Source organism: Scyliorhinus torazame, chromosome 4 (assembly GCF_047496885.1).
Source record: "Scyliorhinus torazame isolate Kashiwa2021f chromosome 4, sScyTor2.1, whole genome shotgun sequence".
Taxonomy (NCBI): domain Eukaryota; kingdom Metazoa; phylum Chordata; class Chondrichthyes; order Carcharhiniformes; family Scyliorhinidae; genus Scyliorhinus; species Scyliorhinus torazame.
Genome location: NC_092710.1, coordinates 28472713 through 28544801, shown reverse-complemented (window position 1 = coordinate 28544801; position 72089 = coordinate 28472713). Strand labels below are relative to the sequence as shown.

General features: G+C 46.4%; 1 protein-coding gene across 1 annotated transcript; it reads right to left on the bottom strand.

Annotated features, from left to right (window-relative positions):
• Positions 1-16539: 16539 nt before the first annotated feature.
• LOC140411305 (GPI-linked NAD(P)(+)--arginine ADP-ribosyltransferase 1-like) lies at positions 16540-58260 on the bottom strand. Its single transcript, XM_072500427.1, has 6 exons — positions 58173-58260; positions 53353-53465; positions 39070-39204; positions 38185-38247; positions 27676-27727; positions 16540-17351 (listed from the first exon to the last, which is right to left on the bottom strand). Exons 1-6 carry the CDS (start codon positions 58258-58260, stop codon positions 16540-16542), a joined length of 1263 nt encoding a protein of 420 aa, XP_072356528.1.
• Between the last annotated feature and the right edge of the window lie 13829 nt (positions 58261-72089).

Here is a 72089-nt window from a genome sequence, read left to right as displayed (position 1 = left end):
CTAAGTGGTAATGGCCACAATGAAAACGTGGGGCCAGCCAAGACAACATTTCTGGTTGACCGGGATGTCCCCCATCTTCGGTAACCACCAGCCATGCCAGACACAAGTTTTTAAAAATGGAGACCGGACGGGGGAACGCTATTTAAGGATGTCTACGTCGGGAAAAGAGCGACACTGAACGAACTAACGCTGAAATAAGAATTTCTGACACGGACAGGAAATGAGACACTTACAAATTAAACATTTACTCCAGAAACAGAGAGTAGGACGTGGAGGATAAGTTTTAACTGTACCAGAGGGGCCCGGTCAACCACAGCAACATGTTGTGGGCCTGCAGTAAACGTGCTGGGTTCTGGACAGCGTTATCCGAGTCAATGTCCATGGCTGTGGGGTTGAGGGTGAAGCCATGCCCAAATGTGGCAATATTCGGGGTATCACAGCAGCCAGAGCTAAAAGCCGGATCCACAGATTGGGTTAAATCAAAGAGTACCGCATTTCCATATCACAATAACTGGATAAAGAGGCACAGTAGTAGCTACTAACAACCACATCCAGTTGCAGAACCAATCTGTTGTTGCTAGTCTTGCAGCTAGGCTGTGGAGGCCAAATCGCTGAGTGTTTTTAAGACAGAGATAGACAGGGTTTTGATTAATAAGGGGATCAGGAGTTATAGGGAGAAAACACGATAAGCGGGATGAGAAAAAAAACAACTATGAATAAATGGCGGTACAGACTCGATGGGCCGAGTGACCTAATTCTGCTCCTATTTCTTATTGTCTTATGGTCTTATGTCATTTCTGAATCTTTGTGTGAATCATTCGCTGTTCTTGCCTCTTACTGGGCATGCATGTTAATGCCGTGCCAGCTCATTAATTGGTATTCATTATCATTTCATATGCGTGTGCATCGGCCACACGGATGATAGATGTTCCCCGGTCTCAAATATTTGCTCCTCTTCCTATCACTCACATGCCATTATTTTGCCGCTCGTCAGAACTTATGAGAAATGTATCATGATTCATAAATTGAGCTTGATTTCTGTATCAAAGAACAAAGAACAAAGAAATGTACAGCACAGGAACAGGCCCTTCGGCCCTCCAAGCCCGTGCCGACCATACTGCCCGACTAAACTACAATCTTCTACACTTCCTGGGTCCGTATCCTTCTATTCCCATCCTATTCATATATTTGTCAAGATGCCCCTTAAATGTCCCTATCGTCCCTGCCTCCACTACCTCCTCCGGTAGTGAGTTCCAGGCACCCACTACCCTCTGCGTAAAAAACTTGCCTCGTACATCTACTCTAAACATTGCCCCTCTCACCTTAAACCTATGCCCCCTAGTAATTGACCCCTCTACCCTGGGGAAAAGCCTCTGACTATCCACTCTGTATATGCCCCTCATAATTTTGTATACCTCTATCAGGTCGCCCCTCAACCTCCTTCGTTCCAGTGAGAACAAACCAAGTTTATTCAATCGCTCCTCATAGCTTATGCCCTCCATACCAGGCAACATTCTGGTAAATCTCTTCTGCACCCTCTCTAAAGCCTCCACATCCTTCTGGTAGTGTGGCGACCAGAATTGAACACTATACTCCAAGTGTGGCCTAACTAAGGTTCTATACAGCTGCAACATGACTTGCCAATTCTTATACTCAATGCCCCGGCCAATGAAGGCAAGCATGCCATATGCCTTCTTGACTACCTTCTCCACCTGTGTAGCCCCTTTCAGTGATCTGTGGACCTGTACTCCTAGATCTCTTTGACTTTCAATGCTCTTGAGGGTTCTACCATTCACTGTATATTCCCTACCTGCATTAGCCCTTCCAAAATGCATTACCTCACATTTGTCCAGGTTAAACTCCATCTGCCATCTCTCCGCCCAAGTCTCCAGACAATCTAAATCCTGCTGTATCCTCAGACAGCCCTCATCGCTATCCGCAATTCCACCAACCTTTGTGTCGTCTGCAAACTTACTAATCAGACCAGTTACATTTTCCTCCAAATCATTTATATATACTACAAAGAGCAAAGGTCCCAGCACTGATCCCTGTGGAACACCACTGGTCACAGCCCTCCAATTAGAAAAGCATCCCTCCATTGCTACCCTCTGCCTTCTATGGCCTAGCCAGTTCTGTATCCACCAAGCCAGTTCACCCCTGATCCCGTGTGACTTCACCTTTTGTACTAGTCTACCATGAGGGACCTTGTCAAAGGCCTTACTGAAGTCCATATAGACAACATCTACTGCCCTACCTGCATCAATCATCTTAGTGACCTCCTCAAAAAACTCTATCAAGTTAGTGAGACACGACCTCCCCTTCACAAAACCGTGCTGCCTCTCACTAATACGTCCATTTGCTTCCAAATGGGAGTAGATCCTGTCTCGAAGAATTCTCTCCAGTAATTTCCCTACCACTGAAGTAAGGCTCACCGGCCTGTAGTTCCCGGGATTATCCTTGCTACCCTTCTTAAACAGAGGAACAACATTGGCTATTCTCCAGTCCTCCGGGACATCCCCTGAAGACAGCGAGGATCCAAAGATTTCTGTCAAGGCCTCAGCAATTTCCTCTCCAGCCTCCTTCAGTATTCTGGGGTAGATCCCATCAGGCCCTGGGGACTTATCTACCTTAATATTTTTTAAGACACCCAACACCTCGTCTTTTTGGATCACAATGTGACCCAGGCTATCTACACCCCCTTCTCCAGACTCAACATCTACCAATTCCTTCTCTTTGGTGAATACTGATGCAAAGTATTCATTTAGTACCTCGCCCATTTCCTCTGGCTCCACACATAGATTCCCTTGCCTATCCTTCAGTGGGCCAACCCTTTCCCTGGCTACCCTCTTGCTTTTTATGTAAGTGTAAAAAGCCTTGGGATTTTCCTTAACCCTATTTGCCAATGACTTTTCACGACCCCTTCTAGCCCTCCTGACTCCTTGCTTAAGTTCCTTCCTACTTTCCTTATATGCCACACAGGCTTCGTCTGTTCCCAGCCTTTTAGCCCTGACAAATGCCTCCTTTTTCTTTTTGACGAGGCCTACAATATCACTCGTCATCCAAGGTTCCCGAAAATTGCCGTATTTATCTTTCTTCCTCACAGGAACATGCCTGTCCTGTATTCCTTTCAACTGACACTTGAAAGCCTCCCACATGTCAGATGTTGATTTGCCCTCAAACATCCGCCCCCAATCTATGTTCTTCAGTTCCCGCCTAATATTGTTATAATTAGCCTTCCCCCAATTTAGCACATTCATCCTCGGACCACTCTTATCCTTGTCCACCAGTACTTTAAAACTTACTGAATTGTGGTCACTGTTACCGAAATGCTCCCCTACTGAAACATCCACCACCTGGCCGGGCTCATTCCCCAATACCAGGTCCAGTACCGCCCCTTCCCTAGTTGGACTGTTTACATATTGTTTTAAGAAGCCCTCCTGGATGCTCCTTACAAACTCTGCCCCGTCTAAGCCCCTGGCACTAAGTGAGTCCCAGTCAATATTGGGGAAGTTGAAGTCTCCCATCACCACAACCCTGTTGTTTTTACTCTTTTCCAAAATCTGTCTACCTATCTGCTCCTCTATCTCCCGCTGGCTGTTGGGAGGCCTGTAGTATACCCCCAACATTGTGACTGCACCCTTCTTATTCCTGATCTCTACCCATATAGCCTCACTGCCCTCTGAGGTGTCCTCTCGCTGTATAGCTGTGATACTCTCCTGAACAAGTAGCGCAACTCCGCCTCCCCTTTTACATCCCCCTCTATCCCGCCTGAAACATCTCAATCCTGGAACGTTTAGCTGCCAATCCTGCCCTTCCCTCAACCAGGTCTCTGTAATGGCAACAACATCATAGTTCCAAGTAGTAATCCAAGCTCTAAGTTCATCTGCCTTACCCGTAATGCTCCTTGCATTAAAACATATGCACTTCAGGCCACCAGACCCGCTGTGTTCAGCAACTTCTCCCCGTCTGCTCTGCCTCAGAGCCACACTGTCCCTATTCCCTAGTTCTCCCTCAATGCTCTCACCTTCTGACCTATTGCTCCCGTGCCCACCCCCCTGCCATACTAGTTTAAACCCTCCCGTGTGACACTAGCAAACCTCGCGGCCAGGGTATTTATGCCTCTCCGGTTTAGATGCAACCCGTCCATCTTATACAGGTCACACCTGCCCCGGAAGAGCTCCCAGTGGTCCAGATAACAGAAACCCTCCCTCCTACACCAGCTGTTTAGCCACGTGTTTGTCTGCTCTATCTTCCTATTTCTAACCTCACTGGCACGTGGCACAGGGAGTAATCCCGAGATTACAACCCTCGAGGTCCTGTCTTTTAACTTTCTGCCTAGCTCCCTGAACTCCTGCTGCAGGACCTCATGCCCCTTCCTGCCTATGTCGTTAGTACCAATATGTACAACGACCTCTGCCTGTTTGCCCTCCCCCTTCAGGATTCCCTCTACCCGTTCGGAGACATCCTGGACCCTGGCACCAGGGAGGCAACATACCATCCTGGAGTCTCTTTCACGTCCACAGAAGCGCCTATCTGTGCCCCTGACTATAGAGTCCCCTATAACTATTACTCTTCTGCGCTTTGACCCTCCCTTCTGAACATCAGAGCCAGCCGTGGTGCCACTGCTCTGGCTGCTGCTGTTTTCCCCTGATAGGCTATCCCCCCCGACAGTATCCAAAGGGGTATATCTGTTCGAGAGGGGGACAACCACAGGGGATTCCTGCACTGACTGCCTGCCCTTTCTGGTGGTCACCCATTTCTCTGCCTGCACCTTGGGTGTGACCACACTTACATAACTGCGATCTATGACGCTTTCCGCCACCTGCATGCTCCTAAGTGCATTCAATTGCTGCTCCAACCGAACCATGCGGTCTGTGAGGAGCTGCAGTTGGGTGCCCTTTCTGCAGATGAAGCCATCCGGGACGCTGGGAGCCTCCCGGACCTGCCACATCTCACAGTCAGAGCACAGCACCCCTCTAACTGACATTGCGTCAATTAATTAAAATTAAAATTTGTCTTTTTTTTTTAAATTACAAAGTTACTGTCAACTATCTGTTTCCTAGCACTAGATTTCTAATAGAAATGCGATAGCTAACTATAATATTCTCCGATCTCTGGCTTAGATATCCTCTAAATTATAATTAAGTTATTATGTTTAATTAGTTCCCAAATACTCAAAAAAATTTAGTTTAGAATCCCAACCAGCCACTCAGGTCACAGCTTTTCTGTGATGTCACTTCAGTTTCCCCCCGACACACACAATTTGAAAAAAAAGGTATAAAAGTAAAAATCACTTGCTTACCTTCTGAGATGTTCTCAGGTTCTCTCGCTGACAGAGACTGCTCCTCCACCTCCAATCCTTGACCTGCACAATGCTAATAATATAATATGGCACTTACCTTACACCAATGGGTCTTATTATTAGGTTAGAGGAGGAGGGTGGGTGGGAGACACTACACGTGTAGTGTCTCGGGTTTCCTCTCCACCAGAATATATTGGTTGGGGGGGGGGGGGGGGGGGGCAACTTGCCAGAGGTCGAACTTCCGGTTCCCGCCGAAATCCAAAGGGCTGCTCCTGTAAAGGTAAGTGGTTTTAAACTCACTACTCACCTCCAAGAAGGCCCCTGCGCACCGCTGCCGCCGAAATCCAAAGGGCTGCTCCTGTAAAGGTAAGGCTTTTAAATACACTACTCACCTCCCAGAAGGCCCCTGCGCACCGCTGCCGCCGAAATCCAAGGGCTGCTCCTGTAAAGGTAAGTGGTTTTAAACTCACTACTCACCTCCCAGAAGGCCCCTGCGCACCGCTGCCGCCGAAATCCAAAGGGCTGCTCCTGTAAAGGTAAGTGGTTTTAAACTCACTACTCACCTCCAAGAAGGCCCCTGCGCACCGCTGCCGCCGAAATCCAAAGGGGGATATCAGCTGACAATAATCTTTTAGCATGACTTCCAGTGTTCAACAAATGGTAATTGTTTCAAATAATAATTGAAAACGCTTCATTTGAATTGTTTAATCAAAACAAATGTAAATTAATTTTTGCCGCTCTCACGTTATGGTGCCAAACATGTTACTTTGCACTAAGATTGGTGAAACGATTTCGAGTATGTATTGAAGATTTTTACAACAAATTTAGAGTACCCAATTATGGGACAAGTTAGCGTGACCAATCCACCTACTCTGCACATCTTTGGGTTGGTGGGTGGCTGGTTGGGTGGGCGGGGGAGGGGGTTTGAGATCCTTTAAAACAGAGATGAGGAGCAATGTCTTCAGCCAGTGGGTGGTGAATCTGTGGAACTCTTTTCCGCAGAAGGCTGTGGAGCCAAGTCACTGAGTGCCTCGCCATCTGTTTATTCAAGTATATGTAATATAATCCTTTTTATCGTGGTTTTTTTAATTAATAAAGATTCTTCACTAATTTATCACATAACGTCAGAACTATTCCTCCCTGGTTGCCAGATTGTTCTCACAGTATACCAAATTTCAAATATACACCACGAAGAGCTGCTGTTGCAAGTCTCCTTTATGGGATCACCTCTCATGTAACATACGTGACGTTCTTAACATAGAAGAAACAGTCATTTCTTAAATACGTTCGAAGGGTGGTGCGATGGTGCAGTGGTCAACATAAAGAAATGGCAGAACAACTGAATAGTTACTTTGCATAAGTCTTCGCGGTGGAAGACACCAGTGGAATGCCAGTGCTCGAGGAGAATCAAGGGCACAGGTGAGTGTAGTGGCCATCACTGAGGAGAAGTTTCTGGGGAAACTGATAGGTCTGAATGTGGATTAATCACCTGTATGAAAGGAGTGTCCACGAGGATTGGGAGGTAGCGAATGTAACACCGCTGATCAAGAAGGACGAAGGGCAGAAGATGGGAGATTATAGGCCGGTGAGCTTGATTTCTGTCATTGCAATATTTAAGAGTGCATCATTAAAGCTTACATCGTGGAGTACTTGCAAGTGCATGATAAAATAAGTCTGATTCAGCACGGCTTCTACAAGGGGAGGTCATGAGTGACAAATCTGTTACAGGTCTTTGAGGGTTACCTTTGAGGGCGTGAGACAAAGGAGAACCAATGGGCATGATGTATTTAGATTTTCGGATGGCCTTTGACAAGGTGCTGAATAGGAGACTGCTGAATCTGTTAAGAGCCCATGCTGTTAAGAGTAAGATCCTAGCATGGATAGAGCATCGACTTACTGGCAAAAGACAGAGAGTGGGGATAAACAAGTCTTTTTCAGAATAGCAGCCAGTGAGTTGTCGCGTGTATCAGGATTCGGACTACAACTTTTCACAATGTACATTAACTATTTAGAAGATGGAACTTGTGGCACTGTTGGTACGTTTGCAGATGATACAACTATATGTAGAGGGACAGGCAGTATTGAGGAATAGGGGGCTGCAGAAGGATTGGACAGGCTAGGAGAGTGGATAAATAAGTGGCAGACGGAATACAATGTGGACAAGTGTGCGATTATGCACTTTGGAAGGAGGAATGAAGTTATCGATTGTTCTTTAAATGGGGACATGGTTCGGAATCAGAAACAAAAATGGAATTGGGAGTCCATGTTCAACATTCCATTAAGGTTAGCGTGCAGGTTCAATCATCAGCTGAGAAGGCAAATGCACTGTTAGCTTTCATGTCGAGATGGCTAGAGTACAAGAGCAGGGATGGACTTCTGAGGCTGTAGAAGGCTCTGACGAGAAGCCCTTTCGGATTATTGTGAGCTGTTTTGTGCCCCGTATCTAAGGAAGGATGTGCTAGCCTTGGAAAGAGCCCAGAGAAATGCTCCTTGGAATGACGAGCTTTTGCATGAGGAACGATTGAGGACACTGGGTCTGTACTCGTTGGAGTTTAGGAGGACGAGGGGGGGATGATTTTGAGACTTACAGGATACTGTGAGACCTGGATAGAGTGGGTGTGTAAAGAATATTTCCACTCGTAGGAACCACTAGAACCAGAGGGCACAATCTCAGACTGATGAGACGATCCTTTAAAACAGAGATGAGGAGTAATTATGCCAGCCAAAGGGTGGTGAATCTATAGATAGCTTTGCCGCAGGAGGCTGTGGAGGCCAAATTAGAGTGTTTTTAAGACAAACATAGATACGTTCTTGATTAATAAGGGGATCAGGGATTATGGGGAAAAAGCAGGTGAATTGGGATGAGATAAACTTCCTCCATGATTGAATGACTGAGCAGAGTCGATGGGTCGGGTGGCCTAATTATGCTCCTGTGTCTTATGGTCATATGTAATAACCAGAAAGGCGAGTTTGTATGTAACAGCCTGTGAAGGCAATCCCCACTCTAGCAGAAAGGTATCTAAGTCATAGAGCCATGGCTGTATAGAAACCTTCGTAAAGGGATTTTAAATGTTTTCGTTGTACAAGGAGAAGATGTTTACCATACTTAACTGTCAGCCCTGTATTGTGTGGTAACCGTAAGCTGTAACTAATTGATGAATTTCCTTAATGTGTATGGTGTTTGCGAAAACGGGGAGTCTGAACGTGTTAAGAGATCGTAGATAAAATGTTGAACAATGGATACTTTTTACATAAATTATGCATGTGTTTAGTAATTCATGTACTTCATTGTCCTGGAGTGCTATTGTCCTCTTCGAATATATATATGTATTTTCTTTCATTTAATAACTAGTGTTCAATTATTGATACAAGAACACAAGGCTGGATATTCTTATGCGGATTTTTACTTCATTCGTCGCTCTAAAGTTCCTTAAAACTCCTCAAAAGTAAAACTAAACACCCTCACGTACCGATATTCCAAGTCAGGATAACCTCGTAAATAAAGTCAGCGTGAGGAATGGCAAATTACAGCGCCGATAAATGGTGTGATCCATGATTATCAGTGCACAATCGATTGCCTTTAACACGCTTGCATTGACAATTATCAATTGAGTTGTACATATCCTAAAATGTGCATTATTAATAAACAATAATCAAGCCGAAGAGGGATGGAGGGGTGAAATTGCAAGTGTACAGCCCTAGCAACGACTCAGAAAGATGGTGGGGGAATCAGCCATGTCCATCTCCCTCGCGGGGTTGGCAGTAAGAACATTAATTTGGTAGGGAGGAATGAACGTTTTCAGAAGTATGGCCAGTCATCAAAGGTTTAATTCATAACAACGTTGAAGGAAGCTTTGGGCCCAGCCGGGGAGCGACTGAACAGAAGAACTAACGTGGTGGGCGAGCAGGTGGAGAAGTTGAAAGGCGTGCAGGAGGCCTGATGTCTACACGAGGACAGACTTGCATATTTGGAGTCTGAAATGGCGATCGTTGTGGACAGGAATACGGGCCTCAACTCTGAAACTGAACTCTATGCACAATGGGTACAGGACCATTAATCTGAGGCTGGTTCAAAGGCGATCGAATACTTCGCTGCAAAGTTCTCCCAGTTGATGAGTGCCAGTGAGTTATTTGTTGCACCGGAGCTGGACAGGGCACACAGGGACTTGAGCAGAAAACGCGAACTCATTAGCCATCACCTGGAGCGGTAATGATTCGGTATCATAGTTTCCAGAGAATGGGGCGGGTCCTGTAATGGGGTGCGAAAGCACTGAAGATCAGTTAGCATGGTAAAATGGGCATTGCACGGAACTGGCGAAGTGTCAGGCAGTCTTCAATCAGCTGAAGACTGTTGTTCAATCGAGGAGGGCAATTTGGGGCTCTGTACCCAACTAGGCGAAAGGTCACTTTTGATTCGAACTACTTCGATTTCGAATCTCCAGAGCAGGCTGTTTAATTTATCAGAGAGCATGGACTGGGCCCGGGTTGAGGGATGCGGGCGGGTGGTTGAGTTTTTGAGGTTTTATTATTTAACTGTTTTATTGTTCATGTTGATACGAGTTGAGCTGGGGAGGAGTTGCTTAATGGGAACGTTTGCCCGGTTCTACTTGTATTATTATCCTTCTTTATGGGCGTAGTAGTTGCTGGGACGTCGGGCGATGCGGGGTGTATTTGCTTAGTTCAATTCTTACGTTTATTATACGCTGGAGGGGGGGGGGGAGGTGGTCGTGAATACAGCCCTGCCCATCACGCGAACCTGCCTGTCATCCGTTGACTCCATCTACACCTGATGCTGCATGGGGAAAGTGGACAGCATATTCAAAGACCACTTCCACCCGGCTTACTCACTCATCCAACTTCTTCCGTCGGGCAGGAGGTACAAAATTCTGAGAACACGCACGAACAGATTCAAAAACAGCTTCTTCCCCGTTGTTATCAGAATCCTAAACGACCCTCTTATGGACTGACCTGATTAATACTACAGTCTTGTGTGCTTCACCCGATGCCGGTTTCTATGTATTTACATTGTGCACCTTGTGTTGCCCTCCTATGTAGTTTATTTTTATTTTCATGTACTTAATGATCTATTTGAGCTGTTCGCAGAAAAATACTTTTCACGGTACCTCGGTACACGCGACAACACACAAATCCAATATATTTTCCAGGGATTTTTCATGAACCAGGGGCGAAGAAACCTGAATATTCTGTGGTGGCCATTTCTGAACACACCCAACAGTGAGTCGACCTGGATTTGGGGGTGGGCAGCGGAACTCGAAATGTGTGGCGGCTGGAATGGGTCTTCTGGCGGACATATGGTTCTGAGCAAGAATCGCAGGGGCGAGCAAAGACGTATTTTTAACAATGACAGTGATGAGGTTTCTTATTCGATTGTCGGGAAGCGCTGAACGTTATCATTCGATGGAATTTTTTATCTTTGAAGGCCAAAGTCGAGCTGGAGGCAATGAGGGAGCGGGGAAAACTGGTAGACATTATTATGGAGGTAGACTGCAAGTCTGAAGACGGTCTACCGAAAGACGTATTAGCGGAGAGGATAAAAACTGCAAACACAGTTTAATCTGCTCTTTGCAGATCGGGGGTATGGCACCTCAGACGAGATAAAGGGGCTAAGCAAGAATATGGGGCTAATGGCTCCTGGAATATCAGCTGAAGAAAGAGTACGTTGAGCGTGTGATTGCCCTCATTGAGGTGCTGGCTGGGGCTCGGCGGGAGTGGGCTGCTGGACTCGGATCAGGAGAACCCACATTATGTATTTAAGAACTTTACAAAAACTTATGCAGGTCTGAGCCTCCGCAGGATGGAAAAGATATGGTGGAATTCCTGGATCCGTTGCGTTTTCCCAAGGTGGAGAAGGAGTTACGGGAGGACCTCTGAGCTCCGCTGGAGTGGATGAGTTCAAGCCAACCCTGAAGCTGATGCAGTCGGCAAAGGCACCGCAGCCCTACGAGGTCCCTGTGAATTCTATTAAAAATGCATAGATCTATGAGCCCCTCTAATGTGAGGGATGTTAAGGGACTCCTTGGAGACATGTTCTTTGCCACAGAGGCTGAGGCATTCTTTGACTTCACTGCTCCTGTCACAAGACAAAGGCCATCAGACTGCCGGTTGTATCGAACAATCTCTCTGTTAAACGAAGACGCGAAGTTGTTAGCTCAAACGTTGGCGTAAAGGCTGAAACGTTGTTGGAGAATATGAGATGGCTGATGACTGTTATACTTACTCTGGGGGAGTTTCGTTTCTGGAAATCATAATCTCACGTATACGGAGAAAGCATTCGACGTGTCGAGTGGGACTTTCTGTTCCTGTTATTAAAATAAATGTATTTGGCAGGACCTTGTATCGTGGGTGTGGCTGTTGTATGCAGCCCCATTTGCCAGTTCCTGCACTAACAAAGTGACCTCCGACTCCTTTCGTCTTTAGCAGGTCACCTGGCAGAAATGTCTGATGTTTTCTTTACTGTTTTCACTGGCAATATAGCCACTAGCCATGTCCCCGAGATCCTCTAATACTGGGGCGGAATAGTTAGAGGAGGGGTCCAATACAGGTTCTTGTTGTACACCGAGGACTTAACTTTATCTGAGAGGGATCCGTAGGCGACAATGTGCAACATTATGGGGATCTTCCAGCATTTTGGAGCCGTCTCTGGCTGTAAAATAAATATAGGAAAGAGTGAACACTCTGTGGTTGATATACCGAGGCAGAGAGCCGGGGAGTGCCGATACGGCTAGCTGGACGCGGTTCTTGGTATTTACGAGACCAGTTAACAAGGGACTGGGGAGGGCAGCACGGTGGCCTAGTGGTTAGCACAGCTGCCTCACGGCCCAGAGGTCCCAGGTTCGATCCCGGCTCTGGGTCACTGTCCGTGTGGAGTTTGCACATTCTCCCCGTGTCTGCGTGGGTTTCACCCCCACAACACAAATAAAATGTACAAATTACGCAGAGGGTAGTGGGTGCCTGGAACTCGCTACCGGAGGAGGTGGTGGAAGCAGGGACGAAAGTGACATTTAAGGGGCATCTTGACAAATACATGAATAGGATGGGAATAGAGGGATACGGACCCAGGAAGTGTAGAAGATTGTAGTTTAGTCGGTCGGCACGGGCTTGGAGGGCCGAAGGGCCTGTTCCTGTGCTGTACATTTCTTTGTTCTTTGTTAGTAGGTGGATTGGCCACGCTAAATTGCCCCTTAATTGGAAAAATAATTAGGTAGCCTAAGTTTATTTAAAAAAACAAGGGGCTGGGGTAAAGTGCAAATCTTGAATTATACCAACCTGGTGGCAAATCTCGAAGCGGACCTGCAAAGATGCGACGGACAACCATTATCCCGAGCGGGGCGAGAGCAATCGGCAAAGGTGAATATCTTGCCGACATTTTTATATTTCGTCCAGTGCCTTCCAATATTCTTGCCCAACGCTTCTTGACGGAGACATTGGTCGACTGGTGATTGGTTTTACTTGGCTGGTTAAATGCCCGAGGCTCAGAAAGACGTTGCTCGAGAGGGAGAGACAATTAATTGGCTTAGCCTTTCCAAACTTCCAATAATATTACTGCGGGAGGGGGGTTAATGCTCAAACGCTGTTAGGGTGGTTCGGAGAATCGGATGAGATTTGGGTGCGGGTGGAAGCAGATCTGTGAAGGGAGCAAACCGAGTGGCGTTGGTAACAGTTCCGTTACAGGTGGTACCAAAGAAACACTCATCTGTCTCGGTAGTAGTGGACACGTTACAAAATTGGAGGAAACTCTGTCAACATTTTAATTTGAGGGCTGACTATGGCTGAACCACTTTTCTGTGAGCTACTAATTCGAACCTGCTCGGACCGATGTGAAATTTAGGGAATGAAAGGATCAAGGATTAGAGAAAGTGGGAAGTTATTTTCAGAAGGGGGAGCTGAAATAAAAATATGGTCTTGGTGACGCTGATGGAAACAGGTATGTCCAGTTGTGCAGCTGGGCCAAATAGTATTTTTCAAGTATTCCAGCGGAGCAGCTATCTACTTTCTCGAGAGGATGTCATCATGCTCAAGTTCAGAGGGGACCAACACGTCGTGTATGTACCAGCGGATGCTGGGAGATGAGACGTGCGCTGTGGGTGTATGAAGGCAAAGTGGGCGGAGAAGCTGGGACCGATCTTGGAGGATAAATTTCTTGTGAGGTGCTGAGGAGAGTGACCTCGACCTCGTAGTGTGTGACGCTGAAAGCGGTGTTTCGGGAACACTGCACGAAGGCTAGAATTAGTCGGTTTTTTTTGAAGGAATGTATGATAGATGTGATCGGTATTTGGGGAGCCCAGCACGTTATACGCACATGTTCTAATCATGTTACAATCTGGTGCAGGTCTGGATGTCCTTTCTTGAGATTAATGTCTACAATTCTGAACATGGGTTTGAGTCTTCCAATAGATTGCGATTTCTGGGATTTTGCTTGTGCATGAACTCTGGACGGGTGCAGGGACAGACGACCTCGGCTTTACCTCAGTTATAGCAGGGAGCAGGATCCTCATGAGCTGGAGGTTGACTACACTGCCAAGTAGTTCGGCGTGGCTGGCTAACTGGATTGAGTTTTTGCACCCCGAGAAGGTTAAGCTTGCGTGAGAGTGTCCGTGGAAGAGTTTTAACGTAGCTGGAAGCCATTTGTAATGTACTTTAAAGAGCTGGTCACTGTTAGCGGTTGGGAGGGGAGATAGTGTGAGTGTGGTGGTGGGCGGGATTAGCAACTAAGATTTACTGTTGCAAGGGATCCCGGGGGTTGGGGAGGTGGTGCTTTCTGTTTAATTGTTAATCTGCATTTTTTATGTTTCGTATTAAAAAATTTCGAAATTAGAATCAAAATATGTTTTTAAAAACATATCATATATCTTTGGTAATCAGGTAAATACAGCCAGTTAGTCATGATATACCAGAAAATGTCAACCTTGTATTATTAATCATAGACCAAGAAAATGTCCAAATAATAAACAGATGTTTACAATCAGTTGCAAACATACACGTTCAATTAACAATCCTGCCTTTTATGGTACACCCTACCAACGATAAAATTGATGTTTCTAATTCTCAGGCATATATTACTTATCAATCGTGTGTGCCCAATTAACAAGTATGAAATGTGAATTATCATTCGTGTACACTGCATTATCACCCTTGTATTACCCAATATAAGACACGCAATCACACTTACCTGACGTGAATAATCAGTTATAAAGCCATCAAATGGCAATTATCAAATGTACAAGGTCAAATATCAAGCCGATGTTATCCATTGAAACGTGTAAAATCAATTAATAAGCACGCACGACTTTAAAAAAAATACATATTTTGTAGGATGTATCTGCTGCTGGCTGGGCCATCATTTTTATTGTATATCGGACAGCATTTTCTATTGCCCAACCCTGGTTTCCCTTGAACGGTTGGTGTCCAACAGCCTTACTGCAGCCCCTGTTTTTTTTTTAATTCAAAAAATATATACTTTATTCATAAAATTTATCATAAGCATTACAGAGCATTTCGAATTGTATTGACTGTACATTTCCGTCAGAGTTACACATTGCCTTGACTTTCTTCCATTCAATTTTGATGATATTATACACATATCACTCTTTACATTACAATTCCTTCTTAAATATTTACATTGTCATGTTTGTTTTTTACATTGGAGTGTTGGTGGCCCAGACCGAGGTGGTTTACACTGTTACCCGCCCCTCGGTGTACATTTGCTGGAAAGACCCTACACAGTGCTCTTTCCCCATTGTGCCTTGGTGCCAGCTGCCGCAGGCTTGAGTGCGTCCCTCAGCACGTAGTCCTGGACCTTGGAATGTGCCAGTCTGCAACACTCAGTCGAGGACAATTCTTTGCACTGGAAGATCAGCAAGTTTCGGGCAGACCAAAGAGCGCCTTTCACCGAGTTGATGACCTTCCAGCAGCAGTTGATATTTGTCTTGGTGAGTGTCCCTGGAAACAGTCCGTAGAGCGCAGAGTCCTGTGTCACAGATCTGTTAGGATAAACCTTGACAAATACCACTTTATCTCTCTCCAGACCTTCTTTGCAAAGGCACATTCCACAAGGAGGTGTGTGACCATCTCATTTCCCCCACAGCCACTCCGAGGGCAGCGTGCATTGGCACAGAGCCTCCGGGTGTGCATGAAGAATCTGACAGGGAGGGCCCTTCTCACCACCAGCCAAGCGAGGTCTTGGTGCTTGTTTGAAAGTTCTGGTGATGAGGCGTTCTGCCAGATGACTCTGGCAGTCTGCTCAGAGAACCATCCAACGTCCTCCACGGTCTCCTTTTCCCTGAGGGCCTCGAGGACATTACGCTGATCACTGCTTCATTGCCTTGTGGTTAAAGGTGTTTTTCTTCAAAAACCTTTCCACGAAGGACAGGTGGTACGGTACGGTCCAACTACTTGGAGCATTCCGCGGCAATGAGGCCAGGCCCATCCTTCGTAACACCGGGGACGGGTAGAACCTCAGTATGTAGTGACACTTGGTGTTTGCATACTGGGGGTGCACGCACAGCTTGATGCAGCTGGACACAAAGGTGGCCAACAGGATGAGGGAGGCGTTGGGTACGTTCCGCCCTCCCTTCTCCAGAGCTTTGTACATGGTGTCCCTTCGGACACGGTCCAAATTGGATCTCCAGATGAATTTGAAGATGGCTCGGGTGACTGCTGCGGCGTAGGGTCGGGTTATGGGCCAGACCTTCGCCACGTGCAGTAGCACCGAGAGTACCTCACACCTGATGACCAGGGCTTTGCCCGCAATGGAGAGGGAGCGTTGCTCCCACCAGCCCATGTGCTGCAGTTACACGTATGTGACGTAACGGAGGTAGTTCCAGAATGTTGACCCAGTGACAGTGCATTAACGGCAATACACTTTCAAGTGAGTACCTTGAGCTTCTTAGAGGGAAACCTATAGCTGGTAGTTCTCCTATTCATTGGCAGCCTTTTTTTAAATTCTAGATACTAGCTGTCGTGTATTTGGAAGTTGCGTCTACCACTGTTACTTTGGCTGTATCTGCACCTATGGGCTAAACTGGTTCAGTAAGGCAGTTGAACACAAACTTCTCAAGTTGCTGTCTAAGGAACCTTGGTGAGTTCCTGCTGCAAGTGGCGATTGGCTGCTTCAGTTTTCAAAAGGGTCGTAAATAAAGTAGCAAGTGCTCCTATGAATTCCAAGTGGCAAGCATGTTTTATAAAATAGAAGATTCATTGTGCTCTGCTGTGAGGCTTCAGAAATTCTCACCGACAAAGCAGCGGCAATGTTCGGGGCACGGTGCATTCCCGCTTTTCACCCTAAATTGACCGTGAGAGGTATCCACGGTTACTGCAATGCCCTGGCACCCTTTTGATGTCAGTTTCATGTTGACCCAACTGATTTCATCCTTCTTTTCCCAATGGGACAACTTTGTGACCTCAAAGACCTCAATGGGAGGTATGAGTACCTCGTTTTCAAAGTACGTACCCGAGAATTTACTGACTGGAACCCCCAATTTGGTCTCTATTTCAAACAATGTGTTGCCCGTTGAATTTTCCTGCAAAAATGCTTTCGCGACTAGCCGATCGAATGAAGTCGATGAAAATTGACCCAGTCGGACAGCTTCTCCCTCCCTTGCATGGAATAGCAAGGGAACACCCCTGAATGTGTTGTGAACGTTACCCTTTAACGTTTCCAGGGCGATAGAGAGAAGGTAATGGAAACGTTTGAAGTGAAAGTTTTCATGATAGCTGGCCTCGCTCGTGCCGTACTGCCTGACTGCTTCATTGAACTCGCGGTACAATGCAGATTCCTGTGTGTAAGCGTGAATGGCCAGCAGGTGCTCTCTTCTCAATGCGGCTGGAGCGGTCACGCCGCGCTTCAAACCTTTGTTAGCATTCTCCCACGCTTGGAGGAACTGTTTTCTTTCAGCCCATTCTTCCCTGATGAAATCGATCGCCGCCTGGTCAGCCGCAGGTGTCTGGGTGAATATGTAAGCGGCAGAGTTGCCGGCCATGTCCAATTTGATATATCTGTCGACAGGTTTCGAAGCTGGAGTGCTCGATTCTGTGAAACAAACCGGATTTCTGTGTTAAGTTATGACGATGTCAGTAAATGTATCGTGTCGCTAAGCTACCTTACAGAGTCCACTAACTTATACCAGCGGAAAGGACGTGGGCATCAATGTAAAGCAGTAACGTACAATGCAAAGTCGGAATGATATGTTCAGATCCGAAGCGTGGCTGTTCTAGTGTCCGAATACCGTCCCAACACAATACTAGCTGCAGGGCAAATAATACAGCGTCCAAGTACAATGCCCAGCAGCTCCGATTATGCCGAAATTAAATATCTTGCTCTCAGGCCTGGAACCATGAGTCCAAGAAATTACACATTTATGTCATCGCGTAACTTGGATATGATTTACCCTAACGGGGGGAACGCAGATATTTACCTTCTTATATTTTAAGTAAGTGATCTCTTGAAAAACTTGTATTCATCAATCAATATACATCTAACTAATATTAACTGGACGTCACTGCGTAGCTGTTAGCAGGTACTTAGGGAGCTCAACATGTGACTTACATTCTAAAAATGGCAACACTTGAGAAGAAACATTTTATAAGTCACGAGCGTTTAAAAATAAATTATACGAATGCAGGTTCTGTCTGGTTCGACAAGATATCTGTTTCAGGTTCACGTGGAAGAGGGAATTACAAATGTATCTCCCCAGAGCTGTGGTTGGCCTGCGAAAACTGGTAACAGTACAATACACCGGCACAATAAGATAGAGATAATTCATGCCAGGTTAGTAATCAGAAGTTTACAGCGAAACGTCCAACAAGGGAGAAAGTCCCGCTTGGATTAACTCGCGTTGCCACTAAAACTTCCATTTGCACTTCCGCCTCAGAACCATTCATTCTGTTCCCCTTATTGTAAATGTAAAGTGTGGGGCAGGAAATGTTTGACGCTTTAAAGGTTATTGGAGCTTTGAACATGGTAGAAGTAGAGAACGTGTTCCACGATGACATAGGAAGAGTATGCCACGAAATCACATGGTTTTCACTTAAAGGTACATGTGACCAGTGAACAAATGGACTGTCACGTAATTTATTTGCTCATTCTCTCTTTAAACGAGACATTGTCCTTTTCTGCGATGCATACTTTCACCACATCACGCTTGAGCAGGCCAGCTTTGATTTTGTCCTTGCCTTCACGTGTTCTGAACTCTATTAATTAGGGAAATACGTCCATGTGTTCACCACATAAACTTTTTTTATCAATGGAATATAAAATAAAATAAAATTGATAACAAAATATCTGCACCCAGAAATGAATAACACAAGATAAGTGAACGTAATGCTAACACGAAAAAGTACCTCCAACATCAGTCAACGGCGGGCATGGCAGAAAAACAGAATACTAAATATTTAATCTATATTTCCATTAACTCCGGTAAGTGACATCATGGCGGTGACATTAGAAAAAAAAGACAAAACAGGTGAAAAGCAATTCAGCAACATATTTGATAAATTTGCCAAATGGAGGAACGTAAATGTACCAACTGCAATGGATTCCACGCATCTCTCATACAATAAACTATTATAGAATAAGTGCATCAACACAATCAATCATAGAACCATCGATTAGCTGAGAACATAACGACATTATTCGACGTATACCTATTTTGGCCCTCTGGTGGTACAGTTTACATAGTACCACTACCCCAATCTTTCTGCATAACATAGTGCATTCTTTCTTACATTTAGATAGTAATCCAATTCCCTTTTGATGCCTGAAATAAACTTACATCCAACATACTCCTCATCTCCTCATATCCGCATATCTTAATTTACCTGTTATTTTTAATGGGAACCTATGCTCCTCTTTCCTCTATCAGGAGGCCTCCTGGTATTTGCTGACTATTCTATATCTGCTCAAATCTTTCTTCTCCATGTTCAACTGCCTTAACTTCCATAATCCACATCCAGCTGAGGATGAAACAATGTTCTAAAGAGAACAAAACCTTCTTGTTTACTCATCAAGGCCAGAATACAATAAGACAATAAGATCAGAAGGCATAGGAACAGAATTAGGCAATTATGTTCGAGTCTGTTCCGCCATTCAGTCATTACTGATATGTTTCTCATTCTCGGTCTCCTTTCATTAATCTTCTCATTGATCAAGAACCAATTCATCTGTCTTGAAAAAAAACAGTGACTTGGACTCCACAGCCTTTCGTGGCAATGAGTCCCACGCACTGACCACGCTCAGGCTGAGGAAATTCATCCTTTATCTCAGTTTTAAAGGATCGTCCCTTCAATCTGAATCTGTGTCCTCGAATTCGAGTTTCTCCCGCTGGTGGAAGCATCCGCACGAAGTTCAGCCTACCTAGGCCTCACCGCATTGTATTATCCTTATATTCCGCGCTCAGAACCTGTCCAGCCGCATACAATTGTTCTGCCCACGTTCCTGTGCAGTTCCACTGACTTCAGAATGATAGCTCTCTCTGTCTTCATCTTACAGAAGTTCACACTTTCCTTCACGAAAGATGAAATGCCACTTGCTGGCTGTTATCACAACCTCTCAATGTCCTTCTGCAGTTCTGCACCTCCTTCGGAGGCCATATTATTTGCAACGACGTTATCGCCTGCTGTTTTTAAATCCTGCACTGTTTGACAATAGCTGGTATCCTTAACATTTATCCAGAAGTGTAGGGCTACACCACTGCAAACCTTCCATCAGTAAAGAGAAAAACAACCTTTCCACCGCTACATTACACTCCCCTACTATCGGCCAACGTCGTATCCAGAGCCCCGTTTCATTCCAGATGTTCTAGCGTCGCTCACCAGGTGACACTTAAACTAATTTTTTTTTTCAATTACGCTCGCCCACATCAAAAGCATTACTCCCCAAAAAACAAGGTAAAACAATCGATTTGTTTGCAACAAAGCAAAGTTGGATCTGCTTCGTCCATGTGTTTTCCCTTTAGGGAGAATTAATTCTGTCCAGAAGTATCGTTTTAAAAGCTTGCTACTATCAACATAAAACTGAGCGGCCTGTGGTTCGTGCAAGTATTTTTGAAATTTGTTTTTTTATTTGTTTTTGAAGAAACCTGTTACACTTGCAATTACCCGGTCACCCGGCTTCACCGGTGAGACGACGGAAGATTGCAAAATTGGGACACTGCTTTCGCAAATTCCGCTCTCTTCCCTCTGTAATCTTATGTGCATTTAAAGCGTGCCCTCGACCCTTATCACCTTTGCGCAGAAATTGCCTGTCCAGTGCTGAATAATTTTAATGACTTTAAGTGCTTAAACCAAGTTCCTTCACCGTAATCTTGGTCGAATGTGCTTCCTGCGAAAGGCAGATGTAAAGTAGTCGCGGGGTTCCTCAGCCAGTCCCGCTGACCACCTCAATAAACAATTATTTGGTCCAAACTTGGCTCTACTCCTCCATTTAGCAGCTTTTGCTTCACATGTAGAGCCAAGTGTAAACCTTTTCTCAGCTTCCCCGTTCTCATACTCTCAATTTGCTACTCTTATTTGCTTTTTCACTTTTGTCTGAGCATTCTGTGCCCAGCCTTGTTTTCAATCTTTTTACCAATTGTACCCATTTTTAATCACGTCTCCTGGTTTGTCTTCATCTCTATGTCTTTGTTAATGAAGGAGACACTCATTTGGTTGCCATCCCGTCAAACTTTGTGACTGTGCCTCAATCATCTCTTTTTTTTTAAGTCACCCAGGCTTGACTTATTATTTTTCCGACAGTCTTTGATTATCTCGGCTAAGTCCCTTCTTACGAAACTGAAATTGGCTTCCCCCGCTGAATAATTCTTACATTTACTTGTTGGTGTTCCATTTCCAACTTGAAATATATAGAATGAAATCAACAATCTCCATTTCGACACCACGTGGACTACAATAGTTCAAGAAGACAGCTCTCCACCAAATTCTCTGGCGCAATTACGCGAGGGCAATGCAAGCGAGTCTAGCCATCCACGCTCTCATCCCGAGTATGTTTTCCAAAAAAAAATACACCCGAAATTGTTTCCACTTGACAATTGGTCTACTTGTCCAAGAGCGGCGGCACGGTGGCACACTGGTCAGCACTGCTGCCGCACACCGCCAGGGGCCTGGGTTCGATTACGGCTTTGGGTGACTTGCCGCGTTGGGCTCTTGCTTGAGTGCAACGCGTCCGGAGAATCTGGAGAAAGCTCTCCAGCGAGCCTCCCTCCAGTCTCTGCGCCTCCCTGGATGCTGGGACGTATTGCAGGACGTCGGATACAGAAACCCGCACAAATGGGTGTGACCGAAAGACGCTCGCGGACGGAGGTCGTAATCTTAGTTACGGCCTTCCCTCGCGGAATCCAACGGCCTCTTTCGATTCACCGGCCGTCCCAGGGAAGCTGCAGTGCTGTTTCACAAAAATGTGGAATAGGCGGACGACACCCGGGTGTCACCCGGGCCATCGGCGTCTCCTGGAAGGTAACGCAAGTGCAGGGGCGCGCCTTGGCCCTCCCCTTAGAAGCTGGGCTCCTAGGCACTACACAGCTGGCACCTGCGCACCCATTCTGGCACTGCCCAGGGGTCAGGATGGCGACGCCAATGCGCCAGGTGGCCAGTGCCAAGGCGCCCACTATAAGGTGCCCGGGTGGCATTTCCAAGCCGGCAGGAGCACTGCCCGGGTGCCAGTGTGCATTGGTGGCACTGCCAGTGGGCAAGGGGGGGTCCATGCTCATGAAATGAGGATGGGAGGGTTGAACGCTGGGGGAGGGCAGGGGAGCTAAATAAGGGAAGTTGGTGGGGCCGTGGGTGATTGGTGGTGGCTGGAAGGGAGAGGTTGCCGAAAGAGGACTTGGGGGGGCCTGCAGAGAGAGCACCCCCAAGTACCCCATTTCGGTGCGTCCTCACTTGGGGTGTGTGGGGTGTTGCCTATGGGTGTGACATTACTGTCATGGTCCAGGATTTAGAGAACCACAAAGTGTATCATGGATTCACCTGACCCACAACTTTTACTGGATTGTGGTATGGGGAGCACACGGCCCACTCTACAACGTGGTACAGCAGAAATGGAGAAGTATTTTTAAACCAAAGCAATGTTTATTCTATGAACTCAAGTTAACCTTTTTTAAAACATACAGTGAACATCTCAGCAACCATGAATTCAAATACAACCCCCGAATTTTACAACACTAAGTAATCCTAACTTTCCTTTTAACATCCATAAGACTTTTTTTTTAAACTGTTAACAGCAGCACATCAGGTTAAAATTCACTACTGAGAACAGTTATACCTCTGAATTCACCAAATGATCAAAAGAGAGTATTTTCATGTCAGAGAAAACAACATTACACATTCTGGGGCTGACTGCAGCTCCAACACTGAAACGAAACCAAAAAAACACAGACACCCAAGCTTTTCTCAAAGTGAAACTAAAAGCTGACAGACAGTCCAGCTCCACCCACACTCTGACCTCACTTAGTAAAAACACCCATTTCCCAAAGGTACTCTCACATGACATTACCATTAGTTGGGGAGTGTGGAAGGCCTACAATCTCACTCAGACATCGGGCACCTTTTCCAAATTTCGGGCCGATCTCTAACTTAAGTTTCCCAGTGCTAAATTCTAAGTGTGTACTAAACGGTGAGAAGTTCCCCAGGGTCCCTAAAAGTCCAAATTACCTAACAGTGCATTTTAGGGACCTGTGGGAGAAAACCGGAGCACCCGGAGGGAACCCACGCAGACACGGGGAGAACATGCAGAGTGCCCACAGACGGTGACCCAAGATGCAAATCGATCTGGGACCGTAGGGCTGTGAATCAGCAGTGCGACCTACTCTGCTACCATGGTTAGAGGCAGAGGGTGGACATGTGTAGGGTGCAGACCCGAAAGGCCTCCTTCGGCACTGTATATTCTATTATACATATATGAAACACTTCCGAAGTTCCATGCCCTATTCAGGTTCCTATTTGGCAGTTTTGTTTGACTGACTGCACATTCATTTTTCGAAATATATTACTTTATTTCCGGGAATCCACGGAATGAATGGCTTTCACCTGAACCTCATGTCGGGTATGCGGGGCGTTGAGTAGCCGTCACCTAATGATATTGCAACCGATGCAAGACGATTAATGACACTCACTCTATCCTGGTGTAATTTGCGGATCAAACAGCCCCTTCCAGTTCTTGCGGCGGGCGGTATCGGAAAACGTGCCCCCTGCTGCAGGTGGAGAAGGTTTATTCCCTTTAGAAAATAACCTGTACTATTAATGTTGTCCATGTTGTCCCAGTGCAGAGTGAAAAAAACTTACTTTCCAAGAAGAGAGAGAGGAGCACGATGTAAACCAATGGTTGCATCTCTCCTGCGTTTCCTGTCTCCTGGTATCTTCAGGGTCCCTTTATGGTCCAAAATCCGCAGTTCATTTTCTACTGAGGGAATTATCTGCAGAAAGGGCCAGAATCAATGGAGCTCAGTTGCCCTGAAACAATATAAACATAAAAATTAAAAGGCAGTTGGATGGAACCGTGGAATGTTAGAGATCGTTTGCATCACTGCCTCTGTACCAGTTGTGTGGAAGAGCCAGTCAACGTCTGCTCCACCCATCCTTCTTTTCTGCATATCCATTCACAATATTCCCCAATTCTATCCCATTTTACTATTGACTATTAAAACTTTGAAAACTTGGTATTTAATGGACATGCGTCATTATAGTGGCACGGTGGCACCGCGGTTAACTGTGCAGCCTCACAGCGCCAGGGAGTCGGGTTCAACTCGGCCTTGGGTGACTGATTGTGGGGAGTGTGCACGTTCTCACCGTGTCTGTGTGGGTTTCCTCCCGGAGCTCTGGTTTCCTCCCACAGTCCAAAGAAGTGCAGGTGAGGTGAATTGGCCATGGTAAAATGCCCGTTAGTGTCCAAGAATGTGTGGCAAAGGGTGGGTGATTCGGCCAAGGTAGGGTGCTCGTTCAGAGGGTCGGTGCCGATTCAATGAGACAAATGGCCTTGTTCTGCATTGTAGGGCTTCTACTATATTTTTAAAATTCTATTTTATTCAACCTTTCGTGCCTTGCTGCTGGCAGAGTGATATTTTCACTGGACAAATACTCCAGAGATCGAGAGTAATAATCTGTGTCACAGAGTATTATGCCACCTAATTGATATGGAATTTGAATTCAACATATATCTGGGATTCCATGTCTAATGGTGACCATGAATAGGGTCGGTTGTGGTAAAATCCCATTTCGTTCCCACCTACTGCCGTTACATGGACTGGAATAAATGTAACTGCTGCCCGACAATGTGGTTTGTAAATTCTCTCTGACATGTGAAATTAAGGATGCAAACAACTTTCTGGTCTTGACAACAACTCCTAACTCCGATGAATGAATTAACAAAACTCAACATTAGTTGAGTAAATAGCTTAATAATGTTTTAGAATTTACCGTGCAGAAGGAGGTCATTCGGCCCATCGAGTCTGCACCGGCTCTTAGAAAGAGCAGCCCACCCAAGGTCCACGCCTCCACCCTAACCCAGTAACTCCACCCAACACTAAGGGCAACTTTGGACACGATGGGCAATTTATCATGGCCAATCCACCTAACCGCACATCTTTGGATTGTGGGAGGGAACCGGAGCACCCGGAGAAAACCCACACACACACGGGAAGGATGTGCAGACTCCGCACAGACAGTGACCCAAGCCGGAATCGAACCTGGGACCCTAGAATTGTGAAGCAATTGTGCTATCCACAATGCTACCGTGTTGCCTCAGGCACTTAGGATAAATACGTTCAGCATACTTGATTTAGTCACTGAAGTTCCTGGTCATGAATTTTTGCCTTAATTTTCTAGGTCTAAAGCCTTCAATGTTTTCTAATCTATTTATGAAATCCCACATCATGCTTGCCTCTGCGAGCGAGATCAACACTTGGTGTCTTAATTCCCACCGATATTGAAATATTGTATTACTGGTGAAGCTGGAATAAAAGCTTGTGGTTTGATCGCTTTGTCGGAGTCCAGAATGTCAGATTTGGACAAAACCACCGTACTCAAAGTCTGCTTTGCATATAAAACTACTCTTAGCTTGGTTGATATTGTTGACTTATACATCAATTTAGAAAGCTAAAAGGGCGGCACGTGGCGCAGTGGTTAGCACTGGGACTGCGGCGCTGAGGACCCGGGTTGGAATCCCGACCCTGAGTCACTGTCCGTGTGGAGTCTGGACATTCTCCCCATGTCTGTGTGGGATTCAACCCCACAACCCTAAGATGTGCAGGTTAGGTGGATTGGCCACGCTAAATTGGCCCTTAATTGAAAAAGAAAAATAATTGGCTCCTTTAAATTTTAAAAAAATTAGAAAGCTAAAGATCAGATTTTCCTTTTCAACCAAGTTGTCAATCCTACCTGCCATTTACAAGCCATAAAACCGCAGATTACTCTATTCCACCTTTACTGTAATAGTGAATAATTTAGGGGCGGCATGGTGGCGCCGTGGTAAGTACTGCTGCCTCACGGTGCCGAGGACCGGGTTCGATTCCAGCCTCCACTCACTGTCAGTGTGGCGCTTGCACATTCTCCCGTGTCGTCGTGGTTCTCACCGCCTCAACCCAACAATGTGCACAATGGGTCGGTTGGCCACGCGAAATTGCCCTTTCATTGAATAATAATAATTTTATTGATGTTATGTCTTCTCTTTCTTTCTCGAAAAATTGATCAACTTCACCTCTTTTTGCTTTAAATCTCAGTTGAGTATTGGTTCAACTCATAGCTCTTAATAGTTTTAACATCTTGATATTTATCGACATCTTTTTTCAACTTGCTCAATGACTGAGATTTTCGAGAAAGAACTATCTGTTCTTCTGATATTGCAATTCGTGTGTTTGTTTCAAATTTAAAATAGACTGTGTTACAATGTAAAATAAAATGTTGTATTCCCATCAGTGTATCAAAATCCCCAAAGACCCCTCCACTTTCTATGTCCACTTCCTATCTCCATTGATCAACTGCGATTTAGCAAAGAGGTTCATGTTAATTAGCGGGGCAGCAAGAAGTTCAGGATAAGAGAGGCCACTGAGATATTCAAAGAATTCGAAAAAACAAGGCAAATAGGAACTGATTTATTACATCATCAAAGAGTATTGACGAAAATAAATCAGTATTTTGCAGGGCTACAGTGGGCGTTTGCCATGAGTGGGCAGACTGGTGCCCCGCCGGCGGGTTGCGGCCGGGTGAGTGGGGCGGATACTGCAGGGGCTGGGGTGAGGGAGGGGGAAACCCAGGTGGCCGGTGTCACTCTGCAGAAACATGGGCCAGGATAGGTGGTCAGGAGGGTGCGCGGCAAGCTGGCTGCCTTGCAGACTGCGGTAATGGTATTCCTGCCTGGGCAGCGCCCCAGTCCGTAGTTGAAAAACATCCATGGGGAGAAGGCAGGAGAATCGGGATGAGAAAGATATCAGCCATGATTGACTGGCGGAGCAGACACGATCGGCCGAGTGGCCTGACTCTGTTCCTATGTCTTATGGTTTTGTGGTCTAAGGTTCCTTACTCAACATCTTCCAAACCGCAGAACACTACCATCTCGAAGGACAAGAGCAGCAGATATCTGCCAACCCCACCACCTGGAGGTTTCCCTCCAAGTCACTCACAAGCCTGACTTGGAAACAGATTGCCACTCCTTCACTGTAGCTGGGGCAACATCCTGGAACTCACACCCTAACACCACAGGCACGTGGTGTATCTATACCTCAATCATTGCAAAGGTTCAAGAAGGCAACTCATCACCACCTTCTGAAGATCAACTAGGATGGGCAATAAATGATGACCTAACCAGCGACGCCCGTAAATTAATTTTTAAAACGTAAACTGCACCTTTGGGAACTCAGCCCATCAGAGGCAGAGAATTGCGGAGGCCCTGGAGATTAACGGGTCGGGCCTGATATTGAATTGCAAACAGTGTTTACCGTGCATGCGTCCAGGGTCGCATTGACACTGCCTCGAGGTGACGGAGAATTGCGACTTGGCGAAAATCAGCGCCCCCACGCGTTTTTGGCGTTGGTACCGAATTCTCTACCCAATACCGTTTCACGATTTCAGCGTCAGCCAATGGTGAATCCCGCCCTACGTTTTCTTTCCCGAGAGACAATAGGAAACTATTAATGGAGGCAAGCTTCGCCTGAAATTTGATTGGGCCACATGATTGCATTAGGTGCTGCTCAAGTCGCCATGTCATTACAAAGGTATAGATGCCCTGGTGAAGGTACAGAGAAGATTTACAAACATGATTTACAAAAAATGCGGAGTGGATTTTATGAAAATACGAACATGTTGATCCCATTTCTCTCGCAAATAGCATTCTGAGGGGTAACCCATCTAGGTTTTTAACCAACACATACTTTCAGAAACATCATATAGAGAGAATGCTTCCACGTGTAGGGAAGAACATACCTGGAGAACAACCACATCAGATCACCATCAAAAATTACAATGGGGAATTTAGAAGTAATGTGTTCACTCAAAGTATGATAATAATATCGAACTCACTGAAGGGAATGTTTGAAGTCAAAAGTAAGTGTGCATTTCAGCGGAAACTAGTCGAGCATAATAAGGTTAATGGAATAAATTCTTATAATGGTAGATCTAAATCTCGCGCACATCTCCACCACTCCCCATGAGCTCGTGCAGCTAACTTATGTCTTGTCTTAACTGCATTCTTTCATAGATAACAGGGAGGCAGAGGCGGGTGCTGCATTACTGGGGTGCAGCACGCCTGGAAATTTGCACTGTTACAGGAACCGCATGAAAGAAGGATGGGCCTCCTTTGACATTAAAAGCTCAGAGCCTCTATCGTGAAAGTGGGCAGCCGATGTATGGAAGTTAAACCGCGTGATTGTATATTTTTCAGCCAACAGAGCTAAAAAAAAATGGATGACCACTTCCGGTGGCAGTGATGTGCTGAGTGGACGCCCATGGGGAGGCTCTCCTTCCAATGAGACCCAAAATATTTAATTTTCTGAGATTTCTGGCACATAAAGCCACCCGAAACTGTGATGGAGAGGAAGATGCCGACAAACGATGGTTCAAAGAGCCGACCAGAAGGCAGAAGCGGCGGGAAGGGGCAGGAGCAACAAGGGGACGGACCAGCGGACCGACGATGTGAAGTGGATGCCCCAACGGCCCGAACAGTGGAACAGAAGAGAATGGCGATGTCTCCGCACACACCAGGGAACGGATGGAAGAGTCTCCTAATAAAGATACTGGCAGCCATGAGGGAGGCGATTAAAATGGAGTTTGATGTAGTGGTGAAGGAGGTGGTAACGGAAGTGATAGACTTCCTCCAACGCACGATAGACTGACTGCCTGGGGAAGAAGTTGGAGACTCAGGAAAGGACGATCCTGGACCTGGAAAAGGCATCATCGGATCAGAAAGACAGGATCGTGGCACTGGAGGGCGAGGTGAAGAGTTTGGGGGTGGCCCAGGGACACTTGAAGGGGAAGGTTGAGGACCAGAAAACAAGTCCCAGCGGCAAACTGTCCATACAGTGAGCATACCAGAGACCATTGAGTGAAGGGACCCAATGGACTACATCGTCCAAATGCTGGGAAACCTGGTCGGTTAAAACAGATGTCCCAGTCCTCCGGAACTCGAAAGGGCACACAGGTCGCTCCCGCGAAAAGACAAAACTAGGGAGCAGCCGAGAAGGAGAATCGTGAAGTTGCATCGTTACCGGGACTGGGAAAAGATCCTTAGGTGCGCATGACAAACAAAAATGTGCTCATGGGAAGGACACAGAATTAGGGTTCATCGGGACATTGGGGCGAACCTTGCAAAAAAGAGGGCCGAGTTTAACAGGGCAACATCGGCATGCTGTTCCCGTCCAGCATTTACGTTCCAGGGTAAGGAACACGACTTCGGAACCCCGGCGTGGGCTGACGGGTTGGTAAAGTAAATAATCTGGAGAGGGAACAAATACGGCTGCGATGACGGCGGCAGGAAAAAGTGCGGCAAGAAGGACACAGAATATAACCAGGAACAACTGTGTGGACTCTGTGTTTGCGCCGGACTGTGCTGCCTCGTTCTCTGTTTACAGTTGGAAGGGGACGAAGGAAGGGAACGAGGACAGGGGAAGAGGTGAAATGAGGGAGACAGGCAGATAGAATGGTGACAGGTCGAATCCAACCCAGGGAAGGGAGCCGCCATGCTAGGAGGGAGAGCGAGCACGGTAACACAGCCAGTAAGGTGTGGGGGCAGTACAGTGCACCTCTCAAGGAGAGGGAGCGGCTGGCCAAGGGGAGGTGGGGTAGGGCAGAAGGGGGGGGACACAGGGGGGCATCAGGAGGGGGGCGGGGACGGGCGGGACTCATAGAACAGACGGGTAGAAAGGTAAGAAAGGGTTGGCAGCAAGACAGAAATAGGCGTCGGCAGACATGGAGCACGCTGAGAAATCAAAATGACGCCGCAAACAGCCAGTTTGGAGGGGTCCTAAATAAAGGCAGACCCCTCAGTGCAGCGGAGCACCCATGTGACGTACGCATAGTTGGCGGACATGATGGGTGCCCCCTGGACAAAGGGAAATGCCAGAGCGCAGGGGCCCGACCTCATGGTGGGAGCGAAGACCATTTTGGGCGGCTGCCGAAAACAATGAGACCCCGGAGTGCAGGGGCGGATCCAACAGGTAAGTATGGTTGATCCCGTACGGATGGGAGGACCAAAACCTCCAACCAGGATAGTCTCCTGCAATGTAAGGAGCCTGGACGGCCCGGTGAAAAGATCCAGAGCTTTTGCCCACCTGAGATGCCTGAGGGCTGACATAATCTGCCTAAAGTAAACACACCTGAGGAAAAAGGACAGACTTCTCGTATGGAAGGTCAGTGGGTCAGATGTCCAATTCGCGCAATGGGTCGAGGCCGAGTCTGATCAGCAGGCGGACGGGATTTACGGAGACTAAGACAGTGATGGACCCAGGGGGAACGGTATGTCGTAGTCAGTGGTGTCCTGGAAGGGGCACTGGGTGTACTGGTGAATGTGTACCCTCCCAACTGGGACGACACAGAATTTTTTAGAAGACCATGGTGGAAATCCCTCTCATTAACACACACCGCCTGATAATCGGGGGCGACTTTAACTGCACACGGGACACGCTCACTGGCTGATCGAGCCCGAGAGCGGGTGAAAAGACAGGCATGGCTAAGGAACTGTGGACACATGGGGATGGTGGACCCATGGAGGTTCCTACACACGGGAGGAAAGGAATTCTCATTCTTTTCACAAGTACAGAAGGTATACACCCATATCGACTTATTTGCAGTGGGTAAATCGGTGCTTCCAGGAATTTTATGAGCGGCATTCTGTCAGAATAAAATCAGAGGCCGTAGGCGACTACGTGAGTATAAACAACAATGGGGAGGTCTCAACATCTACGTTCTGGGAGGCACTGACGGTTATGACCAGACGGGAAAATATAGCCTTCAAGGCACGTAGAGACAGGGAAGGGAGGACGGCCATGCAGCAGCTGATTGACTCCACCTTGGAGGTCGACAGAAAGTACTCCGAGGCCCCAACGACAAGGTTGCTGGCAGAGAGGAAAAAGCTACAAATGGTTTTTAACCTACGATGCCGTAGCAAAGCAGTGCGTCAACTCCACCAGACACGGGAGAGGCCTTCTACGAACAAGGGTAAAAGGCTGGCCACCGACATGTTCACCAGCTGACAAAGCATCAGCAACGAGGGAAATCGCTCAGGTAAAGGATAGTAGAGGCACACTGGTAGCAGAACCAAAAGAGGTCAGCCAAGCCTTCGGGAACTTCTAAAGAGCGGTGTAAACTTCCGTGCCGTCCAACGGGGAAGTGGAGAGGAAACACTTCCGCGTTGCACTGGAAACATCAGTTGTGCAGGGGGACAGATGGTGGAAGCTGGAAGCACCAGGAGATCAGGAAGAAATCATAGACTGCAACAGCTCCATGCAGGCGGGAAAGGAGGCGTGACCGAACGGGTTCCCGGCCGTCTTCTACAAAAAATTCACGCCGGTTCCCGCCCCACATCTAAGGGATATGTTCACAGATTAGCTAGCCTGGGACACTTTGCCTCCGACGCTTGCACAGGCCACAATTTCATTTATATCCAAACAAGCCAAAGACCACACAGATTGAAAATCATAGAGACCCATTTCATTGCTAAACGTTGGCACGAAGGACGCAGCACGGTGTCGCAGTGGTTAGCACTGGGGCTACAGAACTGAGGACCTGGGTTCGAATCCCTGCCCTATGTCACTGTACGTGTGGAGTTTGCACATTCTCCCAGTGTCTGCGTGGGATTCACCCCCACAACCCAAAGATGTGCAGATTAGGTGGATTGGGCCCACTAAATTGCCCCTTAATTCGAAAAAACTAGTCATTTGGCCCGCTAAATTTCGATGAAAAAAATGTGGGCAAAATACTCGCAAAGTTCTTGACCAAAATGCTGGAGAGCTATGGACCGGAGCAAGTCGCTAAGACTGGATGGGCTTTGTCAAGTGTATGCAGCTCACTGCTGCCATCAAACACCTGATGAATATATTAGTGACCCATCCTGGAGAGATAGCACAGGAGGTGATCGTCTCCCTGGATGCAGAAAAGGGTGTTGACAAGGTCGAATAGAAGTGCTGCCTCGAGATATTGGAATGGTTTAGGCTAGGAGCAGGATTCTTCGCCTGGGTGGTTTTACTGTGCAATGCACCCAAGGCGAGCGTTCAAACTAGTGCCACCAGCTCTGAATACCTCCAGCAATGAAGAGGCACAAGTCAGGGATGTCCACTGTCCCCTCTCTAGTTCACACTAGTAATCAAATCCCTGGTGAAATCTCTGCGGGTTGCAAAAAGCTGGACGGGCATTCAAAGAGGAGACAGTGAACACAGAATCTCATTTTTTTTAGGATGACTGCTCCTATACGTCTCAAAGTCACAGAAACTTGTGAAAGCAATCATGCAGATCCTGAAAGTGTTTAGAAAGTTCTCAGGTAACTAGCTCAACTAGGGCAAGAGACAAGCATTACCAGTGAACCCAAACGGGGCAGGAAAAGAGCTGGACAAGCTTCAATTTAAAAAAAAATAGGTTCCGATACCTGGTGATCCAAACAGCCAGAGACGGTCACAGTTCCAGAATGGAACCTAACAAACCTGGCGGATGAAGTAAAAAAGGACCTGCAAATGTGGGATGTACTGGCAATCTCCCTGGTGGGGTGAGTGCAGCCGATCAAAATGAACGTGATACCGAGGTTCCCATTCCTGCTTAAACCAATGCCGATCATCATACCCAAGGCCTTCTACCAAACCGTAGACAGCTTAATTCTGGCGTTTGCGCGGGGTGGGGGGGGGGGGGGGGGTAAACATCCGACAGTCCCCAAACAAACACTGCAAAGGGGGAAACTGAAGGGATTCCGGGCACTTTCAAATCTGCAATACTACCACATTGCAGCAACAGTGGAAAGAGTGAGGGGATGGGTACACGAACACAACTCAGAGTAGGTGCAGAAAGTGGAGGCCTCGTGAGAAGAGACGAGCCTCCGGGCCCTACCCAGAGCAACATTTCCATCCCCATCGGCAAAATACACATCCAGCCCAGTGGTAGCAGTCGCACTGAAAACGTAGAACCAATTAACGGCTGACCACGATGTTCTCTTAGCCCCATCTGCAGAAATTACAGGTTCCCACCAGCCATGCTAAGCACAATCATGTAAAAAAATGTAGACAGGACGGGGGAACGCTGATAGTTAGGGACTTCTATATAGAAAATACAAAGAACAAAGAAATGTACAGCACAGGAGCAGGCCCTTCGGCCCTCCAAGCCCGTGCCGACCATGCTGCCCGACTAAACAACAATCTTCTACACTTCCTGGGTCCGTATCCTTCTATTCCCATCCTATTCATATATTTGTCAAGATGCCCCTTAAATGTTCCTATCGTCCCTGCTTCCACTACCTCCTCCGGTAGCGAGTTCCAGGCACCCACTACCCTCTGCGTAAAAAACTTGCCTCGTACATCTACTCTAAACCTTGCCCCTCTCACCTTAAACCTATGCCCCCTAGTAATTGACCCCTCTACCCTGGGGAATAGCCTCTGACTATCCACTCTGTCTATGCCCCTCATAATGTTGTATACCTCTATCAGGTCGCCCCTCAACCTCCTTCGTTCCAGTGAGAACAAACCGAGTTTATTCAATCGCTCCTCATAGCTTATGCCCTCCATACCAGGCAACATTCTGGTAAATCTCTTCTGCACCCTCTCTAAAGCCTCCACATCCTTCAGGTAGTGTGGCGACCAGAATTGAACACTATACTCCAAGTGTGGCCTAACTAATGTTCTATACAGCTGCAACATGACTTGCCAATTCTTATACTCAATGCCCCGGCCAATGAAGGAAAGCATGCCGTATGCCTCCTTGACTACCTTCTCCACCTGTGTTGCCCCTTTCATTGACCTGTGGACCTGTACTCCTAGATCTCTTTGACTTTCAATACTCTTGAGGGTTCTACCATCCACTGTATATTCCCTACCTGCATTAGACCTTCCAAAATGCATTACCTCACATTTGTCCAGATTAAACTCCATCTGCCATCTCTCCGCCCAAGTCTCCAGACAATCTAAGTCCATATAGACAACATCCACTGCCCTACCTGCATCAATCATCTTAGTGACCTCCTCGAAAAACTCTAACAAGTTAGTGAGACACGACCTCCCCTTCACAAAACCATGCTGTCTCTCACTAATACGTCCATTTGCTTCCAAATGGGAGTAGATCCTGTCTCGAAAATTCTCTCCAGTAATTTCCCTACCACTGAAGTAAGGCTCACCAGCCTGTAGTTCCCGGGATTATCCTTGCTATCCTTCTTAAACAAAGGAACAACATTGGCTATTCTCCAGTCCTCCGGGTCATCCCCTGAAGACAGCGAGGATCCAAAGATTTCTGTCAAGGCCTCCGCAATTTCCTCTCCAGCCTCCTTCAGTATTCTGGGGTAGATCCCATCAGGCCCTGGGGACTTATCTACCTTAATATTTTTTAAGACACCCAACACCTCGTCTTTTTGGATCACAATGTGACCCAGGCTATCTACACCCCCTTCTCCAGACTCAACATCTACCAATTCCTTCTCTTTGGTGAATACTGATGCAAAGTATTCATTTAGTACCTCGCCCATTTCCTCTGGCTCCACACATAGATTCCCTTGCCTATCCTTCAGTGGGCCAACCCTTTCCCTGGCTACCCTCTTGCTTTTTATGTACGTGTAAAAAGCCTTGGGATTTTCCTTAACCCTATTTTCCAATGACTTTTCGTGACCCCTTCTAGCCCTCCTGACTGTAGGATAGTATAGGAGAGAATAGTAACGCCGAACGAACTGGTGGAAGAATGGAAACCACCGAACGGACAGAAAATGAGTCACCCGCAAATAAAACACTTCCTCCGCAAAGAGGCTTTTGGCTACCCCAGGGCCCAGGATACCACACTATCAGAGGACCTGATGAACACAGAATTTAAGGAAGGGAGACTCTGCGGGAAATACATGGACAATGAGTGGACAGAGCCCGAATACCACAAGACGAGACCAAACGGAAAGAAATGGGGGGACGTACTGGGGACAAAAGTGGGTTGGGTACTCTGGAGTGAAGCATTGAGCAGGGCAAACTCCACCTTCTCCTGTGCAAGGCCCAGGCTCATGCAGATGAAAGTGGTGCAAAGAGCATACCTGACCAGAACCCGAATGAGCAGGTTCTTACCGCGGGGGTGGAGGGCAAATGTGAACGATGTCAGAGTGGCCCGGCCAACCAAACTCACATTTTCTGGGCTTGTTGGGTTTTGGGTAATCTTCTTTGAGTTAATGTCGAAGATTGTGGGAGTAAGGGTGAAGCCATGCGCAAATGTGTCAATCTTCTGGAATCTGTGTAGCCAGAGCTACACGTGGGGAAGAGGGCCAGTGCACTTACTTCCATAATCGCACGCTGGAGAATGCGGCTCGGCTGGCGGCCAGAGCACCACCCACACCTGCAGACTGGCTTGCAGAGTTATCAGAATATGTCCACCTGGAGAAGATCAAATACGCTATCCGAGAGTCGGAGGAAGGCTTCCTTACAGCATGGGGGCAATTTGTTGGTCTGTTTCAAAACATGTTCGAGGCAAGCAACAGCCAGTAGATAGGGAAAGCGGGATGTAAGAAAAATACAGAGAAACGTCAGGGGCGCGCTACACAGGGGGGGGGGAGAGAGAGAGAGAAGAGAGAGTTTGAGACGGTCAAAAGGAACAACGTTGAGGGAAGGGAAGGGGTACTCGACCATCCACGAGATGGATCACGACCGAAATTGACAGGGGGAGAGAAGAATAGGGGGATAAAAGGGGGCGAGGAGGACGGGGATCATCTGCCCACAACAAGCAGGGAGGGCATCAGTGGAGAGGGGGGCGAGGCAGGGGTGGTGGTGAGGAAGAGCGGCCGTGGGGGCGGTGGTAGGAGGATTGTCCACCGAGACAGACGGCGACAAACTGTACATAGAGAAACGTAAGAATGAAGCTGTACAATAAACGAAAACGGACGGCTATGTATATATAACAAAATCCAAATAAAAAGATTTTTAAAAAAACGATGGATCATTTGGTCATGATTTCGGTGTTGTATTTGAGAACAGTAAGAAGTCTTATAACACCAGGTTAAAGTCCAACAGGTTTGTTTCGATGTCACGAGCTTTCGGAGCGCTGCTCCTTCTTCAGGTGAATCCGAATAGCTCCGAAAGCTAGTGACATCGAAACAAACCTGTTGGACTTTAACCTGGTGTTGGAAGACGTCTTATTGTGCTCAACCCAGTCCAATGCCGGCATCTCCGCATCACCATAAGACCATAAGACATAGGAGTGGAAGTAAGGCCATTCAGCCCATCGAGTCCACTCCACCATTCAATCATGGCTGATTTCAGCTCCATTTACCCGCTCTCTCTCCATAGCCCTTAATTCCTCGAGAAATCAAGAATTTATCAACTTCTGTCTTAAAGACACTCAACGTCCCGGCCTCCATGGGGCAATGAATTCCACAGACCCACAACTCTCTGGCTGAAGAAATTTCTCCTCATCTCTGTTCTAAAGTGACTCCCTTTTATTCTAAGGCTGTGCCCCCGGGTGCTAGTCTCCCCTGCTAATGGAAACAACTTTCCTACATCCACCCTATCTAAGCCATTCATTATCTTGTAAGTTTCTATTAGATCTCCCCTCAACCTCCTAAACTCCAATGAATATAATCCCAGGATCCTCAGACGTTCATCGTATGTTAGGCCTACCATTCCTGGGATCATCCGTGTGAATCTCCGCTGGACCCGCTCCAGTGCCAGTATGTCCTTCCTGAGGTGTGGGGCCGAAAATTGCTCACAGTATTCTAAATGGGGCCTAACTAATGCTTTATAAAGCTTCAGAAGTACATCCCTGCTTTTATATTCCAAGCCTCTTGAGACCAATGACAACATTGCATTTGCTTTCTTAATTACGGACTCAACCTGCAAGTTTACCTTTAGAGAATCCTGGACTAGGACTCCCAAGTCCCTTTGCACTTCAGCATTATGAATTTTGTCACCGTTTAGAAAATAGTCCACGCCTCTATTCTTTTTTCCAAAGTGCAAGACCTCGCACGTGCCCACGTTGAATTTCATCAGCCATTTCTTGGACCACTCTCCTAAACTGTCTAAATCTTTATGCAGCCTCCCCACCTCCTCCATACTACCTGCCCCTCCACCTATCTTTGTATCATCGGCAAACTTAGCCGGAATGCCCTCAGTCCCGTCATCTAGATCATTAATATATAAAGAGAACAGCTGTGGCCCCAACACTGAACCCTGCGGGACACCACTCGTCACCGGTTGCCATTCCGAAAAAGAACATTTTATCCCAACTCTCTGCCTTCTGCCTGACAGCCAGTCGTCAATCCATGTTAGTACCTTGCCTCGAATACCATGGGCCCGTATTTTACTCAGCAGTCTCCCGTGAGGCACCTTATCAAAGGCCTTTTGGAAGTCAGGATAGATAACATCCAGTGGCTCTCCTTGGTCTAACCTATTTGTTATCTCTTTAAAGAACTCTAACAGGTTTGTCAGGCAAGACCTCCCCTTACTAAATCCATGCTGACTTGTCCTAATCCGACCCTGCACTTCCAAGAATTCAGAAATCTCATCCTTAACAATGGATTCTAGAATCTAGCCAACAACCGAGTTTAGGCTAATTGGCCTACAATTTTCCATCTTTTTCCTTGTTCCCTTCTTGAACAGGGGGGTTACAACAGGGATTTTCCAATCCTCTGGTACTTTCCCTGATTCCAGTGACTTTTGAAACATCATCACCAGCGCCTCCACGTATTTGAGAACATACTGGCCGGAGTTTGAGTGTGCGAATCTTATGAAAGAATAGTGAATACACATCAAGTCACTTTTTGGCTGCAAATGGCTTTGCGAAGTGTTTACTTTGTGGCCTTTTGCTCTATAAATGCAAGTCACAACTTCCTCTTTAACAGCAGCAGCTGTTCCAGTTAGCAAGGCGCTGTGGTTCAAATCAGTCATCGACAAACTAGAAGACTAAAAACTTCTAAGCACAAAGTGAAGCTTATGTCTCCATTTGTTTGGTTAGAATTACCACTTTATCTTTTTATTTAGAAGTTAATATTGGTTCTCCTTAACTGAACCCATCATCTTCCCACATCACATGTTGCTGATGCTGGTGTCGCATTTCTTTTAATCTTTAGAACACTCGCTTTCTCTGTGTACTTTGTCAGGTAAGAATTCTACAAGATAAACGTCTCAGCTTAGCTGCTGGCTTGTGGTCACATGCGGTTAGTCTGCAAAGCTCAGTGCCACAGGAAGCAGAGGGCGCTTCTTGAGCCAAAAACGTCAAGAAACAAAAAAGCTTACCGGATATCTGTTCAGTGCGGTGGTCTCTGCAAACATTAGTTGTAGACTCTGCTGAATACCAGACTGTAACAATAGAAAATCGGTTTAAGGTGCCATGGAACGCAACAAATCCAACCAGATTGTGGAACAGATGAATTTGTGTGTTAGCGTCCACTGACTTTCATGTTACAATGCAGCTCTCTCCCTCACCTTTTCGCTCACTGACACGCACCTACACACTCGCGCGCACACACAATCTAAAATCTGCAGCGTTGCAGAAGTCACAGGGAGCAGTGCAACTTGTGCTACTTCCGAAATGAAACAGATTGAGAAGCGTTAGCGGGCTTCAGTTTTCGACAGTTACTTTCAGTTCAGGGATACTCGTTATGCTTTCATCTCCGCCGCTCTGGCTGCTTCCCTCGTTCTTTTCCTGAATTAAATTTCACCCCGGATATTACGATTTTCAATTTATTTCCTCGTTCTCTTGATCTATTTTGCTTTCCGTTATTACGAATAACATCTTCCTTCCTTTATCCCCTGCACGCTCTTTCAGCGCAACTCGGATTTTTATCCCTCACTCTATTTCAACTCCGTCTATTTGCTCAATTCATTCTCTGATCTTTCTTTTCTATATTTTGCTCCATGTCTCTTTTTGAGTTTCTTCTAATTACCTCCCTCTTTACCCTCTCTCCATTTCTCTCTCGCGCCCTCCCCCCTCTCGCTTTCTTTCTCTCTTTTCATTCCATGCTCTCTCCTTTTTTATTTCTCAATCTCTGGGACTGTTTTGCTCACCCTCTCTTCGCCCCGCCGCCGATATATGCGGATTCTTGCATATTTCTTCTGCACCCGCTCTCCCTCCCGTCGCCAGTGTAAAACGTCAGGTCAAACACTCTCACACTAACGCACCTTTAAAGTTGGACATGTGGTGTCGTCAACAGATTTGTTCCTGGGTTCTGCTGAAGGTTTTCTGTGGTTGGGACCTTCGGAGATGTTAAGTGGCCAAGGCCGCTCTGGGAGATAACGATCAATGCGAGTTGAGGACTATAAAATAAATGCGTACAGAATAAAAACAAGTAAGACACTGTTACACACTATAGCGCAGAATCATTTTCAGATAATGATCCATACACACTACCTTGATAATACGACTTAGACGTACCTTCTGCTAACAACAAATATGTTGCCAATGTCACAGTTATTTACCGCAAGAATCCTTCAGTCAAATTCTAGCAGCAAGTGTTCAGCTTGATGAATATGGGGGGGGGGGGCAAAGTTTTCAAAACTCGCTGTGACCTCGGCCGTGAGGTGATTTAGAATCTCTCTCGGCCTTAATGATGTCCTTAAAATACCAGAACACGCTCTGACAGTAAAGGCACAACTCATTACATTTTTGGATTCCACGGAGTTTTTGCTTCCGACCATTCATGCAGCTTGTAACCATTTATAACAGACATCCCGAAGACAATTATGAATATTGGCGGCATAGTGGTTAGCAAGTGCCAGGTTCCATTACTGTCTTGGGTCCCTGTCTTTGCAGAGTCTGCACGTTCTTATTCTGTGTGCGCGGGTTTCCTCCTGGTGCTCCGGTTTCCTCCCGCAGTCCAAAGATGTGCAGTTGAGGTGGTTTGGCCATGCTAACGCCCTGAGGGCCCAAAACGTTAGGTGTGGTTGCTGGGTTACGGGGGTGGATGTAGGCTTCAGTAAGGCGACCTTTCCAAGGGCCGGTGCAGACTCAATGGGCCGAATGGCCTCCTTGTGCACTGTAAATTCTATGATTCTATGATTCTCTCCGCAAGTGAATGGTGATCTGAAATGAACTTGTCTCAATTACTAATGAGCTATGATTGAAAATAATATAGGATTCTTTTAAATAATTAGGAAATGCAACATGATATTTTAATTCATCCTGAGGAGAATTGATTGCAAAAGTATTGTGGATATGCTTGAGGTTTACAGGGCATTGATGAGATTATATTTGGAGAATAGGGCACCGTATTCGTCTCCTTATTTAAGAATGCATGGAAGAATAAAAACCGCTTTTTGTCACAAGTAGGCTTCAATGAAGTTAATGTGACAAGCCCCTCGGCGCCACATACCACGGCGGTTCGGGGAGGCCGGCATGGGAATAAACCAGCGCTGCTGCCTTGTTCTGCGTTACAAGCCAGCTGTTTAGCCCACTGTGCTAAACCAGCCCCTGGATGTGAATGTGACAGTAGCAGGCGAGTTTTGTTTACTCGACTCATACCAAGAGTGTGTGGGAAGATGCAGAGGTCAGATGTTCTTGTTCACTGGGAGAATTGATCGACACTTTAATGATCCCGAGGGGCACTTTTGCAGAGTCCACTTGGGGAGGATGATTACTCTTGCCGGAGAATCCGCAGCCAGGCGGTCAATGGTTAAAAAATAAGGGTTTGCTTACTCAGTGTGGCGCTGAAGAAAAATGATTCTCTCTCGGAGGGCATTGTGTCTCTAGAATTCACTTCCTCAAAGGGCAGTGGAAGAAAATACATTGAATATTCTGAAGGCGGAGCTAGGTAGATTTTTCCTTATCAAGGGGTGATAGTTTAGAGGGGAGTAAGGAATGTGTCGCTGAGGTTGCAATCAGATCAAGTATGATCTTCTTGAATTGCGGAGGAGGCTTGTGAGGCCGAATCTCTAATCGTTTTCCAGATTCGTACGTTTATATGTGAAGATGTATTGGCGTAATAATACGTTGGCACAGTGGTTAGCACTGCTCTCTCAAAGCGCCAGGGACCCGGGTTCAATTCCAGCTTTGGGTGGCTGTCGGTGTTGCCACTTCATGCCGTGTCTGTATGGGTTTCGTCAGGATGCTCCTGTTTGCCCCCACAGTCCAATATGTGGTTAGGTGGATTGATCGTGCTAAAATTCGCGTCCAGGGATGTACGGGTTGGGTTTGGTCACCGGGTTGCAGGGTAGAAAACTGTTCGCGTGCTCTATCAGAGGGTCGATGCAGACTGGATGGGCCGAATGACCTCCTTCTGCACTGTCGGGGCTCTATGATTCTATGAATCGAATTACGATCGGAAACTCTGCCTCTTTCCCCAAAACACGTACACATTAAACTAGGAACAATTCAGTGCCTCACTCATATACATCCATCCAATAAATTCATGGCTGATCTCCGTGTTATACAGATTTATTCACTACAAAAGAATACGTCTGTCTGTCGATGATTTATTCATCTCGGTTTGGAATTTTCAACTTGTCCCAGCCTCAACATCCATCTGTGGATAGCGTTATAGATTGCACCCGCAATTTATGTGAAATCTGTTCCTAGATGTCAACCTCAATAGATAGGATCTACCTTTAAGATTTTGACTGATATGGACTCCTACTCCAACTCACTGCATCCAATCTATCATCAAATTTGATTGTCTTATCCACTACACTCAATTATATCAACCTCTATCCTCTATCTTCCATGAAGATTCATATATTAACCCACAATAACATTTGATTTTCCTCTGTACACCCTCGAAGGCTAATACCTCCCTTCTGCATTGCGCTTTCCAGAACTGTCTGCACTGGTGTATATGTGGTTTAAGGAGAGCTATAATAGTTGCAACGCCGTTACCGTTGAGACGGATTTTCTTGCAAATAAATGAGAATTAACTAAGTAATGAGGTGCCGATTAGCTCAGCTGCTCAGACGGCCTGTGTATCAAAGCTGTGCCAATAGCAAGTTGTTTCCATCCCCCGCTGGGGTCCACTTCAGATCGAGTTCAAAATATAGCATGTTTCCCCAAGTTATGGTATCGTTCTTGTAAAACCTGTTTTACCCTGCTGATAAAAACGGTTTGGTAAGCTGCGGACAGGGACTCGATGGGACATTAATTTTATTTACCCATAATGTTTTAAAACTGCAGTGGAAATAGAGGAGTTTGTGACAACAGCAGGTCGATATTAAGAGAATTTATACTTAGGCGCTGGCATGAGAAAACCTGATTAAGTCAGCTAAGTACCAAGCTCATTGTTACTGTTTCAGTCAAGACTGACATTGCATGTTGTCAAATTGATCAGAGCCGACGTGGAAAGTCACAGAAATGGAGACTCTGACTTTACTTGCAGGATCAATTTGTGAATTATTCTGCAAAAGTGTCATTCAAACGATAGTGTGTAAAATCGCCTGCTGTGGCTATGCTCTATCAAAAAGGTTTGAGGAATGTGTTCATTAATAAAACAACTTTTTTACGGGGCTGCATGTTCCATTGTCTGACGCGGCCATGTCTGCCTTCCAGCCCTCTGATGATGCGGCAGAGGCCATGCGTCGTCGTGGCGTGTGATGTAATTTATCCGCTTTGATACCATTGCTTGAAATGGTACAATGTGTCATTCTTCTCGAATCCTGAAACAAAATTTTCACCAATAAGGAAGGCACCTTGAATCATTTCAGAACCCGAACGTCAGAGTTAAGAAATGAGTTGAATCGGACACACCAACATTCTCCCCGGTTTTGTATTCTGGCTTCTTTGAGGTTAACGATGACAGGATAGGAATATGCGTTGCAAATTTAAAACAGAGATGAGGAGAAACTATATCTCCCAAATGGCCGTAAATTTGTTGAATACGCTACCGCAGCGTTCGGTGGATGCTTGGACAATGTGTACATTTAAGGAGGAATTAGGCAGCTTTTGAAGTAGTAATGGGTTTAAGGTTTACCGAAAACGGACATGACGATAGAGCTGAGGCCATGATTAGATCAGCTATGATCGTGCTGGAGATACTAAATTGACGACTGCTGCTCCTGATTCTTATGTTCGAAGAAATAACTATTCTGCCGAATTTCACCTTCCAGGTCTTGGTCTGTAGCCCCATAGGTAACAGAACTTAAAGCACAAATCTGGTGTTCTTTGTAAAGAAGGGGATTTCTTGATAAATAAGGGGATCGGGGGTTATGGAGAGAAGGCAGGAGAATGGGGATGAGGAACATGTCAACCATGATTGAGTGGTGGAGCAGTCTCGATGGGCCGAATGCTCCAATTCTGCTAATTTTTCTTATGGTCTTATGACTTTACTTGAATCTTTGGAATAATATTTCGGACGTGACAAATTGCTCCCTGTGGTTTGTGCGCTTGAAACCATAATTCGCTTTGCGAATTGACAGGTATTAGAAACGAGAAATTTAGCAGCTTCCCCGATCAAACATTTTTGGACCCAAGGTGGATGGCTTTGCTGTTTCCCAGACTGCACTCCATTTGCCATTGCTTTACTAGTTGACGTAATCTAGCAGTGTCTATGCGCGAATGCTTGCATCCATTTTTGCAACCTATTTCTAGTTGTGCGTCCAATGATGGGGGTACGTTAAAAACCAGCAAATGACCGCCGAAGGATTAATTAAAAGGTGGAAATATATAGAATATGTGCTTTAATTAGCAAAGAAGATAACGGCATATATTAAGACGTTTTGCGGATGTATAAAAGTAGCTGCACTAACCGTTACGGAGTTGCGACGGGTGGTAGCATGAATCGCCATGGAAACGGGCATAAGTGTAGAATCGCATCTATTGAGTCCGGCTTCCCAGTGAGGGCATAATTTCGATAAGAGAAGTAAAGAATTTGCAAAGTGAGGGAATTAACTTAATTGTTATCAGTAGAGAACCGAAGCACTGGGGGAAACTCAAGGGATTAAAATCTGGCCAATCCCCAAGACCTGATACTCGACTGCCTGGAGTTGTCAGAGTGATCGCTGAATAAATAGTGAATGCACTTGCTTCGATTTCCCCAAATTCTCTAGATTCTGCAACAGCTCCAAGAGATTGAAAGTTAGCACATGCAACACAGGTATTCAAGAAAAACTGGAAATAATAGAACAATACGCTTTTCCTTAGTCATTGCGCCAGAAGTTAAATCTGTTCTTTGGAAAGTCTTGCCAATGCGCTCCGAAACACATTGAATGATTAGAATAAGTAAACATACGCCGGCGAAAACAAAATCCTGTTTTTGACGAATTCATTGGGATTTCGGTGAAACCAAATGGTGGAAAAAGTGCCTGGTGAATGTGTAACCAGGGGTCACAGTTTTAGCAGTTGTCCCATCAATTAGGACTGAGCTGGAGAGAATCATGCTCATCAAAGGGCTATGAATCATTGAAATTCTGCGGAGAAGTTTAGGGGTGCACATTACTGGATGTGTTAAAGATAGGCAGAGTTGTGGCTTCCAGTGGAGAATAAGAGATGAGCAACTGTCGGTAACGTAGAGTTGAAGTTCGAAATCAGAAAGGAAAGCCCCTGCCGGCGGGTAGGACGGTAGAATTCCGCCCAATGTCGCAGATGACTGCATTTTCCAGTGTTCTATTTGTTAAATCCGATTCACTTGTTCAACTAAGGCAAGGCCGTCAGCAAAGTTGAACATACGGCTACTTATTTATTCATTGATAAGTACAATAGAAAAGGAAAACTGAGACCCTGGTGACAGTCTCCGTCTCTGTTGAATCCCAAGTTTCTTTACCCGTCAGTCTGGCCTCAATAAAAGTCGAGATGGATTTGCAGGTACAGCATTAGTTATTTTATTTAGCTTGCAAGCTTAATTCCTCTCACAGAATCACAGGACACATTCAGTCTCCTACATCCAGGAAAGCGAATGAACAAAGAGACAAAGGGATCTCTGCAATCAATTCAACTGGTATCAAGTTTCACATACTCGACGCCCATAGGTCATCCTATATCCCTCCTGGCCTGTTTGATCTATTCTGATTGGCTCACTTCCAATCCCTTCCTCTGGCCCCGATTACTCAGCATCCTTTTCTCCTGCTTTGGTGGACACACCTCTTCCTGCTTTTCCATGCTGTCTGAAATCCTTTGTCTGTGAACTCACCAGAATTAGACTGGCCTACCTCTACATTACATTAACTAATATCTCTAAAGTAACTATTTTATATCACATTCGTCATTCCCTCCTTTTATCATTCCATGATAACCGAACTATCCAAACCATAGCTACGGTTCCTCATCTAAAAAGATCCGTCGCTGCATTTCCAATTCCTGGCTTAGCCCCCCCTCATCTGCTGCACCCTCATGGATTTTAACAGTTAAGTTTTTCGGGGCGTTGATCTGTTCCAGTGCACCCCGCATTCTACTCATCACACATTTAAGAATAGCTAGGCCCACAAAGATGCAGCCGATAGCCACCACTAAATACATGGCTATATTTATCAACCAGTCCTTCCAACCTCCAAATCCCCAGTTACCCCAAGAGCCAGGATCCTGCATTCTGTCCAGATGATCCCGTATGTGATCCATAAATTTAGTGATGTTAGCGGTCAAGTCCTTAACTCCCATGATACACTTGCCCTGCACTATGGCGCATACCTCACCCTCACGGGCCAGAAGATAGTCAAGAGCATACCGGTTCTGCATTGCAAACAACCGTAGCTGAGACAATTCCTTGGTTATTGCCCCGAGGGCTCCCAAGGTTTCATTTCCCAAGATGGTAAGGCCACAAATAAAATAATTCCTATTGCTGACAGCCAAGGAACCCCCCACACCTCCCAGTGTCAAGATGCTCAGAATCCCCCACCCGGCTGAGTGGCCCCGGTTGGGTGCGAGAACCTGAGGTTTTTTCCAGTTCTAACAAAATTCAGCAGAGACTGCCCGGCGTGCTAACTGATCATGCAGCATCCACGCCGAAGGGCAGGGGACTGTGGTAGGGACTAGAGTCCCTATAGCAATTTGGCGGGGAAATGAGGGGGACAAAACGTTGGTCGCTGTGCCATTAAATAAAAAGTAGTATCCTTGCTCCGTGTGCAGGCTAGCACCACAATCAGTATATCGGTTGCGTAAGGATCCCCCAGTAGCCCAGTTTATCCAGCTTTGAAACGCCCATTCAGGCCGCCTAGCAATGCGGAAAGCCTTAGTCTCGACAGTGATATGAGAGACATTCGCCCAGCCACAAAGGAGCTGGAGGCCGGCGTTCAATGGAACGCAAGTGGTGTTGTAACAAACACATTGGCCAGACGCCTGGGTGATATGGCACCTCCTGTCCGTACAGGTGGGGAACAGACATGTTATATTCGTTTCCACCTCTACCAAAAACCGCCGTATCCTTCACTGCGGAAACAATTCTCGTACGACCAGGAATCCCTATTGGCAGTGAAGTTGCTAGGTATGTACGCCCTCCACCGTTGCAGTGAATGGGAATTATCCCGAGGAAGGGGAAGGCAAATAACCGGAGGTGCTGAACCCGGATCGTAAGGAAGAGTGACTTGCTCGGGCAGTAGCTCGGAATGCTGACAATGAACCACCGTTTGGGGAGTGCCCCAAAGCGGTGAAACAGAAAATAACCTAGACACCGCTGCGGGGTTTGGGTAGCAGACAACCCGTCCCTGGCCATACAAGCGGTGGTAAACCTGGTAGAAGAGATTCATACTACCCGGGTTTTCCTCAGTTTGGCCTTTAACTAACTTAAGTGTATCTCCTGGTAACCTACGTTCTAGCTGTACTTCCCTTCTCACACGCCCCGTCCTCTCTCTAGTCCCCCTTTCTTTCTCATAGCCTCTTCCTACGCTCTCCTGACGGTCTGATGTTACCTTTATTGCACCAATCTTAACACATCCAAAATCAAATTTACATGTATTTCAAAAACAAGGCAATGTCCATATAATGTTCCCTTCCCATCGCCGGGATTGGTGCAATTGCTTCATGACTCCTGCATTCTCCTTAACTTTGACGACCTTCCATGAGTCGATACCATGTTCTCGTATATGGGAGCAATGAAGAACATCACCTTTGCATAGGTGATGTATCCTTGTAGATTGGTTGGGGTTACAAATATAGATAATATTCCCCTTTTCCATGTCCATCGCCAATAACACTCCAAGCGAGGTGAGGCCAAATATCACACAGACGGTGCGTAGCCACCCGATCATGCTCCACACCTGTAAAATAGCACTGGAGAAGGGAGGCAGGTTAATCTGTCCAAGAAAATGAGGGCCGTTATCAGAACTCAACTGAGCTGCTCTACTGTACCGGGGAATGATTTCCCGCATCAGAACTTTAACCACAGTAGCAGCTTTATTATCGGTAGTCGGATACGCCTCAACCCATCTGCTGAACACATCCATAATGACCAAAACATATTTATAACATTGACACCTTTCCAAGTCAATGTAATCCATTTGGAGCGTCTCAAAGGGACCACTGGGCAACGGGGTTTGCCCCATCCCACAAGGGATACCTTTTCCGGTGTTATATTGCTGACAAATCAAACACCGATTACTGATGCTCTGGGCCAACCCCTGCATTTTAGGGTTCCACCAAGTGTCCAGCAACAAATCACTAGCCCCTCGAGCCCCACAATGAGTTGCAAAGTGTACACATTCAATGACCGATAAAGCCAGTACATCAGACATACAAGTCTGATGTGCTGGCATGGTCCATAAAGAGGAAACAGAATCATATGTACAACCTAACCGTTTCCACATTTGTTTATCACTCTCAAGAGCGTCCTCCTGTAACCTTATGACGTCTTGGATGGTTGGCATTGACTTGTCAGAAGCAGACATATTTATAGTAGATCGTTTAGTCTGACTTAACATTTTAGGCACCATCACTTGCTGAATTTGCGCGGCTGTCTGCGCTGCACAATCTGCTCGTTCATTACCAACGTCAACTGGGGTCTTACCATTTGTGTGGGCAGCGCATTTAATAACGGAAATCTGCACGGGCATAAGAAGGGCCTGCAGTAAGTCATTAACTAAACCCCGGTGGGATATTTAACCACACATAATCATGTCAGGTTGTTCTGACGAAATGTCACTCAAATCGCCCCTTATTGTGGTAGTTTCCTGAATCAAGGCTAAACAGTCGTGGCCAGGTGCGTCTTCATGGACAGGGGGACCACTAAGAAAACAGGCTGGATTGATAGTGGTACAGTGGTTAAATGTCAGACGTGGATTGTTCAAAAGGTATACCTCATACCTATTCTGACGAGCTGCGGTAAGATGCTGAGTCTGCAGTTGCCTCAGTGGTGCGATGACCGAGTGGGAGCTATACACCGTAATATCCTGTTGGAGGGTGAGAGCATGTAACGGCGATGCGATGGCATTGATTGAACGTAAATCCTGTACTAATCGGTACTGGTCTGGTTTGGCTGGTTTAGGCATAGCAAGTATGGGGGTGTTACATTCTGATTGGCAAGGGACCAAAATACCCTGTTGCAACAGCTCTTGAATTAATTTGTCTATTGACGGAGCAGCTTGGGATTTCAGGGGGTATTGCCGAATGGAAGGTAGCTTTACATGATCCTTAATCATTACCTTAATAGGTGTAACATTTGTCTTTCCCACTTGTGATGGGTATTCCGCCCAGACCTGTGGATTGACATATTCGAACACATCATGTCCCCAGTGATGCTGCAGTCGAGTGTTAATTGTTTCAGGGACCTCAAAATATTTTATGGTAGTGCCGTCCGGCATGACTTGAAGTGTGTACTCTGTTGGATCCGAATGATCCACTGCCCCCCTTACCATTAGCCCCAGATCCCTGGCATGGTACTGGTCGTGGACCTGACGTGTAATATGATGGCTTACCGAAGCTGACTGTGGCCATAAATGTGGTGATATTGTAACAAAATCGGCTGTATCTTATTTTCCCGTGACTGTGGCTGTAACCTTGACTGGCCATTCGGTCCCAATTAATGGCCGGTATTTGTCCTCCAACTCCCTGTTTTGTCCAGTTCTGTCATAGGCCAGGGTAACGTGATGCAGTGAATGTTCAATGTCCAACGTCCACCACTGGGGGGGGGGGGGGGTGGTGATAGAAATATAGCACTGTTGTCTCATCCTCCATGATTTAACCGTTACCCCCTCGTCTCCGCACTCTAGTTGTAGCTGGAAGATACACAGTAATCACTACATTTTCCAGTAGTCACTACAAACTGATGATCTGCAGACTTATTCTCGTAAGTGACTGTCACAGGTTCAGAAATAGGATACTCACACACCTGTCCTTGGAACCCCGACAATTGCTGCGTGTGGTCGGATAGTGGTAGTCGAAGTTCTGATTGCACAGAAGACATGGCTGCTCCAGTGTCGATTACAAATGAGTGATTTTGATCTCCTATCTGCAGAGAGATAATAGGTTCCCTGTCTGATTGGAGAGTCCTTATGACTAAATTAGCTAGTCAATCCTGTGTTGGGAAAGGGTTTTCCTGGGAGAAGTCAGTGTATCTCGTCTGTCCTCCCCTTGGTGGATTACCCCTCCTTTGGGTCGGATAATCTCCTTCTACTGCCTGACTTTTAAAGGGGCATTCCTGTTGCCAGTGATCTGCACGGCCGCAATTAAAACATGCATTGCTCCCTCTATATCTGCCCCGTCCTCTTCTCCCAGTAGGCCAATGGCCCCTCAGAGGGGGCTGCGGTTGTAAAGCTGTTGATGCATATGGTGGGCCATAAAAAGGAGCTGAGGGTCCCTTTGGGTGGGTTTGGTATCTTCCTAATCGGCAACTGTCTCCGAATCTCACCAGCGGGCACTCTAGCTATTTCCTCTGGTTCTTCGACGTCTCTCCCTGTCACTAGAGGGAGTTCTTTCTCTTCAAAATCTTCTGTTGCAGCTTCCTTTGTTCTACAAACCTTGCGGTTTCTCCTTAGTTTGGAGGGACTTAGGAGGTATACTTAATTGTTTCTGGTGAGGATCAAGCCCTTCCCTCGCTGTCCGAGATCTGGTCCTGGAGCTAACTGGGCTTGCGGTACAGAGCTCCTCTTTCTCTACTGATCGTGAAGATGGTAAATCTGGACCCATACTATCACCCAAAAGGGCTTGCGTTACTGGCATAAATGGAATCTGGGAGCAGTGACTGGATATCAATTATTATACTCTGGTGGTTCTGGAATTAGTGCAGACAATGCTACAGGTGCAGTCGGAACATTTAGTGAACATTTTCTAAATTATTGAATTTATCATTTTCTGTCAATTCAAGGCCAGCCATTGAACTACGTAGCTCATCTTTTGTTTGACCCGTGCCTTCCCTGTCTCTACTTGCGCGTTTTTTTTCTTGGCAAAGCGATTGAAAAGGTTCTAACAGTGTTTTTTTTTAAACTTAAAAATGTTTGAAAATTCAAATTGAATTACTGCAACTTGCAAGCTTAGCTCTGATCTCAACTCAGAACTAAGTTTACGATTTGCTTAACACAAACTTGTATAACATTTACAACTTAATTAATTCTTTATCTTAACAATTTTTCTTTTAACAAGTTTTTCTTACATTCACAAAAATGTTGGCACAGTCAACTATCATCTCCAGATTTACACTTTTTAAAATGGTGTCCGTGATCTTCTTTAAGTTTCTATTAATCTCCAGAGAAAATGAGACAAACATTATTTCAAGTAAGTAAAACTGAAGATTCTGGCAATTTCAATCAATTGCTTTCGAAAATAATAACTTTTATCAAAGAGGTGGAGAAACCCACTGGTTTCCTTTAATTAATTCAAAACGTAACTTTACTGGAGTTCACTGACTCAAAGGAAAGGTATCCGATTACACTACAGGCTGCTGCTGTTATCTCAAATCCTGAGTGAGAAGCACTGTCTGTCTTTAACTTTGGCTGCTGCTGTTAACCCTTTGAGAGACTTGTGCTTCAACCAATATGCAGCATTTCCCACAATCTCAACTAGTCCTCAGAACTGCGCCCTTCGCCACCACAGTCCAAGGGTACAATTTTAGCTTAATCAACTATATATTTAAAACACTCACACATGGAGTTGAACCATCTTCAATTTCAAATGTCGCATCAACTCCATAACCTAACCCAAGCCGAATCAGAACTCACAAATGGAGTTGAACCATTTTCAATTTCAAATGTCGCATCAACTCCATAACCTAACCCAAGCCGAATCAGAACTCACACATGGAGTTGAACCATTTTCAATTTCAAATGTCGCATCAACTCCATAACCTAACCCAAGCCGAATGAACAATATGAAATCCCATCAATTAAATTGCTAATCCCCAGACTGACCTTTGATTTCGTCAAGACGATCTTTCCGTACCAACCGCGAGTGACCAGACTAATCAGACGATAAGAAGAGGGGAAAAATCAATGCGTGGTAATTTTCCAGTTCTGCATTGTGGGCCCACTTTCCCCATCCTCCTGTTCTTAATCAGTCTAATTCTGATTTCGCAGTTGGTCAGAACCGTCTTGAGAAATCCCGGGTTTTCGGCACCAAATGTTGAATCCCAAGTTTCTTTACCCGTCAGTCTGGCCTCAATAAAAGTCGAGATGGATTTCCAGGTACAGCATTAGTTATTTTATTTAGCTTGTAAGCTTAATTCCTCTCACAGAAACATAGGACACATCCAGTCTCCTACATCCAGGAAAGCGAATGAACGAAGAGTCAAAGGGATCTCTGCAAATCAATTCAAATGGTATCAAGTTTCACATACTCGACGCCCATACGTCATCCTATATCCCTCCTGACCTGTTTGATCTATTCTGATTGGCTCACTTCCAATCCCTTCCTCTGGCCCCTATTACTCAGCATCCTTTTCTCCTGCTTTGGTGGACACACCTCTTCCTGCTTTTCCATGCGGTCTGAAATCCTTTGTCTGTGAACTCACCAGAATTAGACTGGCCTACCTCTAAATTACATTAACTAATATCTCTAAAGTAACTATTTTATATCACATTCGTCATCTCCAGTTCTGCAACCAATGGCGTACAACTGTTTCCAGTTAGAAGTGTTCTCAATTCAGTTAACTATCTCCTCCGAACGGACGTTGCCTAATGCTTTCTGGAACGCCTTATTTGTTATGAGAAAGGGCGCATCATTGTGGACAGCATACGATACATACTAAATTGATTGTTTATCCGTACCCTGACTTGTGCAAATCTATGTACTTTTCGATTCATTTCTAAGGGATGTGGGCTTCGCTGCCTTGGCCAGCATTACTCTCCCATCCCTATTTGCTCTCCAGAAGGTGATGGTGAGCTGCATTTTTGAACCGCTGCAGCCCATGTCGTCTAGGTACACCCCCAGTGATTTTAGGAAGGGAGTTCCAGAATTCTCGCCACGAAGTTAAGGAACGACGATATAGTTCCAAGCCAGTATGGTGAGTGACTTGGAGGGCACATTTCAGGTGGTGGTGTTCCCGAGCATCTGCTGCATTTGTCATTCTTGTTGCTATCGGTCTTGGGTTTGGACGTTGCTGACAAAGGAGCCTTGGTGAGTTCCAGCAATGCATCTTTTCAAAGGTGCTCACTGTTGCTATCGTGAGTCGGTGGTAGAGGGTGTCAATGCTTATGGAAGGAGTGGGGGGAAATCAAGGGTGTTGCTTTGTCCGGGATGCTGATCAGCTTCTTGAGTGTTTTGGAAGCAGCACTCATCCAGTAAAATGGGAAGCATTTCAGCACACTCCTGAATTGTGTATTGTAGATGTTGGACAGCTATGGGGAATCATTCAACTCATGGTTCCAGCCTGTGATTTACTCTTTTACCGACAGTTATGGTCCGGTTCAGTTTCTGGTCAATTGCACGCCCCAGGAGGTTGGAGGTGGGGGGTGCAGCTTTGGTATTGGTATTAATTGTCACGAGGTAACAGCTTTATTTTCTGCTTTTGGGGATGGCCATCGTCTGGCACCTGTGCTACTTGCCACTTGTCAGCCCAAAACTAGATCTTTTCCACGTCTTGCTGCTTTGGCACGTGGAGTGCTTCAGTGCAATCAGCAGGGAATATCCCCAAAGCTAACTTTGTGTTGGAAGGAATGTCACAGATGAAATTGCTGACGATGGTTGGACCTGGATCAGTAGGTGCAATAGCAATCATCCTTTTGAGTTGGTGAAGAAAAATCCGTTGAGAGATTTAAAGTAGTTGATATTTATGATGCTGCAGCATACAAGAAATTACAGGCATGAAGAGAACTTGCATCTGTTATGCTACATTCTAGTGTGTTTAAAGAAGTTCGCACTAGGACCTGATTATGTACCATGTAACGATGCTGTTCATGAAAGTAGGGCGATTGTAGTATCTGCCCGACTAAGAGCAGTAGAATGGAACATGTCAATCTCTCTGCTCAAGAAGCCATCTCACCTGCTGCTTCTCAGGGGCAATTATGCATGGACAATCTATGCTGGTCTGGCCATCCCCATGATTTGTTTATTTTTTGCATGTCAGAGTCAATGACTGCCACTACTGATGATGTGTTGGACAGTCTTGACCACCGAGCAGTGCAACATACTCTCAAGAGCATGAAGACTGCAAGGAAGCTGAGTAGACCGAATACAATATATTCAAGTTGGTAATGATAGTAAGGTAGATGCAAAAACATGTTGTGAGAAGGACGCAAAGTATCTGCAAAAGGATATGGACACATATTGTTTGGAAAATGAGATGCAAGGATAAAATGTTGAAGAGTGAAATTATCGAATTTGCTAGAAGGATGAGAGAAACAAGATATTTTCTAAAACCTGGCAATCTGGTGATATTTTAGTTCAGAGAACATTGAACATTGTTGCAAACAAATTGCAGAAACTTAGCATTCGTGTACAACCATAATGAAGAAAGCGAAATGATGCTACCTTATCATAATATTATAGGTGTATAAGTGTAAAATGAGACAACATCCTCCGTATTATGGACACGTTATGGTCTTATATGAAAATAGATACACTGGTAATTTTGTCGAACGTCATATCTTGTAAAATGTTAAAATCATGAGGCAAAAAGGGAGGCCAATCAAATGTACATTTTCCGGTTATTTGAAAGTTACCGAATATTTCTCAAATCTCAGTTCTCCCTTCTCTTTGAAATTCTTTTCCTTTTTCCACGTAAAGGTCCATAGCCACCTTGACGATTTTTAATCAGACAATTTTATCCTCCTTTCTGCCATTACATTCTAGATCATAAGAACAACATAAAAATCTCTAATTTTATATTGTTGGTCTTGATGAAACGTTTCTGGTTATATAGAATTTGTAGTGCAGAAGGAGGCCATTCGGCCCATCGAGTCTGCACCAGCTCTTGGAAAGAGCACCCTTCCCAACCACATACCTCCACCCTATCCCCATAACCCAGTTGCCCCGCCCAACACTAAGGGCAATTTTGGACACTAAGGGCAATTTCGCATGGCCAATCCACCTAACCTACACATCTTTGGACTGTGGGAGGAAACCGGAGGACCCGGAGGAAACCCACGCACACACGGGGAGAACATGCAGACTCCGCACAGCCAGTGACCCAAGCCGGGAATCGAACCTGGGACCCTAGAGCTGTGAAGCAATTGTGCTAATCACTATGCTACCGTGCTGCCCATTTTCTTTGTCCTTTGCTTGCCAATTGACCTGCGAGTGTAAAAAGTGTCTCCCTGTTTATCCTGTCCACATCTTCCGTATTTTGACATGCAGTAAATAGTCACTGTAAGTTCTGTACTTCAAGGAGACTTTGGTCCATCTGACGCAATCTCTCAGCATCCGGATAGCCTGTCATACCTCGTACCACAGCCCTGGTACAATTTTTATATATCGCTCCGAACATAACCAAAGACTTTGTATGCTTGTTAACCTTTTTTATCCCGAACTTAAAGCGAGGCCCAGATGACGACTAGCCAGACATGTCTTTAAGGTTTTGCATCATTTATATGTCATTGTCACCTATCCATATATTGATAAAGCTCAAAATATTTAAACAAACAAACGTGTCAGGCCTTCCTGTTGCCTTTTAACGGTTTGTAGACATTCAACCCAAAGCTTCATTTTGTGTCCTACATGACATCTAAAATGCCGCCATTATATCTTGCATCAGTTCCAGTTTTTCCATCCATTAATACATATTCTTAAAATAGATTAAGAACAAACATTTTCCTTTTGAAGGAAGTATTTTTTGCTTCGAAGTTAAATTCCGTCTTAAATAAGGTCTTCTCCATTTCACCAATATTTCCAGGTCTTCCTCAAGGCTGTCAATACCGATTTGAATGCACATTGCATTATTGAAATTCATGTCATCTAAACATTTGTAAATAATCTCAGTATATCTAAGGCTAGTCCGTCATAAACTTGATTACGGTGAACGTTGCATCATTAGTTAAGAGCTTGAAAGGTACATAAATTCTTAGCTCTCCTAACAATATTCATTTCTCCAGCTGCTATTTCTAACTTTTCTGTATTCTGTATTGTCGTCTATTCCCGAAGCAGGTTAAGGTGCTGAAATGCTGAGAGTATCCCTATCATTCAATTGTACCTCACTTCGCTGTTTGTCACGTCATTTTGCGAACCTTTCCAGGACTAGCAATAATCAGGCTCAGGGTGTCAGTTCAGATATATACTTACCGTATTGATGACTGCTGTAAAACGTCAGTATGCCCTGAACCTTCAATGATGGACTTTTTTATTCTTATTTTAGTGTTACACGATAAAGGTAATATTATCATGCTTTCGCCATCCCATGTTTCCTAAAGAACGGCTCACATTGCTCTCTGATGTTTTCATCACATTGCAATATATAGTCAGTTATACAAATAGATACATATCTTCTTGACTGAGTATGCCATTAGGATGTGAAAATAAGCATTAAAAATCCCCCGGACATCCTTGCTGCGAGCAGAAATGGCTCGATCTGCCCTTTGTGACTGTTCAGGGACTGTTCCATAAAACGGCCACTTACAACCTTGATTCAACATTTGCAAAAACACCGACTCTCGAAAATAGATAATTGTATATGTATTTATTTATATATATACCGGGAAATATAGCAACAGTCGATAAACGCAGTCTGGGCCAAGACAAAGAATAATTTCAAATTCCAGGCTTTCCACTTTGGGACAAAACAATTTATTGGAGAAGCGGCGTATGAGGTTTCCGAGGACGGTGCCAATGGGACGAGAATGTTATGTGGGTACACTGGGGAAACCAACAGTGAATAAAGCTAAAAGCAGTGGCTTCAGATTCAGCATTCGGTGGGGGCAAAGACATGTTGCGGGATTCTCCATTCCTGACTCAAAGGGCCAGAATCTCTGATTTTGAAGCTATGGCGGAGTATGCGTAGCGCTTTGCGTGGGATGAATCAAAGTCACCCCAGCACTGATCCTCTGACCGGTGAGGGGCGAGCAGCCGCTCCATGTAAAACGCCCGATGTCCACAAATTTGCCGGGGCCATGTCAACGACCAACGATCTGCCACCCGACCTGCCAGATAGCACCGCCCCGGTACCCCCTCGCTACCCCCTGACCATTCCCCACCAGTCCTCCCAGCCCCTGCCAAATAACCCCTCCTCCACCGTGCGAGCAGCAGGGCTCGCATCTGACTGTGGCGGCGTTGGACATAGTCCGCAGCTGCTACGCCGGGTACCCGAACGCTCAGACCACACGTCAACTGCTCAGTCAGGAACTCGGGCCATTGGTTACGGAACACCAGGGGAGCGCCTTCACGTTACATCCTGAGGCTGTGCCAAAGGCGTGCGAGGAGCGTGCGCAGCGATGACACAATTTTGGAGGTGGTGGAGCATGGATAACCAACGTAAAACAGGCGCCACCCAACATTGGTATGTAAAGATGGATTCTCCACATGATCGGCGATTACGAAATCAATGTCGGGAAACGGAGAATCCCGGCGAAAGTGTTGATGCCGGGCAGGAATTTGGGACTTCCACAACAGCAAAACTGGCACTATACCGATTCAGTGATTGGCAAGGGGATAGCCCCGTGCCACGTGGAACATAATCGATTCCAATGCGAAATTGTGCCAGATTCGGCGGATTCACGATTGACACTGGCGAGGCTGACAAGTTGCAGCCGCAGCCAACAGCTTCCCTGCCCACACACCATCACAGCCTAAAAGGTGGCTGCGACGATAGAGGGACCCTGTAACTGGCGGAGGAGAGGCAGGCCATGCTGTACACAGGCCTTGGAGGGAGTCTGGCAGCCACCGCCATTCGCAATATCTGGGCGCAGGTAACGGAGGCAGTCAGCCCTGTGAGCAACACCATCCGGACCAGATGGCGGTGCCGGACAAAAACTGCAATAACTCCTCTGAACAGCCAGGATAGGGAGCCAGCACTGTTCCTCGAGTAGAACCCTGTCCAATAAGCGTAACCCTAAACCAACCCCCCCCCCCCACCCACCCAGAGGGCAGCCGAACCCCTGCCCTGAATCACATGCCAGCACACATGCCAGCTGTGATGGCCGGGTGCCCTGGTCAGCATGGCCACCAGCTACCCCATGCATCGGACTGTCTTACACTGCATTTTCTTCCCCGCCCCCAAGAGAAGGCTACACAAAACCTCAGGGAGTGGGAGAAAATTGGAGGTGACCGCCGAAACTGCAGTCCCTTTCTTTGGCTGAGGAGAGGTCTCTGGGCTTGGTCGGTGGTCCACAGGAAAGGGATGTCGCCGGGATCGATATAGGCCACGGGCGAGAAATTCAGACACCACTTATTTGCAGTCCCCATGACATATGTCCCAACTTCCTCCAACATTGCCACCGGATCATCCTCTCCCCCACACCACCCTCACCCCAAAACACCTCCCCCCAACACCCTCATCCTCACACCAACGTCCTCCCCCAAAGGCTCAAAGGCCACCCCCCACCACCACATCACCCTCACATCCGCCCTTACAATCATGCAACTCTCATCTCCACACCACCACCAGTACAGGGATCCGATGGCGTGATAGAATGACGAGCTCCCATGTGTATTCACTCAACTGGGTGGTGGGAAGTGCCACCGTGGGCAGGAGTCATACATTAATGAGCGAAATGGAGCACCAAACCTCATCGCAGAGTAGCTTGTCATCATACTCTATCCCATGGACCAGAATCGGTGTTACTACGAACCCATGGGCCCCAACCCACAGTGCAGCAGGTACGTGTCAGGGAAGGGGTTGGAGGTGGTTAGGGGGTGTTTGGGGGATGAGCGGATGCGGGGCAGTGCGGGTCAGATGCGGTGCCCGTGCCCCTGGCCAGCCCCCGCCCCCCCCCCCCCCCGCCCAGTCGAAAAACCTGGAGGCGATCAGAGTGTCCTGTACGCATTGGCCCTGGAGCACACGTCCTCCGACCTACCATCCTACCTGGGCCCATGTCCATCCCATCCTTGACCTCTCCCGCATCCTGCTTCTCATACAAGGACTGGGAGTGGACTGCCGCCTCCTCAAGCATATCGGCGCTCTACTGCATGATGTTGTGAAGGACGCAGTGGGCCACCACAATGTGGATAACACTCTCGGCGTCAGAGTGGTGGGCCTCTCCAAAATGGTCCAGGCACGAGAACCACATCTTCAAGATGCCGCAACACCACTCTATCACGCTTCTGCTCGCTGCATGGGCGTTGTTGTAGCGGGTCTCGTCGTCGGTTTCACGTCTCTGGATAGAGGCAACTGGACAACCGCTGTCACCCAGAGCCACCCCTCAAGTCTGGAGTGGGATGCGGCATCTCAATCATCGCAGGAATTTTCGAATATCCTTTCATGGAGGTCCCGTGCACACTGCCCGGGTACCGGGCACAGACGTGTGCGATGTCCAGCTAATAGTTACCTATCTGCTGCACGTTGATCCCCGTTTGGTTGGTGTAGAGCGACCTATCATCTGCAGGTGCTCGTAGTAGGAATTACATTCCGTCGATCACCCCCAGGGCGCGGAGCATCCCAGCGATGGCGGCGAAGGATGCTTACCGGGCAGCTTCATAGGATCGTTGCTCATTGAATTGGGTGCATTCTGCTAAACGGACATACAGGGCCTTTGTGTCAGCGCAGATGCACCTGTGGACCGAGGTCTATGCGATCCTGGACAGGTCCCAACTCGACTGCTGGAAGGATCCTGTGATGTAAAGGTTCAGAGCGACTGTCGCCTTAATGGCCACCAGGGGCGTGTGTCCTCCCCCATTCCCCCGCAATGTCAGGTGCTATAATCCGGCAGATATGTCGCACTATCACGCTGCTCAGCTTAGTCTACGCAGGTCCAACAGGTCTTTCCATGACAGGGGGGCTCATGCAGCACCTCGTTTGCACCTCCTCCTCCTCGACCTGTTTAGCGATCGACTCTCCATCCTGAGCGGCTGCCTCTTGTTCCACTGCTGCACACACTGCTGCTGCAACTTCCTCCTCCTCACACAGCCGCAGGGCATCACCTGGCTGAATCCCAATATTCATTGTCTGCAGCAGGTGAAAGACCGGCATGTTAGCATGGTGCATAACCCCGTGCCCAGGTGCAGTGGACTACACGATGCCCCTGGGTGGCAACGCAGATTTGGCCCAGCATGTTCCATCCCTATGTCGCCGCATCCCTTGACCCATCCGGGCCTGGCAAAGAGGGGACATCTGGCCCTGGCGCCCGTTCCCGATGCCTGGGGTACCATCGGCTGCCGCTTCCCTTGCCAACATTCCGCTCAGGCCCACGCCTGGCAGCCCGATAGGGGCTATTGTGGTCGTTTCCACCACGCTAACATGCCGGTGTTTCACCTCCTGCAAACAATGGATATTGGAATTCAACCAGGTGATGCCCAGTGGTCGTTTCCCTTCGGTGACCCGCAGGATGCCCTTCCGGAGGGTGGAGCCAGGGGGTGGGTATGGTGGAGGGTGGGGGCTGTGGTGTGGGGCTGGAGCACACACACGGCCGGTGAACCGTGGATGTCCCAGGGAATACCAGGTCAGGCGCGCTTATTTTAAGTGAGCGGCGTATAATATACGTGCGTTCTAGAACACGTTGAGGCCACACGATGCAATGGGGACTTGCAATTAGTGTGATATTGACACCCGCCATAATTTGAGAGTCGGGACCGAGTCTCTACACAAATCTGCATCCTGATTCCTGCGTCGGCCGACAGAGAATCCCGCCCATGATCTCTCTGAATTCAACAATACGTTCGTGGGGTTCATTGAAAAAACTGTCCCAATATTGTCAACTGCATCAGAGCAGAAGAGCCTCATAGAAGGTTACACGAGGATGGCTTAATCGTAATCGGCTCTTCCAGTATAAATAAGGAGGATCTGCCTCATGTGAAGAAGGTCTGGCTCCGCCCGAAGGAGGGACATCATGCACCCGCGGGACACTCCTACTGTAGCCCCGATCGGGCTCACAGGTGTGGGACGGAGCCGAACGCTGGCAAGGGGGAGCGCCAGCCGACGGTACCGCTGGCATCAGGAGCTGACGCCAGTGGCAGATACTCCCGCAGTGCCAGGCCCGGATAGGTAAACGGAGATTGACGATGATTAGCAACAGAACTCCGGAAAACGTGAGTATTGTTCATTTTACACACAGCATGGGATTGAAAACGGCAACGTACAGCCGAAAGGAGGGAACAGCAGATTCAGCAACACCAACTGACAGTAATTGGATTAATATATTCTGTAAACGCTGAAAGCTGGTAAAGGACGTTGTGAAGTGTAGACTGGTTGGAACTCAGCTGGGATATTGCGTACACTGATGGGCACCACACGATATGATGGAGGTGAAAGTACTGGGAAGAGTACAGAAGAGGTTTCCAAGAATAGTTTTTAGGATGAGAACTATCAGTGTGAATGTAGACTGGGAATGTTGGGTGCCTTCCACTTGGAGAGAAGAAAGCTTAGAAAATATTTATTGGAGGGCCGTTAACCACATAGGGAGAAACTATCCCGTTCGTAAAAGGATCGAAAAAGAGAAGACACGGAATTGAAGTGATTTGGAGAGGAAGCCAGCATGATCCGAGAAGAAAAAATCAAATAAAGAATGGTCTAGAATGGAATACACCGCCGGAAGGTGGGGCGGAGGGATTTTCAACCGAGGCATTCCATGGAGCATTAGATTATTACTTGAATAGAAACAATTTGCAAGGGTTGGGGGAAACGCAGGGGATTTGCGCAAAGTCCTATTGCTCATTCGGAGAGCAACTATTGCAGATGGGATGGAACGAATGGTCTCTTTCGGCGCATTGGCAATCCTTTGATTCGGTATTTTTATTCATTCAGGTAGATCTGTCCACGAGTTGGTACATTCACAACAGACTGAAGTCACTCAGTCTGGTCGACGTCATTCTTTGACTCAATAAATGTTTCAGAAATTCGTTTTTTTCTTGGCACGTTAAATGCTTCATTGGACAGAGAACATGAATTGCAAACTCCATGACTGGATAGGTATCCTGAAGTGAGTCCAACATTGCCATTTCATCTATGATATCGGAGTTCAACTTCAGTCTCAACGGAAGATACAGTGTTCAATCTTCTATTGGTAGCTGTGAGAGCAAGTGATTTTAATTCACTATCATTTCAATAGGAAGTCGTTTGAAACTCATCCCAGTTAGACGATCTTCGTTCTGATAGGCTGAGGAACAAGTGACAAAGCACCCTGAAACAACCCGTTCAGAATTTCACAGGATCGCGGGAATTCAGCCAAATGACGCATCACCTGCGGAAAAAAATGAGCTTACATTTTAGATCCATTTGTCAGCTGCCAGAGCGTGTTGGTTGGAGAATTGTTGCAGTTCACTGTGTATGTAGAAAACAATGAACACATTGCTCGCTGCTGCTCGATCGGTATATTTTTAAAGTGATGCATGGGTTGCCTATCGTGTTCCCTAAGTTAGATTGTTTGGCTTGCATGCTTTCTGAGTTGTTTCACGTAGGTCTTATCCCAGCAGCTGGTGTGTGTTTCATCACAGTTTGGACTCGTGCGTTGTCAGTGCTGACACCATTCATAGGTCGGCCACGGAATAATAGCTCTTCTGATCAAAGTCTTTCTGTAAGAGTTGTGTAGTTCACATTGCTGGCTCACGGTGACCTCACGTCATAATGATGGACTCGGCGATCGTGGGGAAGGAACAATGGTTAAAACGACATAGGTAAATCTGGATTATGTGCTAAATGCAAAATTCAGAGAGCTCAGAAGCAAGTTGAAAAGTAGAATCTCACAGGTAGTTCTGCCAAGATTATTAACAGTGCCACTTGCCAGTCAGAGATGAAGCAGCAGGACTTATACTATGACGTATTTGCTGCAATGTCGGTGTGAGGGAGTGCGTTTCAGATTCCTGGGGCATTGGGGCAGTTCCTGGTGGAGGTAGGACCAGTACAAACTGGACGGGTTCAACGATAGCACGACTGAGCCTGATGTCTTTGGCGGGAGGGGCGGGTGCGGGGGATCATTGCTGGCGCGCTTGGAGAGCATTTAACCTAATATGACAAGGGGATGAGAACCAATGGGATGACTCAGAACAAGAGGAATCAAGGGCAAGAAGGCAACAAAGGGAATGAGAAAGGTGATAGGCAAATAAATGAAGAAACTGAAACAGATGACGTCACAGGAAACAAATAGAACGTTAAAAGGACCAGCATTAATGTTTTATCCATGAATGCTCGGAATAATCGAAGTATAATGGATGAATTAGTTGTGCAGATAGATAGGGGAGGGGGAGTCCTGAAGTAGGGGTCATAGTTTGAGGATAATGGGTATGGTAAATTGGGATTATGGACACTTGGATCCATAGTTATCAAAGATGGCAACTAACAATTGACGTTTATTCCGTTTTTTCGAAGGACAGACAGAAAGGAGAACGTGCTGGATTTCACTGTTGATTAAGGAAGATATCGATAAAATATTCAGAAACTATAGAAATATATTGCCACGGACGTTGTTGAATTAATATGGGTCGAGTTAAGAAGTATCAAGGTTAGTAAGTTACTCATCTCGCAGTCTAATTCTGGCCACCAAATGTAACTGAGAGCCAGAATTTTCAATTTGGCCATTACTGGATGCCCGCTGTGCACGTTGACCAATAGAGACGCGCGCCCCTGCTCGAGCACGACCGACTGCGCCATCCAAAAGAGGACACCGTCCTCGACGCTCATCCCTTCGACGTGTAGGCCTTCATTTCCTCGGGCAGCGCACTGTGCTGGGCCCCAGACGGGACCATGTCCCGCACGCACAACTAGTTGCGGTCCATCCGGCAGGGCGTCTGAGACGTGGAGGGCTACTATCACTTCCACGGCCAGGTCGTTTGCCAGCAGCTTTGCAGAGAGGCGCAGAAGACTTCACACGTCTGCATGCGTGATCCTTGTGCCCGGGCGATGTTCCAGGGTAGAATCACAACCTGGACCCGAGCAGAATCGATCGGCGGGATCACTCGGTCTTCTTTAAATAACCCCTGGAGGGGCTTGAGGTCTCTGAATATCGTGAACTTGCGTCTAGGGCCGTATTAGTGTAATTGTCGCACCACGAATACGACGCCCAAACCTTCCATCTCGACCTGCTACTTCGCCTTGTATCTCACCTAGCAGCCTTCGGGCCTTTGTATGTCTTCCATTTCAGGCATACGTAGGCACATACATAGAAAATAGAAGCACGGGAGTTCATTCGGCCCTTCAAGCCTGCTGCACCATTGATTGTGATCATAACTGATCATCAGCTCAATACTCTGACCCTGTCTTCGCCCCATATCCCTTGATCACTTTAGCCTCAAGAGCTATATATAATTCCTTTTCACATTGCACAACGCTTTGGTCTCAACTGCTTTCTGTGGTAATAAAATTCCACAGGTTCACCTCTCTCCGGGTGCAGAAATTTATCCTCGCCTTACTTCTAAATATTTACCCATTATCCTCAAACTATGACCCCTAGTTCAGAACTCTCCCCCCCGCCCCCCACCCCCCCCCCCCCCCACCCCCGCCCAACCCCACCATCCGGAACATTCTTTCTGAATCTACCCTGTCGAATCCTGTCAGAATGTGGTATGAAATTTGGAAGTTTCAATGGGATGCTCACCATCACTTTATGTATCTCTCTACAGTTTTTCAGCATACCTTTCTGATCTACCACGTCTGCTTCGTAACAAGCGGTTGAGGAAACAGATTCGCAGCATTGATTCAGAATTAAGCCCACAACTAGCAGAAACGCCCGAAGTGGCTTGAAGCCTCGATTTGGCCCAGCTCTTTGCCCAATGATTCTTTTGCTCTTCGTGCAAATATCAAACTATGTGGATTTTCCTGATACATTTGTCAACAGAGTTTGTCATTCCCATCATCACTTGCCCTTTTTATTTTCAATTTCAAGACTACCTGTTCGATGTACCTGGGTTCACAAATGTTCCGAAATCCTCTGCCTGTTTGTATGTAACAATGCAACACTCACCCTCACACATAAAACTAGGAACTCTAAATTTAATTTTTTTAAAAAGATAATATCACGGAATATCATGTACCATCCATAATTATGCATGGGACAAATTTTCATTCTTCACATTGGTATGCTAGTTTATCAATCATGGACTGTCATGTAATTAAGATGAATCACATATGACTTATCAAATATACGCTCAAAGGAATCAGGGGAAATATTTGTGATATTGCAGGTTAACCATCGCCGCTCAAATACATAATTTCAGGAGTTCCTCAAGATAATGACCGAGAACTACCGAATAATCTTTGTTTGTAAGTTTTTTATTGTCATAAATAGACTCACATTAACACTGCAATGAAGTTACTGTGAAAACCACACTATGGCGCCTGTTCGCATACACAGGGGGACAATTCAGAATATCCAAATTATCCAACAAGTAGTCTTTCAGGACTTGTGGGAGGTAACCAGAGCACCCGGAGGAAACCCACAGAGTCACAGATGGCATATGCAGGCTCCGCAGAGACAGTGACCCAAGCAGGGAATCGACACTGGTACCCTGGTGCTATGAAGCAATAGTGCTAACTACCCTTTACAAATCAACATTTCCACAATGATAGCGTCAAATGCGGGAATTGTTTTTAAAATTTCGAGCACCCAATTCATTTTTTCCAATTAAGGGCCAATTTAGCGTGCCCAATCCACCTAGCCGACACATCTTTGGGCTTAGGGGGCGAAACCCACGTAAACACGGGGAGAAATTGCAACTCCATGCGGAGAGTGTCCCAGTGCCAGGATTGAACCAGAGACCTCGGCGCCATGAGGCAGCAGTGTTCCCCACTGCACCACCGTGTTGTCCCTAAATGGGGTAATATTAATTGATTATCATACAATCTTCACCACCAGTTGCGATCTGTAAGTTGCTGACTTACATGTGCAGCATGAGGAGTACGGTATTCAGGTTAGATGGGCCGAACGGTAGACAATAGGAATTGTGCAGTCAAGGAATAACCACCTCCAGCACAGGAGAGAATCTTCTCTTGAGAATAATCACATTAACTTTGCTGAATCTTGAAATATTAACTCCTTGAAGCTCTTGGTTAAGCAGACTCTGAACTGATCCTCACTTACCTAAACGATTTCATGAGAGGATTAGGTTCTGAGCTGGGTATTCTGAGGATAGTAACTCAGTTCATGGTTTCGCAAAGTCTGCATACCATTCACAGTGTACAAATGTGTGTGTGGTGAATGATTCTCGTCTCCCCTAAACGAGTAGTGTCCAGTAACACAATGAAAATTCAGCATCACCCCATCACAAATCAGACCAGTTGATCGGCATGCATCTGAGCAATTTTTAAGTCAATCCAACAGCAGTTTCAGCAGTCTTTACCATGCACAATGTGCATCGCTGCATCTCGTCAGGCCACCACCACCATCTTCCAAACTGGGAGCTCCAAAAATCGTGCAAACAAGGGCAGTGGATGCATAATAACGCTACTCCTGCTCTTTCTCTTCTTAGCCATATACCATTCTGACTTGACCACATTTTCAAGTTTCCTGGATCAAAATTCTGCATCCTCGTTAACATTTTGTGCTTTGGGTATGTTACCAGGACTGCAGTAGTTCAAGAAGGCCGTTCTCCACCGCCTTCTGAAGGGATTTCAACATTCAAACAGAATACCGATCTTGCCAGCGTCGCTTATATAAAAACAAAAATATGAAAAGATGTGAAAAACATATTAAATATCAAGCGATGACTCTCAACAATCAGGCATGTGCAAGCAAATATAAATCATGCGGTATAAATAATGAGTTTTCCCCTACCATTTACCGTGTGCGTACTATCCTATATTACATGCGTATATTAATTAGAAAAGGTGTTATCACTTCCTCGGCATGCATTATGAATTATAAAGACGGAATTAGCAATTGGCAAGCGATACGAAAGATCACAAATGTATTATCAAAGATCAAGATTATATTATCAAGAATGGATGTTAATCATCTGATAGCTTTAATTATCACGGGTACATTATGTATTATCAACTCTGCATCTTCATTTGGCAAGGGAAATCTTTCAGTGAGCCAGCAATTATTATTCGTTATTCAGCATGTATTATGTAGAATCAAGCATTAATGATGTATTTTCAACCACAGGTGATCAACTTCTAGCAGATATTGCAGAGGGCGAACTGATGCCTGTCAATTTAATCGACAGACGTCCTCAACGTGGAAAGCACTGACAATAGTTCGGGCACTCCCTTTACTTTATTTACTTCAAATGTACCGTTACAGGTTTTTACAAAAACAGTGATCCCCACACACCCTCTCGTTACCAGGTTAATCTTTAGCCAGCGTTTGCTACCTTTCTTTTTCCATGTGGACACTTTCTTGACTTTAAAATTCTAATCTCAGGAATTGACATCAGAGGATTTCAGAGAAAAATCCCTTTGAACCTTCTTGTCTAATAAAATGATGTTGTTGCCGATGACCGTCTATTGATTCAGGAATAAACTTCACATCTCACAGTGAGAAAAAATCAAATTGTATCCAAATTTATAGAGCAGCTCATTGAAGAAATCGTCTGTGAACAACATGAAGTGAAACTTTGCCAAGAGCTTTGTTTGTCTGGCCAGGAATCTTCTCTTAAACACCCATCAAACACTCCCAGGACAGTTACAACATGGGGTCAGATACAGAGTAAAGCTCCCTCGACAGTGTCCCCATCAAACAGTCCCAGGATAGGTACAGCACTGGGTTAGATACAGAGTAAAGCTCCCTCTACACTCTCCCCATCAAACACTTCCAGGACAGGTACAGCACGGGGTTAGATACAGAGTAAAGCTCCCTCTACACTGTCCCCATCAAACACACCCAGGACAGTTACAGCACGGAGATACAGAGTAAAGCTCCCCCTGCAGTGTCCCCATCAAACACTCCCAGTACAGGTACAACACGGGGTTAGATACAGAGTAAAGCTCCCTCTACACTGTCCCCATCAAACACTCCCAGGACAGTTACAGCACGGGGTGAGATACAGAGTAAAGCTCCCCCTGCACTGTCCCCATCATACACTCCCAGGACAGGTACAGCACTGCATTACATACAGAGTAACGCTCCCTCGAACACTGTCCCCATCAAACACTCCCAAGACAGGTACAGCACGGGGTTAGATACAGGGTAAGGTTTCCTCTACACGGTCTCCATCAAACAGTCCCAGGACAGGTACAGCACGGGGTTAGATACAGGGTAAGGTTTCCACTACACTGTCTCCATGATAACTCCCAAGGCATGTCAGAGGCAGCACAACGTGGAAATCACCATCCCTGTGCATAATCTGAACAGCGCTGTTGCAATGTAATACATTTCAATCAGAGCTCACAGAATCATAGAATATACATTGCAGGCTTAGGCCATTTCGCCCATCGAGTCTGCACTGGCCCTGGGAGAGAGCACCCTCCCCAAGCCCAAGCCTCCACCCTCTCCAAATAACCCCAGTCACACCACCTAAACTTTGGGCCACTAAGGAGCAATTTAGCACGGCCAACATCTCCTCTCATCCTTCTCGGCTCTAGTGAATACAGGCACAATCACAGAATCCCTACAAGCAGCAGGAGGCCATTCTGCCCATCGAATCTACACCAACCCTCTGACACAGCACTCTATGTAAGCTCAGTCACCTGCCCTATCCCAATAACTCCTGAACCTAATCTAAACAATCTTTCTTGGACACTAAGGGGACCATTCCACCGAGCCTGCACATCTTTGGACTGTGGAAGGAAACCGGAACACCCGGAGGAAACTCATGCACACACGGGGAGAAACTGCCGACTCCACACAATCAGTCACACAAGGCCGGAATTTAACCGGGGTCACTGGCACTGTGAGGCAGCAGTGCTAACCACTGTGCCACAGTCTAACCAATCTCTCTTTGTAGGACAGTCCGGTAACCTCCTTAACAGCCGATTGACCCTCCGCTGCACTCCCTCTCTGGCAACTATATCCTTTCTCAGTTAGTGAGATAAAACTGTACGCAATACTCCAGGTGTGGTCTCACCAAACCCTTGTGTAACTGCAGGAAGACATCTCCACTTCTGAACTCAAATCCCTCTTTCAATGAAGGCCAACATATCATTGTCCTTCCTAACTGCTTGCTGCAACCCCCTCTCCACTTTCAGTGACTGGTGTACAAGGACAGCCAGCTCCCTTTCTGCATCCACATTCACCAACAAATCACTGTTTAAATCAGACACATTCCATCAGTATTTTGTTCTACCAACGTGTACAAATGACAGAAATGACTGTGCTGTGCTCACCAAAAAGGGGCATTATTAAGTAACTTAAAATGGCTGACTGCTGATCGTGGATTCTGTTTTGACAATATTCATAGACAGACAGAGAGAAAAGCAGAAACAGAGAGATGGAGAAACTAATAGAAGACATTTATTTGAGATTTTGAAACTCCATCAAACATGACCAGCAAAGGTACATCAGGGGATTAGACACAGATTCCTCTACACTGTCCCTGGCAAACACTCCCAGGACAGGTACATCACGGGGTTACATACGGAGTAAAGCTCCTCTACACTGTCCCCATCAAACACTCCCAGGACAGGTACAGCATGGGGTCAGATACAAAGTAAAGCTGCCTCTACACTATCCCAATCAAACACTCCCAGGACAGGTACAGCACGGGGTTAGATATAGACTAAGGTTTCCTCTACACTGTCTCCATGATCACTCCCACGACATGCAGAGGCAGTACAACGTGGAAATCACCATCCCTGTGTTTAGTCTGAACAGCGCTGTTGGAATGTAATACATTTCAATCAGAGCTCACAGAATAATAGAATATACATTGCAGGAGTAGGCCATTTGGCCCATCGAGTCTGCACTGGCCCTCGGAGAGAGCACCCTACCCAAGCCCACGCCTCCACCCTCTCCAAATAACCCCAATAACACCAACTAACCTTTGGGCCACTAAGGGGCAATTTAGCACGGCCAACATCTCCTCTCATCCTTCTCGGCTCTAGTGAATTCAGGCACAATCATAGAATCCCTACCATGCAGAATCAGGCCATTCTGCCCATCGAATCTACACCAACCCTCTGACACAGCATTCTATGTAAGCTCAGTCACCCGCCCTATCACAATAACTCCTTAACCTAATCTAAACAATCTTTCTTGGACACTAAGGGGTAATTTAGCAGGACCATTCCACCTGGCCTGCACATCTTTGGACTGTGGAAGGAAACCGGAGCACCCGGAGGAAACCCACGCACACACGGGGAGAAACTGCCAACTCCACATAATCAGCCACAAAAGGCCGGAATTTAACTCGGGTCACTGGCACTGTGAGGCAGCAGTGCTAACCACTGTGCCACAGTCTAACCAATCTCTCCTTGTAGGACAGTCCGGTAACCTCCCTATCAGCCGATTGACCCTCCGCTGCACTCCCTCTCTGGCAACTATATCCTTCCTTAGTTAGTGAGATAAAACTGCACGCAATACTCCAGGTGTGGTCTCACCAAGGCCTTGTGTAACTGCAGTAAGACATCTCCACTTCTGACCTCAAATCCCTCTTTCAATGAAGGCCAACATATCATTGGCCTTCTTAACTGCTTGCTGCAAACCCCTCTCCACTTTCAGTGACTGGTGTACAAGGACAGCCAGCTCCCTTTCTACATCCACATTCCCCAACAAATCACTGTTTAAATCAGACACTTTCCATCAGTATTTTGTAATACCAACGTGTACAAATGTCAGAAATGACTGTGCTGTGCTCACCTAAAATGGGCACCATTAAGTAACTTAAAATGGCTGACTGCTGATCGTGGATTTTCTGTTGACAATATTCCCAGACAGACAGAGAGAAAAGCAGATACAGAGAGATGGAGCAACTAATAGAAGATATTTATTTGAGATTTTGAAACTCCATCAAACATGACCAGCAAAGGTACATCATGGGGTTAGACACAGATTCCACTACACTGTCCCCATCAAACACTCCCAGGACAGGTGCAGCACGGGGTCAGATACAAAGTAAAGCTCCCTCTACACTGTCCCCATCAAATACTCCCAGGACAGGTACAGCACGGGGTCAGATACATAGTAAAACTCCCTCTACAATGTCCCCATCAAACAATCCCAGGACAGGTAAAGCACTGGGTTAGATACAGGGTAAAGCTCCCTCTACGCTGTCCCCATCAAACACTCCCAGGACAGGTACAGCACGGGGTTAGATACAGACTAAAGCTCCCTCGACGCTGTCCCCATCAAACACTCCCAGGACATGTACCGCATGGGGTTAGATACAGAGTAAATCTCCCTCTACGCTGTCCCCATCAAACACTCCCAGGACAGGTACAGCACGGGGTTAGATACAGAGTAAAGCTCCCTCGACACAGTTCCCATCAAACACTCCCAGGAATGGTACAGCACTAGGTTAGATACAGAGTAAAGCTCCCTCTACACTGTCCCCATCAAACACTCCCAGGACTGGTACAGCACAGGGTTAGATACAGAGTAAGGTTTCCTCTACACTGTCCCCATTAAACACTCCCAGGACAGGTACCGCATGGGGTTAGATACAGAGTAAAGCGCCCTCTACGCTGTCTCCATCAAACACTCCGAGGACAGGTACAGCACGGGGTTAGATACACAGTAAAGCTCCCTCTACACTGTTCACATCAAACACTTGCAGGACATGTACAGCACTGGGTTAGATACAGAGTAAAGCTCCCTCTACACTGTCCCCATCAAACACTCCCAGGACAGGTACAGCATGAGGTCAGATACAGAGTAAAGCTCCCTCTACACTGTACACATCCAACACTCCCAGGATAGGTGGAGCACGGGGTTAGATACAGAGTAAAGTTCCCTCTACACTGTTCCCATCAAACACTCCCAGGACATGTACGGCACTGGGTTAGATACAGAGTAAAGCTCCCTCTCCCCTGTACACATCAAACACTCCCAGGATAGGTGCAGCACGGGGTTAGATACAGAGTAAAGTTCCCTCTACACTGTCCCCATCAAACACTCCCAGGACAGGTGCAGCACGGGGTTAGATACAGAGTAAAGTTCCCTCTACACTGTCCCCATTAAACACTCCCAGGACAGGTACAGCACGGGGTTAGATACAGAGTAAAGTTCCCTCTACACTGTCCCCATCAAACACTCCCAGGACAGGTGCAGCACGGGGTTAGATACAGAGTAAAGTTCTGCCAGTTTTCCCCACACGGTGATGAGTTGAGGGATTTGGAGCAATGTGCAGGAAGCATTTTGAGTTTATTGAGGTGTTGACTGGATTTCTCTCACTGTCTCTATCTCTCTGTCTGCCTGTCCACATTTTGGACCATCTGTGAATTTTGTGTTTATCAAGATCCACCCTGGATAATGTTGCTGTCCAGCTTGTTTTCAAGGATACAGCTCTGGGGAGGATCAAAGGATATGGGGGGTGGGGGGGAACAGGTCACTGAGTTGGATGGTCAGCCGTGATAATGAATACAGTACAAAGTCTTACAACACCAGGTTAAAGTCCAACAGGTTTGTTTCGATGTCACTAGCTTTCGGAGCGCTGCTCCTTCCTCAGGTGAATGAAGAGGTCTGTTCCAGAAACACATATATAGACAAATTCAAAGATGTCAAACAATGCGAGGAATGCGAGCATTAGCAGGTGATTAAATCTTTACAGATCCAGAGATGGGGTAACCCCAGGTTAAAGAGGTGTGAATTGTGTCAAGCCAGGACAGTTGGTAGGATTTCGCAGGCCAGATGGTGGGGGATGAATGTCATGTGACATGAATCCCAGGTCCCGGTTGAGGCCGCACTCATGTGTGCGGAACTTGGCTATATGTTTCTGCTCGGCGATTCTGCGTTGTCGCGGGTCCTGAAGGCAGCCTTGG

Coding starts and splice junctions, on each gene's coding strand:
- LOC140411305 (XM_072500427.1), bottom strand. CDS start 58,260: ATGCTTGAGGAGGCGGCAGTCCACTCCCAGTCCTTGTATGAGAAGCAG. Junction 53,466..58,172: donor TGGGATGGACATGGGCCCAG/GTAGGATGGTAG, acceptor ATCCTTTTGCAG/ATACTTTGCGTCCTTCTCAC. Junction 39,205..53,352: donor CAGTCTTCATGCTCTTGAGA/GTATGTTGCACT, acceptor TTTATTTTATAG/TCCTCAACTCGCATTGATCG.